At 37.3% G+C, this 67,211-nt stretch overlaps 1 protein-coding gene across 1 annotated transcript; it reads left to right on the top strand.

Annotated features, from left to right (window-relative positions):
- The first annotated feature begins 6,575 nt into the window (after positions 1 to 6,575).
- Positions 6,576 to 23,793, top strand: LOC135201091 (uncharacterized). The gene is made up of 5 exons (XM_064229980.1): positions 6,576 to 6,646; positions 15,092 to 15,176; positions 19,556 to 19,673; positions 20,218 to 20,244; positions 22,482 to 23,793. Exons 2-5 carry the CDS (start codon positions 15,126 to 15,128, stop codon positions 22,592 to 22,594), a joined length of 309 nt encoding a protein of 102 aa, XP_064086050.1. The 5' UTR covers positions 6,576 to 6,646; positions 15,092 to 15,125; the 3' UTR covers positions 22,595 to 23,793.
- Positions 23,794 to 67,211: the final 43,418 nt, after the last annotated feature.

The raw sequence follows: 67,211 nt of genomic DNA, 5'->3' as shown, positions 1-67,211 counted from the left end.
TATTTATTTATTGTAATGGTACTGGGACTTTATGGACATCCAGTATTTACACGAGTTTAAGCCACAGGCCAAGCACTGGGACCTATGAGGTCATTGAGATTAGATAGGTTTGAAAGGCGTAACAGGAGGAAAACCTCAAAGTAGCTTCACTAATAAATCAACTGATTGGAGATGGTGGATATCAACATGGAAGAAAGATAATATGAATGGAGGTACAGTAAAATGATTTAAAAGTGTTGCAGCTACAAATTTCACGTTTGAGGGACAAGTTTACAAACAGAAATATGGAGTAAATATTGGGTCCTCATTATCACTTATACTCGCTAACATCTATATGGAATATTTCGAAGCCAATCTATACTCTGTTCATTCTGTCCCCACCCGCCTGTGGTGTTTTTTTTGGGTATGGCAACAATGCGTCCCGGGCTTTAGAAATAGTCACATTTCAGCTTTCATTCAACGAATTATAATAATTCCTATTTCAATATTAACAGGTGTAATTTTCGCCATACAGTAAATTTATTAAAACACTTTTTAAGTGCAATTACACCCCAGATCCTTTTTTATTTTAACCTAAAACTTAACACAATAGCGTAACTATTCTAAAAGCCGGGAACGCCAAGTGTTGCCCATACAAATAAACACCACAGGAGATGGCAGTGAAAAAAACAGAGTATAGTTCCATTAATATTAATGTCCCTAACTTAAAACTGCAAGGATGGTGGAGATATGTGGATGATATTTTTGCTATTTTGCTGGGTAACGAAAATGAAATAGAAACTTTTCTAGACGAACTAAGTAAGTTTGATAACAACATCCAATTCACTTTAGAGAAAAGTAACAATAATAAATTGCCCTTTTTAGACATACTCATAGAAAGAAAAGAAACAGGATATGAATTCAGCACATATAGAAATCCCACACACACAAACTCGTAGATTCATTTCTTCTCCTTTTACAGTCACTTCAAAAATAAAAGAAAGTTAATATAAATTTGTGTATACCTTTGATAATACCATAAAATACAAAGTAAGTAGAACTAAATTGGAAGGAGGAGGCTGTAATACAGATGATGTAGGGGGGTGGGGTATACTTAATTAATTGCAGCAACTGTGGAGACAAATATGTGGGGGAATCAGGTAGGGGAATAAGGACTAGAATCCAAGAACACAGAAGGGCAGTACAGCTTAACTTTCAGGGGAGTGCTATAGCTAGGCATTGTTGGGAAAATGACCACAGGATGGATTTTAAAAACAGTAGGCTTATATACAAAAGCAATAAAATCAGTCATAGGAGGGTAGTAGAAGGAAACAAAGGTTTTACCTCAGAGGATCCCATAAGCCGAGCTGTGATATTAAAAGAAGCTAAGATTGACCCTTCTGACCTGGAAATTAGGTTTTCTGCCCAACAGACTTTTGGTGACCACTCACTTACCACAAGAGTTAATCCAATTGACCATCAGCTCAGGATATCAGAGCGACAAGAGGGGATTAGCAACTCTCAAGGAAACCAGAACAGCCATCACATAAATGACAGCTCAACGAGAAGTTCTAGAAGCCTGCTGGGCCTTGACCCAGGCTGACATCCCAAACATCTCTTGATAATGGGCCACAGATAGGGCCTGAAAGTACTCGAGTTTGAACTAAACTTAAATGTACATACTTAGAAGTAAACACGTTATACACAGTGATTTTATGGGTTTCTTTTTCAATGACAGTTAATCTAAAGCAAAATTCGTCCAATTTTCAATTGACGAATTGATAGATAAAAATAATCATTTTATTCATCCACCTGAATAACTGGTCCAGACGTAAGCAAAATATTCGCAAAAAAGTTGAATGAAAATAACGAATGGAAAAAAATTATTCATAATTAAAGACAAACCTGTTTAAAATTAGCATTTACTATTCAAGATTATCTATACGCCAGAATTATTTTATATTCAATTTACCGGCAGTTTCATAAACCTCCATTACGAGAGAGAGAGAGAGAGAGAGAGAGAGGAGAGAGAGAGAGAGAGAGAGAGAGAGAGAGAGAAATTATTTTAGTTTGTGCTTGAACCTGCAAATTTACATTTTCTTTGTCTCAATACTGAAACGTAAAGAAAATAGTTTTATGGGTAACTATACCATTTTGACCATTTGCTCTAGCTTGTCAACAGTAAATAATAATAATAATAATAATAATAATAATAATAATAATAATAATAATAATAATAATAATAACAATAATAATAATAATAATCGAAATGTAAACCCACAATAATATGTATGTTTGATCTTGTTATTTGAAATAACAAGATCAAACAGATATATTATTGTGGGTTTACTTTTCCATTTTATTGACTCATGTGATTATGAGTTTCCTTTGAATAATAATAATAATAATAATAATAATAATAATAATAATAATAATAATAATAATAATAATAATAATAATAATAATAATAATACGGTCGTCTAAACGTAAGAGGCTTAAACAACGAAACAAGTATAAAGGCCTAGGCTAGACCTATCTCTCCGCGTCGTTTTGGAATCGGTAAATACTGTAATATAATCTATGTACGGATAAGAGTAAGATAAGAGGAACTCCTTCCAAATTAGTGAACTCTCGAGAGAGACTGAGAGTTTCCAGCCCTGTGATTGGCTTATCAACAGCCAATCAGGAGCGTATTAAGTGACTGGCTTAGACATCAGATGCACCTAGTAGCTGACGTGTAGATAACAAGCCAAGTAGCACCTTAAAAAAGGGGGCATTAGATGCCAAGTATACTCAAAAAGCCTATACGAGCCTCCAAAGGACTATGGTAATCCTTGTCTGAAGGCAGAGGCCCTCCAGCCCCTACAGAAGAAAAGGGGTTACTCGACTATGGGTACTACCCTAAGACCACCTAGCCGGAGAACATAGTATGCACAAGGTCACCCTAGGGCACGTCAGACTAAAATGCCAGAGGAAGGATAGCCATTGTACCTTGACCTCGACCTCAGTGCCCTAGTTTGAAGGAACCGAGTCCTTTATCAATAATAATAATAATAATTATTATATTATTTTTTTTTTTTTTTTTTTTTTTTATTTTTTGTTTTTTTTTCTTTTTTTTTTTTTTTGCTCTATCACAGTCCTCCAATTCGACTGGGTGGTATTTATAGTGTGGGGTTCCGGGTTGCATCCTGCCTCCTTAGGAGTCCATCACTCTTCTTACTATGTGTGCCGTTTCTAGGATCACACTCTTCTGCATGAGTCCTGGAGCTACTTCAGCCTCTAGTTTTTCTAGATTCCTTTTCAGGGATCTTGGGATCGTGCCTAGTGCTCCTATGATTATGGGTACGATTTCCACTGGCATATACCCATCCTTCTTATTTCTATTTTCAGATCTTGATACTTATCCAATTTTTCCCTCTCTTTCTCTTCAACTCTGGTGTCCCATGGTATTGCGACATCAATGAGTGATACTTTCTTCTTGACCTTGTCAATCAACGTCACGTCTGGTCTGTTTGCAACGTATCACCCTATCCGTTCTGATACCATAGTCCCAGAGGATCTTTGCCTGATCGTTTTCTATCACTCCTTCAGGTTGGTGCTCGTACCACTTATTACTGCAAGGGTAGCTGATGTTTCTTGCACAGGCTCCAGTGGAGGGCTTTTGCTACTGAATCATACCTCTTTTTTGTACTAGTTTCTGCAAGTGCCGGGCATTCACTTGCTATGTGGTTTATGGTTTCACTTTTCGTATTGCACTTCCTACATATGGGAGAGATGTTATTTCCGTCTATCGTACTTTGAACATATCTGGTTCTTAGGGCCTGATCTTGTGCCGCTGTTATCATTCCTTCAGTTTCCTTCTTTAGCTCTCCCCTCTGTAGCCATTGCCATGTGTCATCCGCTGGCTAGTTCTTTAGTCTGTCTTCATGTATTGTCCGTGCATTGGTTTGTTGTGCCAGTCCTCTGTTCTTTCTGTCTTTCTCCTGTCTCTGTATATTTCTGGTCTTCGTCTGCTTTTATTAGTCCTTCTTTCCCATGCACTCTTTAGCCACTCGTCTTCACTGGTTTTCAGATATTGCCCCAGTGCTCTGTTTTCGAGTGTTGACGCAGTCCTCTATACTTAGTAGTCCTCTCCCTCCTTCCTTTCGTGTTATGTATAGTCTGTCCGTATTTGCTCTTGGGTGTAGTGCTTTGTGTATGTCATATGTTTCCTGGTTTCTGATCTATGCTGCGGAGTTCTGCCTTCGTCCATTCCACTATTCCTGCGCTGTATCTGATTACTGGCACTGCCCATGTGTTTATGGCTTTTATCATATCTCCGGCGTTGAGTTTTGACTTGAGTATCGCCTTGAGTCTCGCATATATTCTTTCCTGATCGTGTCCTTCATCTCTTGGTGTTTTATATCTCCTCCTTCCATTATTCCCAGGTATTTGTATCCTGTCTCATCTATGTGTTTGATGTTGCTCCCATCTGGTAGCTTTATCCCTTCAGTTCTCGTTACTTTGCCTTTTTGTATGTTGACTAAGGCGCATTTTTTCTATTCCAAACTCCATCCTGATGTCCCCAGATACAATCCTTACAGTCTGGATTAGGGTATCTATTTCCTTGATGCTCTTACCATACAGCTTGATGTCGTCCATGAACATCAGATGGTTGATTCTGTTGCCTCTTTTCTTGAGTTGGTACCCGGCATCCATCTTCTGTAGTACTTTTGTCATGGGAATCATGGCTACTACGAAGAGTAGTGGGGACAGTGAGTCGCCCTGGAAGATCCCTCTCCTGATATTAACCTCTGCTAGTCTTATTCCAGGGCTTGTAAGTATTGTATTCCAGTTGCGCATTGTGATTTTGAGGAAGCTGATGGTATTTTCCTCTGCCCCATATATTTTCAGGCATTCTATTAGCCATGTGTGTGGTATCATGTCGAAGGCTTTCTTATAGTCTATCCATGCCATGCTTAGGTTGGTTTTCCTTCTCCTACTGTTCTTCATTACCATTTTGTCTATCAGGAGCTGGTCTTTTGTGCCCCTACACTTCCTTCTGCAGCCTTTCTGTTGGTGGGGGATGGTGTTTGTCTCCTCTAGGTAGTTGTATAGCCTTTCACTGATGATACCTGTTAGTAACTTCCACATTATTGGTAGGCAGGTGATAGGCCTGTAGTTACTGGGCTATATTTTGCCTTACTCTTGTCTTTTTGTACTAAGGATGTTCTTCCTGTGGTCATCCATTTGGGTGCTTGGTGATTTGAGATACAATGCTGGAGTTGTTCTGCTATTCGTGGGTGTAGGGCCTTGAAGTTTTTGAGCCAGTATCCATGGACTTCATCGGGACCTGGGGCTTTCCAGTTTGGTGGATTTTCTTAGTTTGGGTGTCTGACTGTGTCTGTCGTGATGTCTGTGAATCTTTGTTTTATTCTCTCTGTTTCTTCTTCCTTGACTTCCTGGAGCCATGTTGCATGTTTGTTGTGTGATACCGGATTGCTCCATATGTTTTCCCAGAGTCTCTTACTTGGTTCGGCTTCGGGAATTTCTGGGTGGTTGTCTTCCCCTCTTAGTTGGCTGTATAGTCTTTTCTGGTTGGTTCCGAATAGTTTGTTCTGTTGGTATCCCTTATTCCTGTTCATGTACCGTTGGATCTTATGTGCTTTGGCCTTCTAAGCCTCTGTTTTACATCTTCTATTGTGTTGTTTTTAATTCCCCATTTCTTGTACTTTGTATTTCTCGTTGAGTTCCTCCCTTGTTTTCTTGCTTCTTAGCCTTTTTTCTTTTTTTTCTGCCATCTCTTTCAGTTTACTATTATTATTATTATTATTATTATTATTATTATTATTATTATTATTATTATTATTATTATATTCACTGTACAAGGTCATAAAGATTAATTCTTACTGAATGAATGCCAATATAGAAACGAAGAGAATATGACTCAATATAAAACAAGTGAAGAATAAGCCGAAGTTTCTTCGGCGCAATCGAGTTTTCGGTACAGCATATAATGCTATATGAAACTCCCAGCCACGGTCCCTGAAACTTACAGCCACAGTCCGGTGGTGGCCTGTATAACTTGCACTTTTGTGTTGGCCTGTGTTTTTGGCACCTTTGTGGTGGCCTGAGTTCAGACTCACGATCTTGGGTAACGTTAGCCTTAAATGAAATACAAACTACTGAGGCTAGAGGGCTGCAATTTGGTATGCATGATAACTCGAGGGTGGATGATCAACATACCAATTTTCAGCCCTCTAGCCTCAGCTGTTTTTAAGATCTGAGGGCGGACAGAAAAATTTTTAAAAATACGGACAGACAGACAAAGCCAGATTTTCTGACAACTACATTTCCAGGATCCATAAAACTCCCTGGAAGGTTTCTTCCAGATTCAAACAGGAAGCGAAAGTTCCCTTGTTCCTCTCATGCTACCGAAGAGGAAATGTCATCTACGTCACTTCCATCATCATTGCATACTTAAATAACAACAGATAAAGTTCCTTCTGATCAAAAAGCCCTTCAGTGACATACTTAATCAATTGTGGCATATCTTATCACTCTGTCAAATGACATAGAGGTCGTCTGATGATAGAGTAATCTCTGATGATAACAAGAGACTGAGTATTTAGTTCAGCCTCCTCTTCAGTAACTCAAGAGCTCAGGACAGCATTCAATTGTTTCGAAGGTCTGTTTATTATATTTTCTATGCCAGTTTCGTTTTCAGAAGTAAATGGATAACGAAAGAATATTAGAGCTTTCTAGCTTCATGTTTTTATGTCCAAGTTTGGCCATGTGCACATATGCACCCTTTTAAGTGAATGATATTGACAGGAGATAGTTTTGGGCAAAAAAGTTAGATTTTATCTAGTTCCATGATTTGCGTTCAAGTTTGGCCACAGGTAGCTTTTCTGGAACGAAGTCAAGCATTACTTGAACTTACGACAGACTAGATTCTAGACCAAAATATACATTTCAAGAAACCAAATCAAGCATTACTATAACTTCTATAACGTACAACAAGAGTAGACTTTCTTTAGAAGCAGTGGTAAGGTCAGAAAGTGAAAAATCAGACCTCAAACCATTTTGAGAGAATGGGGATGTTCAAATACTTCGTCAAGTTGTATTGAGTGCAAATGATTTGTGAATAAGTTTTAATGAGTGTAAATGATTTTTGATTAATTATAGTGAAAGGTTCATAAAGCCAAAAATTTTCTCTTGATTTCTGAAAGATGTGGATTATTATCAGAAGAATGCTGGTATGTAGATACCGTACAGTAGAAATGTAAGTTAAATACGCTTTATAAAAGGGAGAGTACTTATATTTGAAGGGCAAATCCTAATATCTCAGAAATTAATAGAAAACCCTAAATAATAAAGTTGTAAAAACAAACCCAATTTTAATATTTTACACAAATGGCAGAATTCCTCGGATTAACCACTGAATTATTGTAATCTTTAAATAAATTATATTCTTGAGATCAATACTGTTAGATAAGACCTATTATCTTTCATATTACCACAAAAATAGCATACACGACTGACAGAAGTAATAGCCATCTAAATAAACAGAGAGAGAGAGAGAGAGAGAGAGAGAGAGAGAGAGAGAGAGAGAGAGAGAGAGAGAGAGATCTTTCGATTATATCTTCAAAGCCAAAATCAGGAAATTCATCTTGAAATCATCAGTTAATACGTACATCAATATTTTCCTAAATAGTAACTCGTAAAACGACCAAAAGAGTTCAGCTAATTTTGATCGTTATAGAAATCCAACTGAAGATCATCTCATGATCTAATCTAACATGACGAGCTACGTAATTTGTTTTCACAGAAGTTATGTAACTGATATTCTATTTCATTTTCATTGTGTCCACTACTAAAGCAATTTCTGTTTGTCTTGATCATTTTTTTCGAGACGAGAGATCTCACCGCAGTGTACTATTGATGATTTTAAATAATTCTCTCAGTGCAGAGAGAGAATGACTTTAGTCCAATGCCGATAAGGCGTCATGTGATTTGAGATTACGTGGATCCCGTGACTTAAGTTCGGGGGAGGGCAGGTTTTGGACTTAATTACATTTTAAAACTCAATTATTATTATTCTTATTATTATTATTATTTGGAAAGAAGTCCACATTAGGGTAAGTGTGTGCGTAAAATATATATATATATATATATATATATATATATATATATATATATATATATATATATATATAATGTGTGGTTGCGTGTGTGTGTATGTGCGTGCGTGTGTGTGTGTGTATGAGAATAGGTTCTCGAGAGCTCTCGCTTTTTATAGGTTTTCAAATATGTATACATATACATGTACATACATACATACATAAACCAGATATTTATGTAATATATATATATATATATATATATATATATATATATATACATATACACATACACAATACATATATTATATATACACACATATATTACATGACACAAAATCTTTTTTTTGTTTCACCTAAACAAAGTTTCACGTACACTAGATATAAATCAAACACCGGAACTAGATATACATCATAAATCAAAATTGCCAAACGTTTAAATTTCCGTGTCGTTAGACCAGCAAGACCTTTGAAATTTTCGATTGAAAAATAATTTCCTCATAAAATGAAAGAGGGGAAATATTGACATCTTAGAAAGAAAGTGAGAGATCCCAAACATGAATTCAATTCATTTACGAACTAAGCTTTTTTTGTACATATTCCAAGATTGTTTTTGAGATTCCCACCTTGGAATGTGGACATTCCAAACTCAACAAAGTAAGAAACTAAAGGAATATACAGACTTTAGTTAAGTCAAAGGCCAAGCGCTGGGACCTATTTACATATGATGAAGTCATTCAGCGCTGAAACGGAAATTGAGAGTAGAGAGGTTTGAAAAGGTGTAGCATATACAGACATAGACATACATACGTATACATATATTATTTATGTATACAGGCAGTCCCCGGGTTACGACGGGTTCGGGTTACGACGTTCTGAGGTTAAGGCGCTTCTCAATTATATTCATCAGACATTATTTCCAGGGTTACGACGCCTACAACACTCATCTGGCAGATGAAATATGACACCAAAAATGCAATATAATCAATATTTGAAGTTTTTTTTGATGAAAAATGCAATAAGAATGCACCAAAAGCATTAACAGTAAGGTTTTCTTAGGATTTTTTATGATGTTCCGGCTTACGACGATTTTCGGCTTACGACGCGTCTCAAGAACGGAACCCCCGTTGTAACCCGGGGACTGCCTTGTATATATATATAAATAATAATATATATATATATATAGATATATATATATATATATATATATATATGTATATATATATATAATAATTAAGTATATATATTATATATATATATATATAAATATGTATATGTATATATGCTATATATATATATACAATATATGTCTGTATATATATAGATATATCTATATATATATATATATATATATGTATATATACTATTATTAGTATATATAGTAATATATATACTAATAATCTCTTATAATATATTCTATATATCATATCTGTATCTATACTAATATCTTATATTTAGTCTACTATTCTACTCTATATATCTATCTCTATCTATATATGTAATATCTCTATATATATACCTATAATATACACATATATATAATATATATATATGTACGTATGTATACATATATATATACATATATACATATATATATATATATATATATAATATGATTGTAGATACGTTATGTGATACATGTATATATATATATATATATATATATATATATATATATATACATATCTATATATATATATATATATATATATATATATATATATATACTATATATATATTATATATATATATATACTATATATATATATATATATAGTATGATATATATACATAATATATATATATTATATATATATATAGTATATATATACTATATATATACTATATATATAGATATATATATGATATCTATATATACTATATATATATATATATATAGCATATATATACTATATATAGTATATATATACTATATATATATATATATATATATATATATATATATATATATATATATATATATATATAGTATATATACTATATATATATATATATATATAGTTACTATATATATATATATATAGATATATATATATATATATATATATATGTATATGTATATATACTATATATATACTATATATACACATATATAAATATATGATATATGTACGTATGTATAGTATATATATACATATATATCAAATAGTATGATATATATATATATATATATATCATATGATGATATGTATGTATATATATATATATATATATATATATATATGATGATATATGTATGTATGTATACATATATATATATATATATATATATATATATATATATATATATATATACACACACATATTATATATATATGATATATGTATGTATATATTATATATATATATATATATATATATATATATATTATATATATATATATAATATATATATATATACACAAAATATTCCCTTTCCTCCCAAGTCTCTGGAAATAAAAAAAATTTTAATAAATTAAAATAATATCGTTAATATTAAAACATTGGGGGTAACTGGCATCTCTTAACGCTTTAGTTGCCAGTTACCACTTGTCTGACCAACTGCAGCACGTAGATAAAACCGAACATAAATTACTTTAAATGGTTTACCTAAACTAGGATAGTTGTATGACTAAAAGATAATTCAACTTATATTTAAAAATCCTTTTCAAGTCGTTTAATTACCGATAGAATTATACGGCGTAAGAAATCAATAATATCTCATTATTGAATTTTTAGTGTTCTGTCCGTCCGCACTTTTTGTCTGGCCGCCCTCAGATCTTAAAAACTACTGAGGCCAAAGGGCTGCAAGTTGTTATTTTGATAATCCAACCTCCAATCATCAAACGTACTAAATTGCAGCCCTCTAGCCTCAGTAGTTTTTATTTTATTTAAGGGTAAAGTTAGCCATAATTGTGCGTTTGGCAAAGATATAGGCCAAGAAACTACTGGAAAGTAAGTACATCAAACTGTGTGAATTGTTTACAAAGATCAGATCAGGTTCTATCTGATAAGTTATCTTCGTAATGCATAGGAGATAATCAATGGAATAGATAATTATTATTATCGTTATTATTAGTATAATAATCTAATCGAACGGGGCAAAAATCCATGAACATTTACTGAACAAAATATCGCTATATGAAAAAAACGAAAAGTTAAGTGAGGCGTCAATATTCTAAACACACACACATATATAAATAAAGTTTTTTTGCAACGAAGGAAAAAATGAAAAAGCGAGTTAGCCGATTACTTTCGGTCCTATTCGGACTCTTTACTGAGGCATACTGATTTTACAAAGAACACCATAGTCAAAAGAAGGCTTAATATACAAACTGACACTACCAGATTAGCCATAAGGGCGATTTTCACTCTACAGAGAGGAGGAGGAGTCATAGGCTAGCCACACCTTGAAGGATACCCGCAGTAAACAAGTGATTCTTCCAGAAAAACAGTACATTTTGAAAACAACACGGGAGCATATACAATTTAATATCATGAATTTTTACACAAATTTTCCCAACAAAAATTATTATTATTGAAAAGACGAAAGAAAATATAAATATATACATATCGAGCAAGAGAAAGAGGGAGAGAGAATATCGAACCAGAGAGAGAGAGAGAGTGAGAGAGAGAAAGAGAGAGAACGAGAGAGAGAGAGAGAGAGAGAGAGAGAGAGAGAGAGAGAGAGAATTAATAACTATATACATGTGGGACTAATTTATTAGTTGTTCATTTATTTTGAGGTCCTTCATAAACATCTTACAAATATATGGGTCCAAATGGTACATTCCCAGACTAAGATTTAGGTTGTTTTTATTAGTGATTTGTATAATTGCCGATTCCAGTAAATTTCTTGAAACATAATCATTAGATCTAGTAATTACCGAGGTATCACCCCAATTAATACAATGAGATTTTTCACTCAGATGGATAAACAGTGCATTTGAAGTCTTGGCTGTTCTAACTGAATACATATGCTGCTTAATCCGAACACATAAATTTTTACTAGACTGACCAACGTAAAACGATGGGCAATCCTTACAAGGAATTTTGTAAATGATGTTATTTGTTACGGGACTATTCTTAATTAGCATATCTTTAATGGTATTGTTATAAGAGAACACTACATTAACATTAAACGATTTAAATATTGATTTTATGGTTTCAAATCCACGAAAATAAGGTAAGCTAAGTACATTTTTAGGCATTTCTTTTTCATTAATAGCAACATTATAAAACTTTTTATGAGCTTTTTCATGAACATAAATCAATTAAATGAGGTGGGTAGCAGAGATCGTTTCCTATCTTTTTTATGTATTCTATTTCTTGGTCCAGGTATTGTGGACTCGTGATACGCAAAGCGCATAGGAACATAGAAGAAAAAATTGAAATTTTAATATGAAGATGGTGGCCAGAATAAAAATGTACATATTTTAAATTATTTGTGGGTTTTCTATAAATACTGAATTTGCATTGGAAAGATTCTCTATATATTAATACATCTAGGAAAGGGATGACATTGTCATTTTCAATTTCAACAGTGAATTTTATGGATGGCATTAAATTATTCAATTTAGACAGTAAATCATTTACATCGATACCACCAGGTAAGACTACTAAGATATCATCGACATATCGGTACCATTTTAAGGGGATAAGTGTGATATTCGGGAGGTGTTGTCTCTCAAAAAATTCCATATATAAGTTTGAAAGGAGGGGTGATAAAGGGTTACCCATGGCCAGACTTCAAATACACTGTTTATCCATCTGAGTGAAAAATCTCATTGTATTAATTGGGGTGATACCTCGGTAATTGCCAGATCTAATGATTATGTTTCAAGAAATTTACTGGAATCGGCAATTATACAAATCACTAATAAAAACAACCTAAATCTTAGTCTGGGAATGTACCATTTGGACCCATATATTTGTAAGATGTTTATGAAGGACCTCAAAATAAATGAACAACTAATAAATTAGTCCCACATGTATATAGTTATTAATCTCTCTCTCTCTCTCTCTCTCTCTCTCTCTCTGGTTCGATATTCTCTCTCCCTCTTTCTCTTGCTCGATATATATATATTTATATTTTCTTTCGTCTTTTCAATAATAATAATTTTTGTTGGGAAAATTTGTGTAAAAATTCATGATATTAAATTGTATATGCTCCCATGTTGTTTTCAAAATATACTGTTTTTCTGGAAGAATCACTTGTTTACTGCGGGTATCCTTCAAGGTGTGGCTAGCCTATGACTCCTCCTCCTCTCTGTAGTTGGAGTTGGAAAATCGCCCTTATGGCTAATCTGGTAGTGTCAGTTTGTATATTAAGCCTTCTTTTGACTATGGTGTTCTTTGTAAAATCAGTATGCCTCAGTAAAGGGTCCGAATAGGACCGAAAGTACTCGGCTAACTCGCTTTTTCATTTTTTCCTTCGTGGCAAAAAAAACCTTTATCTATACATAGCATCACGTTTTATATACTTCGTGATCAAGTTATTCACACACACACACACACACATATATATATATATATATATATATATATATATATATATATATATATATATATAATATATACATAGCGAATACAACAGGAAAATGATAGTCAGAAATCCAAGCGCTTTCGTCTTTACTAAGACATTGTCAAGGAACGAATGAAATACAATTGGAGAGAAAGGTCTCAGGTACACAACAAGATCAAGAATACCAGATGGTCAATTGTCAAAAGGGTAAAAATTAAAGAGATAATCCAAGGATTATCGGATATCACACGGTCACAAACCTAAACATAGATTTAACCCTAACCGTAGCTACAAAGTATCCGTACAGTCCAAAACATGAAAAACTGAATATATTAATTTTGTTGCTTACATTGACCGTGTAATATCTGATAATCCTGGATTATCTCTTTAATTTTTACCCTTTTGACAATTGACCATCTGGTATTCTTGATCTTGTTGTGTACCTGAGACCTTTCTCTCCAATTGTATTTTATTCGTTCCTTGACAATGTCTTAGTAAAGACGAAAGCGCTTTGATTTCTGACTATCATTTTCCTGTGGTATTTGCTTATTTAATGAAGTCACATGCATCTACTGTGAGTTTTTAAGCATATATATATATATATATATATATATATATATATATATATATATATATATATATATATATATATATATATATATCAGCTTGTATTCCACATAGGAAAAATGAAAATAGTTTATCTCAGAAGATGCCCAACAGTTTCGTCCTCCAATGGACCTCTTCTTGGATCGTTTATTAAGGAAAGAGATAAAGACTGCCTTTCTTGGCTACATACATTGTAAAAATTTATCTCTTTCCTTATAAACGCTCCAAGAAAAGGTCCATCGGAGGACGAAACTGTTGGGCATTTTCTGAGATAAACTATTTTCATTTTCCAATATGGAATACAACTCAATTACCATATCTTCGTGCCTAAGAAAATTACCAGTACTACACACACACACACACACACACACACACACACACACACACACACACACACACACAACACACACATATATATATATATATATATATATATATATATATATATATATATATATATATATATATATATATATATATATATATAGATATATATATATATATATATATATTTATGTAATATATAGTATATATATATATATATATATATATATATATATATATATATATATATATATATATATAATATATATATATATATATACATATATAAAAATATATGTAATATATATATATATATATATATATATATATATATATATATATATATATATGCTACATAAATATATATATATATACATAACGTACATGAATGCAAGTACCTTATCTTGCATTTCTAGAAAAATAACGTTGCATATATGTAGTATGTATATGTATCTCACACTATCCCTGCCATTCTATCAACGGTTTTACTTAGGCGTTGATTAAACTAAAAAAGAAAAAAAAATCTTTGCCTAATTCCCTTCCCCCCTTTTCACAGGTGTCAGAAACACCTGTCAACTCCTTCGGCCAAAATGAAGCTGTTTGTCTTCGCTCTGCTAATTCTGGCAAGTGCTGCCTCTATGGTGAGTGTGTGAACTGTTGTTTTTCCTGTTGCTAAATCTTTATAATCAATGTTTGCATTGGAGGAAAATATCTGCAATCATGCATGTGTACAAATATATCTATCCCAAAAGACACAAGAGTATACAAAATCCTTCGCCTCGATTGTGACCGATCGTACATAGGTTTTACAGGTAAATCACTCTCCCCAGAGATTACTAAAGCATAAAAATTCAGCTAAGTACGGCGAACAGACCTCAGCATGATTTTTATCCACGTAAATAACCATAATCATGGAATGAACTGGAATTTGTCACTCATAGTTTATAGCAGCAATTGTCCGTTCATAAGCCAGATGGTAGAATCAGCTTTGATTAAACAAAGAAACAAGACGAACCTCTCAAAAGGAGCTTGGGACTCAGATGTAATAGATAAAATCTTCCTCTAACCAGTGATAAGGCGAAATTGTCAACTGGAGTGACGTAACGTCTGACCTCTGTATCGCTTGGTATAAATACTGCTTTTCCGTAACTCTTATCTCATTCCTTCTCTGCCTGACAAGGGAGACAGTTGTTCTCCGTAATACAGCATTAACCTTCTCCAATTTGGTGTTTTTATGGGATCCTTTTGATTAGATCTAGATATAAATATATTGAGCTTTATTTCTAAATATATTTGTAGTGACATAACTGCGGATTGGTTTCTCCACTTTAAAGACTCGTGGTGCTATGATAATTTTTCTTATTTTCTTTGCTGTTTTTATTATCAAAGTAACAAAAAAGATGAATGCTACTGTTATGACTGTTGTTTATGTTTCTGGTTTTCTGGCTGCCAAACTAATATTAACTAGCTGACCTACCCAGCACTGCTCGGGAAAACTGTGAATGAGAGGCTATGGGTAGGGGGCAGGAAGAGGGAAGGGGAAGTGGATGGAAGAGGGTGGGGAAGGGGAGGGAGAAAGGAGAAAGGAAGGTTAAGAGGGAAAGGGGTAGGGGGTGGAAAAAGAAGGGCAGAGGGATGGTTAGGTGGAACTGAGAGCAGGAGAGGGATAGGAGGGTGATGGGAAGATGGAGGGGGAGGGAAGGGGAAGGGGCAATTACATTTCTGTATTAGAAGAGAAAAATCATCTCTGCTGAACATAAGCCTGTCCCCCTTTCAACAACAGTCAGACCTTTTATGGATCGTGTGAAATAAACTGCACAGTGAAGCAGAGGAGAATCGTGCAAGGATCTGTCTTCATCAAACTGCACAAATTCGCAATGGATTCAGTATACATGAATGTACTGCTAACTCACTGCTGTAGTATACTTCAGAAACTCCCCCTAGCCCGTCATTCACAATTTTCCTGGGTAGTGCCGGGTAGGTCAGCTAGTATATATAAGGCTATAAACCACCCTTGATCAAAGCCCTATTCAATAGTTTTTTTTTTCAGTTTAAATCCATCAAGCCGTTTAGCCATGATTGAATGACAGACATACAGACGGACATAACGCCTATTATAGTATTATTATTATAGCTGACCTACCCAGCGCTGCCTGGGGTGACTCTGAATGGCAACCGATAAATTCTCTCTCTCTCTCCAACCTTCTCTCTTTCTTCTCCCTAACACCCCCTCTACTCTCCCTCTCTCACTTCCTCTCCCTCTCAGTCTCTCTCTGTCACACCCTGCCCAACCCTGACCCCCTTTGATGCCACTGATATCTTACTCCAACAGTATTCAATAGTAAGTCATATTTAGTACGTATACTGATAATCAAATGTCTTATTATTTGCTATGTATACCGGAAAGTAGGTATGATAAATTCGTAATGTCATTAAGTTTACGGGCTGAACCAGCCCTGTTTCGGGGAGGACACCCGGCCCCCTCTGGCGCCTTTGGTGCCTTTAGTTGCTTGAAACCCCAATATAAACCAAGTTTTATGCCCAGCAGACCAGCTGTTTGGCCATGATTGAATGACAGACAGATGGACAGACATAACGCCCATTATAGTAAGATAATATTATCATTATTATTGTGTAATAAAAAATCCAGTTATATAATGAATTGCATTACTACATAACGGATGTATTTATATTTTACTTGGGAATAAAATTATATAATTGTGGGTTTTTATTACACAACTTTCTCACAAAATTATCAATATTTTAGCATTATTATTATTATTATTATTATCATAAACAAATTAACGAACCAGTATGAATATGCATGAATATGGAAAAATTAAGAATTGGATAGAAAATTCCAGGCAGCATTAGATAAGCGAGACAACCTCCATTAACTATCCAAAATTCCTTACCTACCTTGGCTGAAGGAACATCAAAATAACCTATTTGTTTGAGAATTTCATCATTATCGACTCCGGCGCTATGTGTAATCCCAACATACATAAATATATACATAGTGTATATACACACACACACACACATATATAAATATATATATATATATATATATATATATATATATATATATACAAACACACAAAAGGCTCATCATTAGCTTGTTTAACACGCCACAAATTAATCACTATTCTGGGTATCAATTCTGAACAATGCCCTCTTTCCACCAACCTATTTTAATCTACTCAACAAACCATTTTAAGACACCCTGACCCTTCCTTTCACCTATGCTAACCTTTTCTGTGTATCCCACAATTCCCGTTTTGCCAGTTCTTCTTACAACTACCATTCTCATTCAGGTTCCACACTTCACTTCCATAAAGGCGAGTTAGCCCAACAATCTCTCTATGTTTTCCCAACTTCAAGTCTCTTCACCATCTGTTAACCATATCTTACTTCCTTTCTTGTTTCAACTTTCCTGTGACATTACTCTCCTGTCATTATAAAATCATCTGTTACAGCTGTACCAAAGAAACTGAACTAATTCAACCACTTACATTCCTTCAAAATCAATACATACTATGTCACCATCAATCCAGCTCTTCTAGTTCTTAGTTTAACCAGACCACTGAGCTGATTAACAGCTTTCCATGGGATGGCCCGAAGGAGTCGATTTTTATTTACCTGGCCAGGAACCAGTTGGTTACTTAGCAACGGGACCTACAGCTCATTGTAGGATCCGAACCACATTATATCGAGAAGTGAATTTCTAATCACCAGAAATACATTCCTCTGATTCTGCGCTGGCTGCAGCTGGGAGCAAACTCTGGCTATGAGATCGGTTGGCAAGAACGTAACCAACTTGTCTAGCAAGGAACTCTTTTTAAGTGTTTCTGTAGTGTCTCTTCAATATCCCAAGTCTATAAACATAAAAAATCCCCTTTCCATTCCTCTCTCATTTTGCACATACAGCTAGCACTTTTTTTTTTTTACTTCTCACTGCATTATATCCACTAGCAAATATATGTATACAGAAATTATGTATGAAAATTCGTAAAGTAACTAAGTCTACTGGCATAACCAGCCTCGTTTCACGGCGGAACCAGCTCCGTTTCAGGGAATCCCTTCTCACCCCCACCCCTTTCGAAGGCGGGAGGGTAAGCTAGGATGAAACCCCATTGTAAACCATCATAGGGGTCCCCACTATAACCCTGTCAAGTTTCATTCCCACCAGACCAACCGTTTGGCCGTGATTGAATGACAGACGGACGGACAGACATTACGCTCACTAAAGCAAGAAAAGGATTTTGAACAGCCTTAGAAACAACATACCACAGTCTCAGAATATTTTTACAACAAACCAGTCACTCTCTTACCGATATACACTACACGCACCTCCCATAAAAGCTTTTTAATTGTCCTGTACAATATATCTTCTGTTATCATTACTATTATTATTATCATTATTCGGAAGATGAAAACCTCTATTCATATGGAACAAGCCCACCAAAGGGGCCACTGGCTTGAAATTCAAGCTCCCAAAGAATATTAAGGTGTTCCTTCGCAGTAAGTAACAGAAGTTATAAATGGGAAATACAGAGATATGAGATCGGTTATTAGAAAAAAAATCTAATTAACAAATTAATAATACACAAATGTAAGTAGAATATCAGAATAAAAGTTGAACAGTATTAGGGTATACTGCTGCATCGCACCTTCCCTTGAACTTCTGAAGAAGTTCCAATTACATGACATCCTCAGTAGGGAGACTGGAACTCCAGAGAGTCCTCCAACGGTGTGAGGAATAAAGGACCTCTGGAAGTTCGACAGCGAGGCAGAATTTTTATTCCATATTGGTGCTTCTGCTAATCAGGGAATCTGGTCACTAGGAAAATGGGATCGGGGATGAAGATCTCTGTTAAAATACAACTTATGAAAAAGTGACAAACAAAAGACCTTCCATATTTCCTCACGATCAAGTTGATAAATTTCTTCGTGGCGTTTTGTAGGTCATTACGCAGCGAAAGCGGCTTTTTAAATTTTTCTTTCAATTTGTTCCCAGGTTCCTCCGCTGCGAGGAGCAGTTGAGAGTGTGAAGAGAGCTCACAATGACTACGAAGTGGACGTTAGTACACAGAGTACCTTCACGACTACAGATTCTAGTAACAGCACGGATGATGGTAAGTTCAAAAAAAGTTGACCTAGTGGTTTTCAACCATATGTCAGAATGGCATTACCCCCACTCAAACCCAACGCCCCCTTTCAAAAATTGTCTGCCTCAAAAGGTGCATTTCAAATATGCTGCAAAAAATACTAACACAGACACACCAGCTAGCGGGAGAGAAAGCCCAGGATGGCCTCTCAGTTTGAGCGGACCGATGCACACTGAGGTTTGTGTGGTTCCAGAACCGGTTTGGGCCTGCCAATCTGTGGTTACTGTACCGCCACCCCACCCCCAAACACTGAAATCCTCCATTGTTGAGAATCACTGGGCTAGAAGTTTCTTTCGATTCAGAATGATAAATCATTGATATGGTTTCAAAAATATAAACAGTAATTTTTCCTGAATACTTTCGACTTTCTCCTCCAGAGATTTTTTGAAACAAGTGTTTTATTTCGTTTATAAAGTTCATACATAGTCTATTCCTTGCCCTGTGAAGAGTGCGAGATTTCTTTTATAACAATATATGTTCTTTATTGCAATTCCTTTTTTATATATTTCAGGAATCACCACTCCCGAACCACCAGCAGGTATGACTTAATCTTTCTATCATATACAAGCAAAAGTACTTCTGAAAAACATTATCAGGAGCTGTACATTAATTATTTGTTTATTTATACTGATTTATTATTTATCTTTATACTTATCATAACTGATTTTCTTATCAATTATAATTATTCAGCCTTATGAACTTTTCATTTTTTATGATAATATGATATGATCTCCCTCTTCATATAATTATGATCATATCCTTATCGATTTTCCTTCTTCATATTCTGAAATATTTTTTTTTATAATATAAATTTTTTCATTTCCTAAATTCTTCCGTTCTTGTGATATTTGTTTTCCTAATTTAGAAAAATGAATGCAATAATTCTCACACATTCATATCATTCTGTCCGCACTTTATTCTGTCCACAATTTTTGACTGCATTTTTCTGTTCACACTTTTTTGTGTCCGCACTTTTACTGTACGCCCCTTTTTCTGTCCGCACTTTATACTGCCCTCACTTTTTCCGTCCGCACTTTTCTGTCCGCACTTTTTCCTTCTGCACTTTTTTCGGTCCGCACTTTATTCTGCCCTCACTTTTTCCTTCCGCAGTTTTTCTTTCCGCACTTTTTTCTGTCTACACTTTTTCCTTCTGCAGTTTTTTCGTCCGCACTTTATATTGTCCGCACTTTTTTCTGTCCACACTTTATTCTGTCTACACTTTTTCTGTCCGCACTTTTTTTGTCTGCACTTTTTCTGTCCGCGCTGTATTCTGTCCACACTTTTACCGTCAGCACTTTTTTCTGTCCACACTTTTTTTTGTCAGTACATTTCTCTGTACACAATTTTTCTGTACATAATTTTTCTGTACATAATTTTTCTGTCCGCACTTTTTTCTGTCAACACATTTTTCTGTCCACTGAGGCTAGAGGGCTACAAATTGGTATGTTGATCATCCACCCTCCAATCAACAAACGTACCAAATTGCAGCCCTCTAGCCTCAGTAGTTTTCATTTTATTTAAGGTTAAAGTCAGCCATAATCGCGTGTCTGGCAAAGATACATGCCAGGCAACCACCGGGCCGTGGTTCAAAGTTTCATGGGCCGCGGCTCATACAGCATTATACCGAGACCACCGAAAGATAGAGATCTATTTTCGGAGGCCTCGATTATATGCTATACAGAAAAGTTGATTTGTTTACTTGTTTATATTACTGTGGTAATATCTTATTTACGTCTTTATTTTATCAGGATTCCCAATTTCAAACTTAAATGTCTTCTAATATTTCTTGTCCATTTAAGGATATTATGAACATTATTTTCCTTTATCGTGGTAATATTCTTCCCGTTCTCTTATTCTCACAATATTTTCTTCATTTTTTCTTCATTTTTCGTACTGTTTAGAAATTATTTGAAATGTCCAGTTTTTCAAGTATTATTCCCCTCGAGTCAATGAGACGATACCTAATTATGGTAATGTTTCCCCTTTACTTATGTTATTAATCTAATTTTTTTCCTTATCTGTACCAGTAAGTTAATGTATTCTAGTTTCACATCGTTGTAATAATATCTATTTTAATGTCAATAACCAATTTCGCGTCATTCATCTTCATAGTTTCGTTAAAATACTTTTCCTTGTTTGTATAATTTATACATAAAAATGTTCCATCCAGCGCTGCCATAACCATATGTTCCCTAATTTGTTTTATTTCCACAATATTCTCTTAATTATAACAAAATTACACTTTCCATCTATAGATCTATACATAAGCACTAAAAGTAGTAATATTCTTACTCAAATTTGTCACTGGAATATTGTTTTTCCCTTATATATATAAAACAGGAAATTCTCATTTCCCATTTTAATGTCTATATATAAAGACACGAAAGTCTCTCTACCCATTTCAATGTCTTCTGCTGCAAAAGTCAATGGTGGTCACTGGAATATCATTTTTCCCTTATAAATATAAAGACACGAAAATCTCATTTCCCATTTTAATGTCTTCAGAAGTCAATGGTGATCTCTGGGAATATCATTTTCCCTTTTATATATATAAAGGCACGAAATTCTCATTTCTCATTTCAATGTCTTCTGTTGCAGAAGTCAATGGTGGTCACTGGGAATATCATTTTCCCTTTTATATATAAAGACACGAAATTCTCATTTCCCATTTTAATGTCTTCAGAAATCAATGGTGGTCACTGGAATATAATTTTTTCCCTTTTAAATATAAAGACACGAAATTCTCATTTCCCATTTCAATGTCTTCTGTTGCAGAAATCAATGGTGGCATCATTGCTTCCATCGTCATCCTGATCATGGTGATCGCTCTCTTCGCCGGGGCTGGAACATACTTCATGAAGGAAGAATCCTTCGGCTGTTTCAGATAATCGACTTTTATTTCTCCTGTAACCCGTCCTGCAACATCTGCATTCTGACAACTATACTCTATATACTCCTGTGCCAGCTGTTCTTTTGCTGGTTTGTCTATATTTTCTGTAGTTTGATGCTGAAGGCTTCAGTGACAATTGCTTTCTATCTGCTCTGCTTCAGATATATTTCAGTCCAGGCTTCAGTGACCATTGTTTTGTACCTATTCTGAATCAGATATTACATATATTTCAGTCAAGGCTTCGGGTTTTGTATCTGTTCTCTTCAGACATATTTCAGTCAAGGGTTCAGTAACAAGTTTCTATATTTATTCAGCGTCAGATGTTATATTTCATTCGAGGTTTCAAGTATCATTTTTTTATGTATTCAGCATCAGTTATATTCCAGTCGGGGCTTCAGTAACAATTATTTTGTAACTGCTTTCAATCACATATATTTCAGTCGAGGCTTCAGTTTTGCATCTATTCCGCATCACATATATTACAGTCAAGGCTTCAGTGAAAATCATTTTGTAACTGGTTTCAATCACATATATTTCAGTCAAGGCTTCAGTAGCAATTATTTTTGTACCTATTCAGAATCAGACGTTATATTTCAGTCAAGGCTTCAGTAACAATTATTTTGTGTCTGCTCTGAATCATATATCATCTTCAGTCAAGGCTTCAGTAACAATTATTTTGTATCAGTTTACATCAGATATCATACTTCAGTCAAGGCTTCATTAACAATTATTTTGCATCCATCCTCTTCAGAAATATTCAAGTCAAGGCTTCAATAGCAGTTTTTGTGTATCTTCTCTCTTCGGATATATTTCAGTCAAGGCTTCAAGCAACAATTCTCTATATTTATTCAAACATCAGGTATTATATTTCAGTCGAAGCTTCAAGTAGCAAAGGTTTCGTAGCGATTCAGCATCAGATATAATATTCCTGTCGAGGCTACAGTTGCAAATATCCTGTGATCACGTCAGAGTATTATCTCGTAGCTCATTTGGAATAACTGGTTCAAAACTATTTTCAGTTAACTAAATCAATGTTTAATTTTTCTCTTCACAAGGAATAACTATCTTGGAGCCATCTTTAATCCCTGTATGAAGACGCCATTGTTATTATATTTATTCTGTAAATATTCTGTAACATTCCCTATCCACTGTTCTGTAAAGGGAATCCCATAAAGGAAATACAAAATTAAAAGCCTGCATGACAATTGAATCTACCTTTTGCAATCCCTGAGGATGTCGTGCAATTGGAACTTTTTGGGAAGATCAAGCGAAGACGAAATGCAAAACTACCATAAACCAGTCCTCTTTGTATCTTAATAATAATTTATTTGATTTTTTCTATTTATCTCTCCATTTATTTTTTTTACTTTTTGATAAGTGATTTTCTCTTCTTCATTCTGTGTTTCCCATTACCTCTGTTAATTCCTTCTAATGGACGCCTACATCCTTTGGAAACTTGAATTTCACGACAGTGGCCACTGTTGTGGGATTGTTCATAATAATAATAATAATAATAATACATAACACGAAAGGAAGGAGGGAGAGGACTACTAAGTATAGAGGACTGCGTCAACATCGAGAACAGAGCACTGGGGCAATATCTGAAAACCAGTGAAGACGAGTGGCTAAAGAGTGCATGGGAAGAAGGACTAATAAAAGTAGACGAAGACCCACAAATATACAGAGGACTGGCACAACAAACCAATGCACGAACAATACATGAGACAGACTAAAGAACTAGCCAGCGATGACACATGGCATTGGCTACAGAGGGGAGAGTTAAAGAAGGAAACTGAAGGAATGATAACAGCGGCACAAGATCAGGCCCTAAGAACCAGATATGTTCAAAGAACGATAGACGGAAATAACATCTCTCCCATATGTAGGAAGTGCAATACGAAAAATGAAACCAAAGACCACATAGCAAGCGAATGTCCGGCACTTGCACAGAACCAGTACAAAAAGAGGCATGATTCAGTGGCAAAAGCCCTCCACTGGAGCCTGTGCAAGAAACATCAGCTACCTTGCAGTAATAAGTGGTACGAGCACCAACCTGAGGGAGTGATAGAAAACGATCAGGCAAAGATCCTCTGGGACTATGGTATCAGAACGGATAGGGTGATACGTGCAAATGTAAGTGTTTACATAATAAAAATATGGAATGTTAGTCCATATATATAAAAGATTGCTTGCAGGAATGTGATCAGACTAGAGACGCTAAAGATGACGTATACAATAAAAGTAGGCTAAGATAACATGCCGTCACCTGTAGTCATTCAATTGTTTATAAAACATTAGTCCAGCTCCCTGCTTGAGACAACTACCCCGACCTATAATTCAAACGGCCTACGTGATCTGTAGCGTGTCTCATTTTGATTGTGTGTTCGTATGAAACTATGTCATTTGTATGTATGTTCATATGTTCGAACTACTGTCTGCTCCTTCATAACTTGTAACAGAGATGGTAGACAGAGAACAGAGTTAGCTATCGTCATTAGAAGACCTGTACCTCTTTACCTAAGCTTTTATCATGTAGAGGAATAGGATTAGCCATCATCATTGGCAGAAGCGATCAAGCTATCGTTATTAGAAGACTAATTACAATCATATCTGATCTTCAGCATGTAAAACTTCAGAAGAATACATATAGTTTTATATTTCGTCGTTTTCTACAAGAACCTCCTCACCATGAGTTTTTAACACATCGTCGTAATAACCAACAAGATAATACCGACTTCGTAAATGATCTACAAACCCCCAGACACTCCATTGAAGATGGAAGTGCAATACCAACCGACTTAGCGTAAGATTATCGCTAGTCTAACATTACCTCATAGGGCGCCTTATCATACAAGGCACAAGCCCTAATACAAATAGACCAGACGTGACGTTGATTGACAAAATCAAGAAGAAAGTATCACTCATTGATGTCGCAATACCATGAGACACCAGAGTTGAAGAGAAAGAAAGGGAAAAAATGGATAAGTATCAAGATCTGAAAACAGAAATAAGAAGGATATGGGATATGCCAGTGGAAATTGTACCCATAATCATAGGAACACTAGGCACGATCCCAAGATCACTGAAAAGTAATCTAGAAAAACTAGAGACTGAAGTAGCTCCAGGACTTATGCAGAAGAGTGTGATCCTAGAAACGGCGCACATAATAAGAAAAGTGATGGACTCCTAAGGAGGCAGGATGCAACCCGGAACCCCACATTATAAATACCACCCAGTCGATTGGAGGACTGTGATAGAGCAAAAAAATAAAATAAAATAAAAATAATAATAATAATAATATTTTGTTAAAGATGATGGCAGCATCAGTGGAATTGATTTTATATATGGTCTTTTCAATTCTTCTTATTATTCTCTTCTCATCAGGGCTGATATTTGCTAATAGCTGGCCGATGTTCATATCTTGGTTAAAGAAATGTTTTCTAAAAATACTAATTTATTGTTATGATAACAAAAGTGGTTAACAAATCTTAGTAATGGAATTCCAACGTTTCCAACCGTATCATCGGTTCATCTTCAAGGAAAGGTGAGCGTGAACTGATTGGAAAGGGTTGTTGTTGTTGTTGTTGTATTAAGCCAACACTTCTTGTTGGCACGGGCCTTTCCCTTGTTCGGCCCGTAGGTGATCTGAAAAGATTCTTTAGGTACATGGTTAGTTTTTTGAAATTGGAAATATCTTTAGTTGTAGAGATAGGAGTGGACAGGGGAAGGATGATGGTGTCAGTAAGAGAGGGCCATCATGTCATATTATAGAAGAAGTTTGAATGAGTGTAAGGCTTTCGAAAATCGGAGAAGCGGGTGCAGGTGGGGTTGTCCAACCCTTTACTCCCTTGGGTCCTGCGGGAGGATTTTAGTTGTAGGTAAATTTTTTAAAAGAATGATAGTGGATGATGTGGATAGAGCCTTACAATGAGGGGATGTGATGAGGGTGATTGATTTTATTAGTTTGATTACCTTGGTGGAGGTAGGTTGTAGAGCACCTGGGCATGCTCTTCTAAGTTTTCAATGATTGTCTTTTGTGACTGTGGCAGCTGCATGCTCAGCATCTTGTGCAGGTATTGCATTTTGTGCTGCACCTCTTAGCTGTGCTGTTTCTCTGCATTCCAGCAGGTAGTGAAGGAGTGGTTGCTGTGTTTCTTCTTGACAGTGTTCACATGGTCTGACACTGTTTTCCACAATTTCCCAGCAGGCTTTATATCCTAGCCTGAGTCTGTGGATGATCACAGCAAGTTTTCTTGGTGTGTGCCTGTCTATGGGAGGAGGCACTAGACCAGTCGATTTCTTATACCATCTGGCAGACGGTGAGTTCTTTTCTACTCACTCACGATGGTCATTTATCAATTTTTCTTTGCAGAGTGGTTCATTGCATTTTTGACTTGTTGCAGTGCAGGTTGTATATGTATTTGCACTCTGTCAATGTGTTTTGTACTTTTGGCTAGCTCATCAGCCCTCTCACTGCCTGGAATTCCTATGTGACTGGGTATCCTCTTTCGCTGTGCTGGTGTTGCAGTGTTTTAATTCCAGCCAGCAGTGCCTTATTTTCTTCAATTTTCTGTTGTTGCAGGGCTTGCATTGAGGACTTTGAGCCTGTGTGGATGATTACAGGCCCTTCTTCATTCTCCAGTGAGTACAGCAGTGCCTGTCTTATTGCTGTTAACTCTGTCTGCATAGTGGAGGCGTGGTTGGAGGTCCTCCAGCAGGCTGTGAAGTTTCTTGAATATACTGCAGCTCCCGTAGTTTGATTCTCAGGATCTACAGTGCCATCAGTGTAGTATGTTTGTGCCCCTATGGTCTCAGTGTTTCTGATTGCTTCATAGGCTGCCGCTCTTAGCTCTTCTCCTGTGCAGTCCTCTTTTGCTCTTGGCAGGCTTGTGTATTTGTATATTGTAGTGTCTTCTTCCAGGGTGGTAGTTGTTGTGTGCCCTGTGTTGTGTCTGGACTAGTTGCAGCAGTGTTTCTGCCATGCCTAGACTTTTGATGTGTCACTTCGGTCCTTACCATAGGAACTCGAAGTTTGATTGTGGGTGTTTGGCAAGTTCCTCTCTTGCTCTTTTCTTAGAGATGGAGTCTCTTTCTGAGAGGAACATCTTGGCCATTGTGCTTACATTTCGCTGTGCAATCCTATCCTCTAATTCCTCTAGCTTTGGCAGGTTAGTTTCAAGCCTGAGGTTGCACAGTCTTGTCCATGTAGGTGCTCCTAGCATGAGTCTCATTGCATTGTTTTGAGTGACCTCCAGTGATTCTTTCTGAGCCTCTGTCAGCCTCATCAGAGTGGGGGCAGCATAGTCCACCAATGTTCTGGTGCAGGCTAGGTAGTACTTCCTTTGTATGTGTTCATTTGTTCCTTCCTTCAGGGATGACATGTATCTCATGGCAGCAAGTCTTGCATTTGCTCTTTCTCTCAAGTACTTGTTGATTTCTTCCTTGAAAGTTAGCTGCTGATCTTAGACAACTCCTAGGTACATGTAGCTGTCTACCCATTTCATGGCTCAGCTCCTATTGTTAGTGGTTGCAGCGGTCTGTGGGCTTTTATTGTCATGGCCTTTGTTTTATTTATGTTTATTTTTAGGCCTAGCTCATTTGATTTATTGTTGATGTCATTGAGTGCCCCTTGCATTCTGGGTACTCTAACAGCTCCTCTTGCTACTACACACACATCATCGGCATAGATGAAGATTTCTACGCCTTCTGGAAGCTGCAGGGAGGCTATATTCTCCATTAGTATATTGAATAAAAATGGACTCAGAATTCCTCCTTGAGGGGTGCCATTTTCCAAGTCGTGGAATGTAGACATCACTCCTTGGAATTTTACTCTGGCCTGCCTTCTCAGCACATAGTTTTTTGTCCAGGCTAGTAAGTGTCCTTGGACTCCCTTCCTTACTACTGATTGTAGTATGCTGCTGGACTGGCTAGTTCAAAAGCCTTTTTCAAAATCTATGAAGACTACTGTGGCCTTCTTCTGATTTATATAGCTGAGAACATCTGTTATGCACTCTGTAGTTCCGACTCCTTCCTGATATGCATATAGCTGCTTGTGCAGTGGACCAATCTTGTACTTCATTTTATTTAGTACCATTTTTTCTCCAGTTTTCTCAATGCATGACACCAATGCGATTGGTCTTGGGTTCTCTGGATCTTTAGGTTTGGGGATTGGCTGCGTGTCCTGCTGCCGCCAGGTTTGTGGTCTTGTGTGTTCGATGTGTGTTTTGTTCAGGATTCTCAGAAAGGCTGTTTCTCCTGCAGGACCCATTTTGCTGATCATGGTGTATGTTATCCTGTCTGCTCCTGGTGCTGTGTCTCTGCCAACTTTAAAAACTGCTTTCAGTTCCTCTACTGTTTGTAAGGGATGTCAGTATCGTCTGGTCTGTGGCAGGCCGCATCGATGTCCTCCCATCGAATCGGTGCTAGTTGATCCTGAATTCTTCTTGTTTCAGGGGAGAGGTTACCTGAGCTAGTCCTATTGGCGAAGGATGTTGCCAGTCTTTCCGCTTCTTCTAGTGGGTGAGGGTGAGTTGCTACGGGTGTTCTCTTCTTTCCGGCTACTCTGTTCAGCCACTTCCAATAGCTCCGAGAGAGATGTACTGTGATAGTTTTGTACACCATTCCATCCACTTTTCAATTCTTATCTCTTGCAGCTGCTGTTGAACATCATTTTTGACTGCTTGTAGTAGTTCCCTGTTTTCTGTTGTCCTTCTTTTCCTATAAATTTTTGTTACCCTGTTCAGTAGGGTTTTCAGTCTTCTTACTTCTGGGCAGTAGTACCACCAGGAGTCTTTGTAGGTGTGGTCTCTTCTTCCTTACTCTCATGGGCATTGCCCTGTTTGCAGCATTGTGTATAGCCTCAACTAGATCTTTTTCTAGCTGATTGTGCTGCCCACTCTTCGAGGGCTAGACGAAACACAACCCAATCTGCTAGGTCTTGGTTCCATGTCGGAGGGGGTAGGCAGGTATTGCGGTAGTTGCTGCATCTCCAGCTCTGTTACTGTGGCAAAGTGGTCGCTCACTAATGTCGTGTGTACTTGCCACCTTGTTAGGTGTCTGATTGTTGTTGTGGCAAATGTCAAATCTAATCTGCCTCCTCTTATGTGTGTAGGTTGCCCTGAGTTGAGTAGTGAGACTCCTTCAAACTCATCTAGAGAGAAGGCTATGTGCTCTCCAGGTTGGTTTGTGGCCGATGGGGATGATAGCAGAGGGTGATGCGCGTTGAAGTCCCCACATATAATTGTTGGTGATTCTGCTGCATATGCGAAGAGCTGTGTGAGCTGCAGTTCTCCTGGTTCTTCTCTATGTATTTTTCTATATATGTTGTATATATCTATCCTCTGGTTTAGCAGTGTGATTCTCACGCTAGGTTTCCACATTGTTGGCCACAGGGGATTGGGTTGTGTTGTTCTTGCTGTTGGGATTGTATTCTTGACGAGAATTGCCAATCCTCTGTCTGTGCCTACGCATGGGGTTGTGTAGACATTATATCCAGTTATTCTGAATTTTGTCCCAGTTGTTAGCATGGTTTCTTGCAGTAGAATGATGTCCACATTTTCTGTTTTGCAGACTGCAATTAGTGTAGCTGCCTTTGTCCTTATTCCAGCCCCCGTGATGCAAGACCCTCTCAAGAAAACTAACGTTGTCTACCAATACAAATGCCCTGTCCGGGAATGCCCCGGCGCCTACATCGGTATGACAACGATGCAATTTTCCAAGAGGATATCCTGCCACGCTCAGGAAGGTGCCATCATAATCATGCAAAAAAACATTCCACAATACAAGGATAACTCGGAAGGACATTATTCCTAATATTGGTATTATCGATAAGGCGGCAGACCACCGTCGCCTCCGCCTCTTAGAGGCCCTACACATCGGGAAGGAGAGACCCAGCCTCAACACCACTCAAGAGACGGCACTCCTTCCGACAGTGGCACGTAGGGCGCCGCCCGCCGGCACCATAGAGCCGATCGAACGGACCAATCAGGTGCCCCTGCCAAATACTACGCTCCAGTTCCTCCAGCCGTCCGCACGCGAAGAGCAGCGCGAGCTTCCACCTCTGCAAGACGGCTTGACTCAGGGACTTAATCCTCTGTTCAGCCAATGAAAACACAGCGCCCATCAGACAGAGCACCTGGGACACAATAAATCCCGCCGAACGACCCCTTTCCAATCAGTTCACGCTCACCTTTCCTTGAAGATGAACCGATGATACGGTTGGAAACGTTGGAATTCCATTACTAAGATTTGTTAACCACTTTTGTTATCATAACAATAAATTAGTATTTTTAGAAAACATTTCTTTAACCAAGATATGAACATCGGCCAGCTATTAGCAAATATCAGCCCTGATGAGAAGAGAATAATAAGAAGAATTGAGAAGACCATATATAAAATCAATTCCACTGATGCTGCCATCATCTTTAACAAAACATGTTTGAGAGAGGGTCTCCTACCTTCAAATAATAATAATAAAATAATAATACTCAATAGGGGGGAGGTGTTAATTTGATGAGCAATAAAAATCCCTATAATATTGATAATAGTATTGTTATTAATAATAATGATAATAATACTCAATAGGGGGAGGTGTTAATTTGTTGAACAATAAAAATCCCTATAATAATAATAATAATATGTTTTGTTAAAAATGACTGCTGCTTCAGCACTATTAATCTTGTAAAGAGTCTTCTCTATCTTTCTGATGACGGCTTTCTCGTTGTTGCTTAGACTGGCGAGCAATGCACCAAAGGGCATGGTAAAATTCGGTTGAGTCATTTGATTTATTATTGCTTATACAATTCTCTCTCTCTCTCTCTCTCTCTCTCTCTCTCTCTCTCTCTCTCTCTCTCTAACGCGACGTTTCCTCCTGATCGACAGGACATTATCAAGCGATAACTGCTGAGGGACTTAATTCCAGTGTTGTTGTTGTTGTTTAAGATTAAGCTGGCCTTGTGCCAGCACGGGCTCTTGCTCACAGAGCAGCCCGTAATTCATATTAGTTTGAGATGTGAGATGCTTAGGATATGCAATCTTTATTGGTGATAAATGAATGATGTGGTGAAGGTGATTTGATATTGAATGAAGGATTTGATGGGCAAGGTTGAAACCCTTTAAACCCTAAGGTACCCTTCAGTCGTAGGGAAAGCTGGATAGTAGTAAGTGTTGGCTAGTAGGAGATACCAACAGACTGGAAGAATGAAGGTTTGAGTTGTAGGCACAGTTAGCTAGTAAGGTAGCTCGTGAATTTCTGAGACATGTTCCTTTTCCGGTCCGCTTTCTTTGGGTGTGTGTTGTCTGGTGAGTGTGGTGGATGGATAGTGATGAGTGTGAGGGGAGGGTGATGAAGGAGGCAAGAGGTGAATGGGGATGTCTGTTAAAGAGGTTTGTCTTTTTTTGTCTTGCATGTTATGTGGGTTAGGGTGGAATGGGGTAGTGGTCATGATTGTTGGCACCATGTGCTGTTCCAGTGGCGAGTCCATCTCCTTTTATCGTGGTGTTGCGAACCCTAGAGTACGGTCAGAGCACCTCTCCGGCAAGTTGGGTTTTCAATGAAAATCCGACTTGCCGGAGAGGTGCTCTGACCGTACTCAAGAGCTCGCAACACCACGATAAAAGGAGATGGACTCGCCACTGGAATTCAGTCCCTCAGCAGTTATCGCTTGATAATGTCCTGTCGATCAGGAGGAAACGTCGCGTTAGAGAGAGAGAGAGAGAGAGAGAGAGAGAGAGATAATTGTATAAGCAATAATAAATCAAATGACTCACCGAATTTTACCATGCCCTTTGGTGCGTTGCTCGCCAGTCTAAGCAACAACGAGAAAGCCGTCATCAGAAAGATAGAGAAGACTCTTTACAAGATTAATAGTGCTGAAGCAGCAGTCATTTTTAACAAAACATGTCTACGAGAGGGTCTCCTTCCGAAATAATAATAATAATAAGTTAAAGAGAAAGAGAGGGAAAAAATGGGTAAGCATCAAGACATGAAAATAGAAATAAGAAAGATATGGGATATGCCAGTGGAAATTGTATCCATAAGCATAAGAACACTAGGCACGATCCCAAGATCCCTGAAAAGGAATCTAGAAAACCTAGAGGCTGAAGTAGCTCCAGGACTCATGCAGAAGAGTGTGATCCTAGAAACGGCGCACATAGTAAGAAGTCATGGACCCCCACTATAAATACCACCCAGTCGAATTGGAGGAACGTGAGAGACCAAAAAAAAAAATAAATAAATAAATAAGTAAAAAAAAATTAATAATACTAATAATAATATACTTAGGAAGCAGACCCTCTCTCAAGCATACTTTATTAAAAGTAATGGCTACTTCAGCAGCATTACACTTGTAGAGATTCTTCTCTTTTTTACGAATAGCTGCTTTTTCCTTGCTACTTAAACAGGCTAGTAGAGCGCCTATAGAGGTCATGATCAAGTACAGTGTCAAAATAGGTGTATATATTTGAATTTTACAGATAAACTATGATACCATAGTCATCAAAGTCATTAACGATTCTCTCTCTCTCTCTCTCTCTCTCTCTCTCTCTCTCTCTCTCTCTCTCTCTCTCTTAAAGCGAGCTTTCGTCTGGGGCTGCCTGACATCCTCGGGGTGGGAAGCTGAGGGTGGACTGATCTTGGTGTGTTGCTGTTGTTGTTGTTGTATTAAGCCAACACTTCTTGTTGGCATGGGCCTTTCCCTTGTTCGGCCCGTAGGTGATCTGAAAAGATTCATTAGGTACATGGTTAGTTTTTTGAAATTGAAATACCTTTTAGTGTAGAGATAGGAGTGGACAGAAGGAGGGGAAGGATGATGTCAGTAAGAGAGGGCCATCATGTCATATTATAGTAGAAGAAGTTGAAAGAATGTAAGGCTTTCGAATATCGGAGAAGCAGTGCAGGTGGGGTTGTCCAACCCTTTACTCCCTTGGGTCCCTGCAGGAGGATTTCAGTTGTAAGTAAAGTTTAAAAGAATGATAGTGGATGATGTGGACAGAGCCTTACAGTGAGGGGATGTGATGAGGGTGGTTGATGTCACTTATTGGTTTCTTTACCTTGGTGGAGGTAGGTTGTAGAGCACCTGGGCATGCTCTTCTAAGTTTTCAATGATTGTCTTTGTGACTGTGGCAGCTGTATGCTCAGCATCTTGTGCAAGTAATTCATTTTGTGCTGCACCTCTTAGCTGTGCTGTTTCTCTGCATTCCAGCAGGTAGTGAAGGAGTGGTTGCTGTGTTTCTTCTTGACAGTGTTCACATGGTCTGACACTGTTTTCCACAATTTCCCAGCAGGCTTTATATCCTAGCCTGAGTCTGGGATGATCACAGCAAGTTTTCTTGGTGTTGTGTTGCCTGTCTATGGGAGGAGGCACTAGATCAGTCGATGTCTTATACCATCTGGCAGACGGTGAGTTCTTTTCTACCCACTCACGATGGTCTTTCAGCAAGTTTTCTTTGCAGAGTGGTTTCATTGCATTCTTGATTTGTTGCAGTGCAGGTTGTATATGTATTTGCACTCTGTCAATGTGTTTTGTACTTTTGGCTAGCTCATCAGCCCTCTCGTTGCCAGGAATTCCTATGTGACTGGGTATCCAGTTTAAGGTGACAGGTCTTCCTCTTTCGCTGTGCTGGTGCAGCAGTGTTTTAATTCCAGCCAGCAATGCCTTGTTTTCTTTATTTTTCTGTTGTTGCCCCCCCCCCCAGGGCATGCATTGAGGACTTTGAGTCGGTGTGGATGATTACAGGCCCTTCTTCATTCTCCAGTGAGTACAGCAGTGCCTGTCTTATTGCTGTTAACTCTGTCTGCATAGTGGAGGCATGGTTGGAGGTCCTCCAGCAGGCTGTGAAGTTTCTTGAATACACTGCAGCTCCCGTAGTTTGATTCTCAGGATCTACAGTGCCATCGGTGTAGTATGTTTGTGCCCCTATGGTCTCAGTGTTTCTGATTGCTTCTTAGGGCCGCCGCTCTTAGTCTTCTTCTTGTTGTGGCAGTCCTCTTTTGCTCTTGGCAGGCTTGTGTATTTTGATATATTGCAGTGTCCTTCTTCCAGGGTGGTAGTGTTTGTGTGCCCTTGTTGTGTCTGGACTAGCTGCAGCAGTGTCTCTGCCATGCCTAGACTCTTGATGTTGTCACTTTGGTCCTTACCATAGGAACTCGAAGTTTGAATCTCTGGGTGTTTAGCAAGGTCCTCTCTGGCTCTTTTCCTAGAGATGGAGTCTCTTTCTGAGAGGAACATCTTGGCCATTGTGCTTGCATTTCGCTGTGCAATCCTATCCTCTAGTTTTGGCAAGTTAGTTTCAAGCCTGAGGTTGCACAGCCTTGTCCATGTGGGTGCTCCTAGCATGAGCCTCATTGCATTGCTTTGAATGACCTCCAGTGATTCTTTTTGAGCCTCTGTCAGCCTCATCAGAGTGGGGACAGCATAGTCCACCAATGTTCTGGTGCAGGCTAGGTAGTACTTCCTTTGTATGTGTTCATTTGCTCCCTCCTTCAGGGATGACATGTATCTCATGGCAGCCAGTCTTGCATTTGCTCTTTCTCTCAAGTATTTGATTTCTTCCTTGAAAGTTAGCTGCCGGTCTATGACAACTCCCAGGTACATGTAGCTGTCTACCCATTCTATGGGCTCAGCTCCTATTGCTAGTGGTTGCAGCGGTCTGTGGGCTTTTATTGTCATGGCCTTTGTTTTATCTATGTTTATTTTTAGGCCTAGCTCATTTGATTTATTGTTGATGTTATTGAGTGCCCTTTGCATTCTGGGTACTCTAACAGCTCCTCTTGCTACTACACACACATCATCGGCATAGATGAAGATTTCTACGCCTTCTGGAAGCTGCAGGGAGGCTATATTCTCCATTAGTATATTGAATAGAAATGGACTCAGAATTCCTCCCTGAGGGGTGCCATTTTCCAAGTCGTGGAATGTAGACATCACTCCTTGGCATTTTACTCTGGCCTGCCTTCCCAGTACGTAGTTTTTTGTCCAGGCTAGTAAGTGTCCTTGGACTCCCTTCCTTACTACTGATTGAAGTATTGCTGCTGGACTGGCTAGTTCAAAAGCCTTTTCAAAATCTATGAAGACTACTGTGGCCTTCTGATTTATGTAGCTGAGAACATCTGTTATGCACTCTGTAGTTCCGACTCCTTCCTGATATGCATATAGCTGCTTGTGTAGTGGACCAATCTTGTACTTCATTCTATTTAGTACCATTTTTTCTCCAGTTTTCTCAATGCATGACACCAACGCGATTGGTCTTGGGTTCTCTGGATCTTTAGGTTTGGGGATTGGCTGCGTGTCCTGCTGCCGCCAGGTTTGTGGTCTTGTGTGTTCGATGTGTGTTTTGTTTAGGATTCTCAGAAAGGCTGTTTCTCCTGCAGGACCTATTTTGCTGATCATGGTGTATGTTATCCTGTCTGCTCCTGGTGCTGTGTATCTGCCAACTTTAAAAACTGCTTTCAGTCCCTCTACTGTGTAAGGGGTGTCAGTATCATCTGGTCTCTGGCAGGCCGCAACGATCTCCTCCCATCTAATCGGTGCTAGTTGATCCTGAATTCTTCTTGTTTCAGGGGAGAGGTTACCTGAGCTAGTCCTATTGGCGAAGGATGTTGCCAGTCTTTCCGCTTCTTCTAGTGAGTGAGGGTGAGTTGCTGCGGGTGTTCTCTTCTTTCTGGCTATTCTGTTCAGTCACTTCCATAGCTCCGAGAGAGATGTGTACTGTGATAGTTTTGTACACCATTCCATCCACTTTTCAATTCTTATCTCTTGCAGCTGCTGTTGAACATCATTTTTGACTGCTTGTAGCAGTTCCCTGTTTTCTGTTGTCCTTCTTTTCCTGTAGTTTTTCGTTACCCTGTTCAGTAGGGTTTTCAGTCTTCTTACTTCTGGGCAGTAGTACCAGGAGTCTTTGTAGGTGTGGTCTCTTCTTCCTACTCTCATGGGCATTGCCCTGTTTGCAGCATTGTGTATAGCCTCAACTAGATCTTTTTCTAGCTGATCTATGTCTTCTGGAGGTTTGTATTGTGCTGCCCACTCTTCGAGGGCTAGACGAAATACAACCCAGTCTGCTAGGTCTTGGTTCCATGTCGAAGGAGGTGGCGGTATTGGCGGTAGTTGCTGCATCTCCAACTCTGTTACTGTGGCAAAGTGATCGCTTACTAGTGTCGTGTGTACTTGCCACCTTGTTAGGTGTCTGATTGTTGTTGTGGCAAATGTCAAATCTAATCTGCCTCCTCTTATGTGTGTAGGTTGCCCTGAGTTGAGTAGTGAGACTCCTTCAAACTCATCTAGAGAGAGAGCTATGTGCTCTCCAGGTTGGTTTGTGGTCGATAATTGTTGGTGAATCTGCTGCATGTGCGAAGAGCTGTGTGAGCTGTAGTTCTCCTGGTTCTTCTCTATGTATTTTTCTATATATGCTGTATATATCTATCCTCTTGGTGTGGTGTCCGTCCTCCTTATATTTGGGGTTGACAGCAGGGGGTCTGCCCCATGCTTATCTCCTATTGGCTGGTGGCGGTGAGTCTTCGTTTTCATTGGTGGCTTGAGCCAGGTCTCAAGCCACTTTCTCAGAGTCGATGGTTGCGATGCTGCAAGTCCTGCAGCCGTCTAGACCTCCTGAGCGGCGAGGTGACGTCGATGGGCGTTGCGCTACGGAGCGGGACGTCACGGTTAATTGATTTCCATCGGCTGCAGGAGTACCTCGTCCGGGGGCATTGTCTTCCGTGGAGTTGTCGTGATCGGTGGTATCATTGTTGGTGGCAGGTCTTCTCATACTCGTAGCCGCTATTCGTAAAATAGAGAATAATCTCTACTAGTGTAACGCTGCTAAAGTAGCCATTACTTTTAATAATAATAATAATAATAATAATAATAATAATTATAATAATAATAATAATAATAATAATAATAATAATAATAATAATAATAATAGAATCCAAAGAAACCTCATAATCACAATGAGTTAATAAAATAAAATGGAAAATTAAATCCACAGTAATATGTCTGATCTGTTATTTAAAATACAAAGCAGAGAGCTTTCGAAGACCTGCACGGTCCTCCTTGTCAATCTGAATACAATTACTAACAGTGACCATACAAGAACTCTTGTTTTTTGACTAGTTTTACAAATAGCCTGTTTGATGATGTAGCTGGCTCTTCACGTTATCCCCTCGTTCTCCAACGGCAAACCAGCTAATCGCCTAGATCTTCGAAGTGGCGGTTCGTCTCTTGAATCGTTTGATGTGTTGTCCATAGCAGCTTGGGCGCCTGCAACTAGGGACACGGGATGGGTCTCTGTTACCTGAACGAAAGAAGATGAGGCAGCGGCAGTATCAGAGGTGGCTAGATTATTGGTGTTACCTTACCAATGCAACCTATATCTGTTATAAATCTCTGATAAACTGACAACAAATTATTTCATTTAAAATAAAATCTTCTTGCGTAAAGGCTTTATTGCCTTCCATAGAGAGACCCCTGTTAATAATTGCTCCTTCAACTAACCTTCTAATACCTGTATCCTTACTATTGAAAATTACTTTTGACTCGTTCCAATTAATGCGGTGATCGTCATTTAAACTATGAGAGACTAGTGCATTATTCTCAGCATGCAAATTATAAGCTCTTTTGTGTTCATTGATTCTGATTGGTAGTCCCTCCCACTTTCTCCGTAATATTTCTTATCGCAATCTAGACAGGTATTTCATAAACACCAATTTCTTTGTTAAAGCTTTGGTTGGAGTTATTATTTTGCATGAGACAGCCTTTGAGTGTATTCTTATAGTTGAATACCAAGTTGACCTTTTCTTCACCTTTTTCATTTACTGTTTTTCTAATATTATGTAAGTTGGGATTAAATGGTAAGGTTAGATACTTTTTTGATTCTTTTTTGTATTCATATTGACTTTTTTATATAGAAAATCCTTTTGGCTTTAGTGAAGGCATTATTTATGAAATTTTCTGGATAGCATAATTTCCAAAACTTCTTTTATATGATTAAACATTCGCTGTCAATATATTCAGGATCACATATTTTCAAGGCTCTTAGGATGAAATTATCATTATATTTTGCTTTACTTCATTATTATGAAAACAAAAGAATAGAAGTGGACATAAGCTTCAGCATTAGTCACTTTTCTGTAAACACTAAATTTAAAACAACTAATGTAATAGGGTCATGGTATACCAAAACATCCAGAAAGGGCAGCTTATTTTCTACTTCATATTCTACTGTGAATTGAATGGAAGGTAGTATGCTATTGGCAAATCTCAAAAAACTGTTCGAAGTCTATTGATTACCTTGGAAGAAAATTACGAAGACATCGTCGACATATCTGACCCAAATGAGTGGTTTTAGAGTTTGGATCACATTTGGAGAGGATTTCAGTTTCTACAAATTCCATGCATAAATTTGCAAGTATGGGGGATAAGGGTGAACCCATGGCTACGCCAAATTTTTGTTTATAGCCTTCATTGTTGAATGAAAATATTGTGGATGAGACACATAGACGAATCAAGTCTAAAAACTGTTCTGTAGGAATAGGGAAGTTAACATTTCCAATTTCTACTGTTCTTTTAATTTTGTAAGGCACTCAAGAGGCACATTAGTGAAAAGTGCCGTAACATCTAGACTAATCATTTTTCCTCTTACATTACCCAGTGTCCTAAGCCTGTCTATAAAGTTACTTGAATGAAGTAAGTGAGCATTCATTCAAGTAACTTTATAGACAGGCTTAGGACACTGGGTAATGTAAGAGGAAAAATGATTAGTCTAGATGTTACGGCACTTTTCACTAATGTGCCTCTTGATTTTGTTTGTCCTTACAAAATTAAAAGAACAGTCAGAAATTGGAAATGTTAACTTCCCTATTCCTACAGACAGTTTTTAGACTTGATTCGTCTATGTGTCTCATCCACGATATTTTCATTCAACAATGAAGGCTATAAACAAAAATTTGGCGTAGCCATGGGTTCACCCTTATCCCCCATACTTGCAAATTTATGCATGGAATTTGTAGAAACTGAAATCCTCTCCAAATGTGATCCAAATCTAAAACCACTCATTTGGGTCAGATAGTCGACGATGTCTTCGTAATTTTCCAAGGTAATCAAATAGACTTCGAACAGTTTTTGAGATTTGCCAATAGCATACTACCTTCCATTCAATTCACAGTAGAATATGAAGTAGAAAATAAGCTGCCCTTTCTGGATGTTTTGGTATACCATGACCCTATTACATTTAGTTTTAAATTTAGTGTTTACAGAAAAGTGACTAATGCTGAAGCTTATGTCCACTTCTATTCTTTTCATAATAATGAAGTAAAGCAAAATATAATGATAAATTTTCATCCTAAGAGCCTTGAAAATATGTGATCCTGAATATATTGACAGCGAATTTAATCATATAAAAGAAGTTTTTGAAAAAATTATGCTATCCAGAAAATTTCATAAATAATGCCTTCACTAAAGCCAAAAGGATTTTCTATATAAAAAGTCAATATGAATACAAAAAAAGAATCAAAAAAGTATCTAACCTTACCATTTAATCCCAACTTACATAATATTAGAAAAAAACAGTAAATGAAAAAGGTGAAGAAAAGGTCAACTTGGTATTCAACTATAAGAATTACACTCAAAGGCTGTCTCATGCAAAATAATAACTCCAACCAAAGCTTTAACAAAGAAATTGGTGTTTATGAAATACCTTGTCTAGATTGCGATAAGAAATATTACGGAGAAAAGTGGAGGGGATACCAATCAGAATCAATGAACACAAAAGAGCTTATAATTTTGCATGCTGAGAATAATGCACTAGTCTCTCATAGTTTAAATGACGATCCCGCATTAATTGGAACGAGTCAAAAGTAATTTTCAATAGTAAGGATACAGGTATTAGAAGGTTAGTTGAAGGAGCAATTATTAACAGGGGGTGCTCTCTATGGAAGGCAATAAAGCCTTTACGCAAGAAGATTTTATTTTAAATGAAATAATTTGTTGTCAGTTTATCAGAGATTATAACAGATATAGGTTGCATGGTAATAACACCAATAATCTAGCCACCTCTGATACTGCCGCTGCCTCATCTTCTTTCGTTCAGGTAAAGAGACCCATCCCGTGTCCCTAGTTGCAGGCGCCCAAGCTGCTATGGACAACACATCAAACGATTCAAGAGACGAACCGCCACTTCGAAGATCTAGGCGATTAGCTGGTTTGCCGTTGGAGAACGAGGGGATAACGTGAAAGAGCCAGCTACATCATCAAAACAGGGCTATTTGTAAACTAGTCAAAAAAAACAGAGTCTTGTATGGTCACTGTTAGTAATTGTATTCAGATTGACAAGGAGGACCGTGCAGGTCTTCGAAAGCTCTCTGCTTTGTATTTTAAATAACAGATCAGACATATTACTGTGGATTTAATTTTCCATTTTAATAATAATAATGATAATAATACTCAATAGGGTAGGTGTTGATTTGCTGAACAATATAATAATAATAATAATAATAATAATAATAATAATAATAATCAATAATAATAATAATAATAATAATAATAAAATAATAATAATAATAATAATAATAATAATAATACTCATTTGGCGGACAAATATTCCCAGAAATAAAATCCCAAAATGAAAAAAACAGACAAAGAAAATAAACAAAATAAATAGAAGGCCAACAATAACTAGAACCAGCAATATTCCATAAATTGAAAATGTGAAAAAAACAGAACGAAAAGTTACGAAAGACAAAATTGGAAAATAAAACGTATCAACTGAATTCAACAAATATGGCGCAAAACCTCAGCACAATGAAACCGTTTTTAGTATGAATTTTTTGTTGAAATTTCTGGTAGGTTGCGACCGTGAGCGACAAAATTAAAAGTTATTGGCATTGTTAGTTCTGAGTTCGATTTGGGTTTATTGTCCTTAAATCCTCTTAGTTACTGTAAAAGACATCTAACTGCCCTGATCAACTTTATATTTGGTAATCATCGGTTATTTGTATCTTCACTTTCTTTAGTCTTGTTTTCGTCGTGTCTGGCTAAACTAGGGTCTTTCCATTTAAACAAACAGGGGCAGATGGCTTTTCCATTTATTAAGTGTCAAAGAGCCCTTCCGTTAAAAAAAAAAAAAAAAAAAAAAAAAAAACAGCTGTTAGTGGGTCTTACCATTTAGAAAAATATGTCAAAGGGCCTTTTAATTTAAAAACAAAATAAAGTGGTCCAGGAAGGGTCCGTTTATGTTTCCAAATAACAGTGGTTTCAGGGAGGGAGCCTTACCATTAAAATCAACAGTGTCAAAAGGGGTTCTCAATTTGATAAATAAAGTGTCATAGGGGGGTGCTTTTTACTATTCAAAAAACAAGCGTCTAAAGGACTTTCAATTTTAAAAAATAAAGTGCCAGCGGGTCTTTACATTTATTTAACTATCAAAGTGTCAAAGGGCTTTTCCCTTAAAAAAGTGTCAAAGGGACTTTCCAGTTAATAAACAGTGTCAGAGGTCCTTTCTATTTCAAAAAATGAAATACCAGCTGGCCTTTCCATTTAATCAACAGTGTCAAAGGAACTTTTTATTTAAGAACGAAGAGTCAGAGGGACTTTCCATTTCAAAAAAGGGTCAGAGGGCCATTACATTTACAAAATAGTGTCAGAAGTACTGTCCATTTAAAATACAGTGCCAGAAGGACTTTCCATTTACAAAACAATGTCAGAGGGCCTCTTCATTTAAAAAAGCAATGTCAAAAGGACTTGGGACTTTCCATTTAAAAAAAACTGGCAGAGGGCCTTTCCATTTAAATAGAATCGTCAAACGGACTTTTAATCTTGAACAACAGTGCCAGAGGGCCTTTCCATTTAAAAAGTAGTGTCAAAGGGACTTTCCATCTAAAAAGCAAAGTGTCAGAGGGCATTTCCATTTAAAAACAATAGTGTCAAAGGGATTTTCCACTTAAAAACAGAGTGAAATAGATTTTCCCTTATAAAATATGTCAGAGGGCCTCTACATTTAAAAAAATAGTGTCAGAGGGCTTCCAATTTAAAAAACAGCCAGAGAGACTTTTAATGTTAAAAAGCAGTGTCAGAGAGCCTCTCCATTTAAATGGACTTGCCCTTTAAAAAACAGTGTCAGAGGGCGTTTACATCTACAAACCAAAAAGTCTCAAAGGAACTTTCCATTTAATATAACAGTGTCAGAGGACCCTTTCATTCAAAATTCAGAGTCAAAGGGTCTTTCCGTTTTTTTAAAATGTGTTAGTGCCTTCCCATTTAAAAAACAAAGTGTCGAAGAACTTTCCAAAAAAGTGTCAAATAGCCTTTCCATTAAAAAAAAAAGAAGTGTCAGAACGAATTTGCCTTTTAAAAACAGTGTCAGAGGGAATTTTCATTTAAAGCACAAAGTGTCAGATGGCCTTTCCATTGAAAAAAGTGTCAGGGGGCTTTATCATTCAAAAGTGTCAGAAAGAATTTCCATTGAAATAAAAAGTGTAAGAGGGATTTTCTGTTTAAAAAATCAATGTCAGAGTGCCTTTTTATTTAAAAGAAGTGTCAGAGGTTCGTTCTGTTAAAAAAAAGGTGTCAGAGGACTACCCCATTTAAAAAACAAAGTGTCATAGGGACTTTCCCAATTAAAAAACAATTTGTCAGAGGGACTTTCCCAATTAAAAAACAAATTGTCAGAGGGACTTTCCCAATTAAAAAACAAATTGTCAGAGGGACTTTCCCAATTAAAAAACAAATTTGCAGAGTCATAGTGACTTTCCCAATTGAAAAAACAATTGTCAGAGGGACTTTCCCAATTAAAAAACAAATTGTCAGAGGGACTTTCCCAATTAAAAAACAAATTGTCAGAGGGACTTTCCCAATTAAAAAAACAATTTGTCAGAGGGACTTTCCCAATTAAAAAACAAATTGTCAGAGGGACTTTCCCTATTAAAAAAACAATTTGTCAGAGGGACTTTCCAATTAAAAAACAATTTGTCAGAGGGACTTTCCCAATTAAAAAACAAATTGTCAGAGGGACTTTCCCAATTAAAAAACAATTTGTCAGAGGGACTTTCCCTATTAAAAAACAATTTGTCAGAGAGACTTTTCTTTTAAAAACAGTGTCAGAGGAAATTTCAATTAACCAAGTAAAAAATGCAGTGAAGTTTCTTCGGCACAATCGAGTTTTCTGTACGTATTATAATCAAGGCCACCGAAAATACATCTATCTTTTGGCGGTTTCGGTATAATGCTGCATCAGCCATGGCCCATGGAACTTTAACCCCGGCCCGGTTGCCAGATATACGATTATGGCTAACTTTAACCATAAAGAAAATAGAAACTACTGAGGATAGAGAGCTGCAATTTGGTATGTTTGATGTATGGATGGTGGATGATCAATATACCAATTTGCAGCCCTCTAGCCTCAGTAGATTTTTAGATCTGAGGGCGGACAGACAAAAAGTGCGGCAGGAACAAACAATGACGGCACAATACTTTCCTTTTCAGAAAACTAAACTGGCACAGTGCCAGAGGTGCTTTCCATTTATAAAAAAAAGTGTCAGAGGGGATTTCCATGAAAAAAATAGTGTCAAAGGAACTTTCTATTTAAAGAACAAAGTGTCAGAGGGGATTTCCATTTAAAAATCAAAGGTGTCAGAGGGCCTTTTGCTGTCAAACACAAAGTGTCAGAGGACCTTTCCATTTAAAAAATAAAGTATAAGAGGGCCTTTCCATTTAAAAATCAATGTCAAAGGGACTCACTTCCCATTTAAAAACAGAGTCATAGGGCATTTCCATTAAAAGAAAATTGCTGTGGAGAATTTTCATTTAATAAACAAAGTGTCAGCGGGACCTTTCCATTTAAAAAGCAACAGTGTCAAAGGGTCTTTCCATTTAAAAAGAGGTGTCAAAAGGGACTTTCCACTTAAAAAAAATAGTGCCAAGGGTACTTTCCATTAAAAAAAAAAAGTCAGAGAGCCTTTCCATTCAAAAAGCAGTGTCAAACGGTATTTCCATTTAACAAAAAGTGTCATATGGCATTTCTATTAAATAAAATTGTCATAGGGCATTTCCATTTAAAAAGAAAGTGTCATATGACAATTCCATTAAATAAATTGTCATAGGGCATTTCCATTTCAAAAACAGTGTCATATGACATTTCCATTGTATAAAAGTGTCAGGTTCAAAAAGGGGCAGGGTTCCAATTCGCATTTAAAAAATAAGTGTCATTAGGGCATTTCCATTTAAAAAATAAAAAAAAAACAGTGTCAAAGGCCGTTTCCATTAAAAAAAAAAAGTGTGATGGCGTAATTCCATTTTATAAATAAGTGTCGGAGTACTTCAAGTTTGCACCAATACAGGGTGTCCATAAAGTCCCAGTACCATTACAAGTATTTATTGCCCAGAATGGTACTGGGACTTTGTGGACAGCCTGTAAAAGGGTAATTCGGAGGATCTGATATTAAAAAATAAATAAACAATAAATAAATAAAAAAGAAACCTAGTACATACTAAGGAAACTTCTCATCTCCGTTGGTAATAGTCGAAATACACACACACACACACACACACACACACACACACACACACACATATATATATATATATATATATATATATTATATATTTTTTTCTTTCGTTATTTTTTGGGGCAATAAATTAATATTGAAGTATTTTACTCTGGTTCTTGCAGTACTGCACTTAAGTCACTTGATCCTCGTGACGGTATAGCGTACGTACGTACGTATGTATGTATATGTCTTTGTGCATTCATACGTCTGCTCGAAAGCGCCTTTGTACCAAGAAACTGCAGCAGCAAATGAGTTCCGTCCATGCGTCTATCGTTGCCGGCACTAACAGCACATAAAGAAATATCCCCATTATTCCTTTTATTATAGCAACCTCAGTATTTACAGTGGGGGAGCTTTATCAGCAACATTAATTTATGGCTTTTTGTATGCAGGCAACTTTTCCTGAAAGCAGTAGACGCGTTAAATGTCCAGTCATTAACCCCGGAGCGTTTGTTATTCTGAGAATCTCGAGATTTGTATATCATTTCTGGCGTCTCTCGCTGCTTTTCTTTCCGAGGGAATTTCTAAGTTTTCGTCTCTTTCCTTCGCCGCCGCGTTCCGACGTTCGCGCCGTCCTCGTCTTTGGATTGGTCTGCGAGTCGGCCATCGATTAACCTACCTGGATCTGTTTGTTTATTCAATCTACTTTAACGGATTAACAGTCGAAATTCATCCCGGAGTAAATGTGATTTGACGTTGCGAAGAAATTATATAACTTTCTTTTCGTTTACTCGTTCGATTCGGCGCCATCCGAACGCTGTCAACTTGAATATTGCAGCAACGTTGCCTCCGAGGGAGCAGGTTCGTAGCGAGCGACCGACTAGCGACGACTTAGTGGCTTTTCAGCAGTTGGCGAGTATGGTCGTTGCTCGCGCCGTCCCTGGTGGTCGTCACAGCAACCACAACACCAACAAGAGTAGTAACTCCCCTCCTCGCCTCCTCTTTCTTCTTCCTCCCTCTACCTGTAACTCGTCTCTCCTCGCGCCTATTCCCTGCGTTCGTAGATAGCGAAAAGGAAAATAAAAAAAAAATAAAAGAGAGAAAAGGGGAAACGAATATTCCGTGGATGTAAACGGTTTCTGTCGCTTTGAATCGTGGCAGTTCGCAAGTCTTGAAGAAAAACAAAGGGCGTACCAGTTGATCGTGCACATACACGCGAGGCAGTGCGAATGTGTCGTTAGTTAAGGGGGTGAGAGAGAGAGAGAGAGAGAGAGACAGACAGACAGACAGAGCCAGAGAGAGAGAGAGAGACAGAGACACAGCTCTGATCAATGAAGATAAGGCCTCTGCTTCTACCACTATAAACCTTCTTTAGGACCTGAGAACTGCGTGTGCCGACGACCACAAGGAATGGAAAGACAAAGAAGAAGAAGAAGAAGAGCAGCAGGAAAATACGGACGTAAACAAACATAGCGACGGCTTATAAACGCCAAGTCACATGTGACCTTTTACCCCCCCAAAAAGTGTTCTCATTTCCCACTTTTATTCCTTTTCTGGTGTAGCTCTCCTCTTTATTTATCAACTTTTCCTTACGTCTATCCTTTGTGAATTAATGGGGTGGCAAAGTAGTCGAAATAGGAGAAATTTAAAAGCCGAAATTTAGGAAAAATAATAGTTGGAATATACAAAGCTTTAACATGCGTGGCAGTGATCTAATATACGTGACCTTGTAATGCGCAAGTGAAAGAGTTAATGAAAATATATCTTAAATAATCGTTGAAAATGTTATTAGTGAATCATGTAAAATACTAATCTTCAAATATTTTGGATAAAATATTGGATCAACATAAAGAGTCAAGTGACGATAGGTGATTAGATATCGTTGTTAAATATTTACTCTGCATCGGTGGCTCTCAGGCTTCGTTGTGACCCCGTACCACTTGCCCCAGACCACTAAAAGGCCTGTTGCAAGTTCAAAGAGATGTTCAGTACTACGTTTGTATTTCCTAGTTTATAGAAAACGAACGACCATTAAGCCAGGAGCTAATGGTGCCCAGAACACTGACAGATGTATAGTTCTTACAAGAGAGATTCCATAAGAAAGGAAATGATGGCCTCTTCGTCAAAGCCGCCATCACCTACGCAGAGCGCGAAGAATGTGGAAAACGCACCTGCTTCTTCAGATACCCCTCCCCCTCCTGCTCCCTCAGGAGGGGAAGCGGAGGGAGAAGAAAGGGGGAAGAGTGGTGTCCCCAGCATCACCATTTCGAAAGACCCGCCAAAACAGATCACTCCTCCGCCGTTAGTGTCGAGTCCTCTGCCTTACATCGCGCAAGACCCTGTGGATACGTCCAACGTCCTCTCGAATTCCTTCAGGTTGCCGAGACCCGAGACCAGCAAAGTGCACGTCAGAAGCCCCGTTGGGGAGGACGCTAGGCCATCCACGGCCTCCGTCGGAGATGCTAGGCCTATGTCCTCCGGCGGGGACACCCACCTCGGCCTGAGGAACCCACTGACGTCACACGTTCTGCACCAATCGTCTAAGGGGCCTTGCATCTTGCCGCCCGTGGCTTCGGCGTCCCACATCCAGACCATGTTCGGGAAAAACGGCGTTTTCACCATCACCAACAACAACCTCACAAAGACGCAGCCGATTATCAGCCAGCAGCCCATGGCCAGCTTCATTATGGAGGCAGACGAGGCCCTGATGAAAAGCAGCCTGGGCAGCTCGCAGAAGGGAAGCGCTGAGAGCAACCGCACTCTGCCCAGGCTCAGTTCGATAACCTCCTCGTCTGCAGGCAGACGAAGAGACGAAGGAGACGTGGATTCCCTGAATAAATTCAGGAGAAAGAATAGGGTGAGTGTCTTGTCCAGAGGGTCAAGTTGTCTACGTTTTTGGTTACTTTGTTTGTCTCTTGTCTGTTAACAGCGTCTGTTAACAGTATGACATGGCAGTTACTGATTTGATTCATTCGCTTGCCTCTTGTCTGTTAACAGTATCTGTTATCAGTGTCTGTTAACAGTATGACATGGCAGTTACTGACTTGATACATTCGCTTGCCTCTTGTCTGTTAACAGTATCTGTCACCAGTGTCTGTTAACAGTGACATGGCAGTTACTGATTTGATTCATTCGCTTGCCCCTTTGTCTGTTAGCAGCGTCTGTTAATAGTATGACATGACAGGTACTGATTTGATTCATTCTCTTGCCTCTTGTCTGTTAACAGTATCTGTTAACAGTGTCTGTTAACAGTATGACATGGCAGTTACTGATTTGATTCATTTGCTTGCCTCTTGTCTGTTAACAGTGTCTGTTAACAGTATGACATGGCAGTTACAGATTTGATTCATTTGCTTGCCTCATTGTCTGTTAACAGTGTCTGTTAACAGTATGACATGACAGTTATTGATTTCATTTGCTTGCCTTCATTGAATTGTTAAACAAGTATCTGTTAACAGTGTCTGTTAACAGTATGACATGACAGTTGCTGATTTGATTCATTTTTTATTTATTCGCTTGTCTCTTGTCTGTTAACAGTGTTGGTTAACAGAATGACATGGCAGTTACTGATTTGATTAAATTTACAGGGGATGTATTTACACTCCTAGTTAATCTGCTAATTCAAGGCGCCAGTAAGGACGCTTATGACCCTCCAGGGCCGATCTAGTACTCGAAACAGTTGCTCGGAGCGGTGGAACACGTGTTCGGGGACATGTGAGGAGATTTCAGCACTTTATCAGCCAGAGCTGATATACATGTCTGTTAACAGTATGACATGACAGTTATTGATTTCATTCATAATTATTTTTTATAACATTAGCTCTTCTTTTATGCAGACCTGCACCTAGAACCAGGAATTTTGGATTTTGTCTCTTTTTCTTCTAATTATTATTTTCATTAATGCTCAGTCAGTATATCTTAGTTTAACCGGACCGCTTAGCTGATTAACAGCTCTCCTAGGGCTGACCCGAAGGATTAGATATTTTTACGTGGCTAGGAACAGGACCTACAGCTTATTGTGGGACCCAAACCACGTTATATAGAGAAATGAGTTTCTAATCACCATAAATAAATTCCCCTGATTCCACGTTGGCAGAGTGGGGAATCGAACTCGCGACTACCGAATCGGTCATCAATGCTACTTGAAGGAAATAGTATATTCTTGGTGGTTAATGATAGAAACAATTAATTATGATTTTTAATTCAATGAATAAAAAGATAAATATTGCAGAGTATTTAGGTGAGCAATGATTCATTGATTTATATAGATTTTGTGGCGTAATGCCAAGCACTGGGGCAACTAAGGCCATTCAGCAATGAAACGGAAATAAACAGTAATAAGGATTGAAAGGTGTTACAGGAGGAAAACCTCAAAGCAGTTGCACTAGGAGTTAGGTGAGGGTGGACAATAAGATGGAAGAAAGAGAATTGGAACGGAGGTACAGTAAAATATTTAGTTCCTCATTGAACGAGTGGTTTACGTGCTCAGTAGTCCCGAGTTCGATTCCCGCTCTGCCAACGTGGAATCAGAGGAATTTGTTTCTGGCGATTAGAAATTCATTTCTCGATATAATGTTCTTCGGATCCCACAATAAGCTGTAGGTCCCGTTGCTAAGTAAACAATTGGTTCCTAGTCACGTAAAAATATCTAATCCTTCGGGCCAGCCCTAAGAGAGCTGTTTATCAGCTCAGTGGTCTGGTTAAACTAAGATATAGTACTTAACTTTTATCTTCCTGCCTTCTTTATTGTTCATGACAATTATTGCTAACTGGAAGATATCCTATGTCCAAAAAGGATAAACATGTAATACCCAGGTTCAAATTAAATGAGACACATTACAAAAAGGGAAGCCCAAAGTTCACACTACACGAGAAATATGACTAAAACATAACCATGATGTCGTGCAAATGGAACTTTAGAAGTTCAAGCAAAAATGCAATGTTTGGTTTTGTTTGTATGGAGTTTTAACGTTGCATGGAACCAGCGGTTATTCAGCAACGGGACCAACGGCTTTACGTGACTTCCGAACCACGTCGAGAGTGAACTTCCATCACCAGAAATACACATCTCTCACACCTCAATGGAATGCCCGAGAATCGAACTCGCGGCTACCGAGGTGGCAGGCCAAAACCATACCGAATACGTAACTGAGGCGCTGGAAAACGCAATGCATTCCTATCATAATACTATTCTTCTTCCATTTTAATACTTTTGATCTATTTATTAACTTGTTTTCATAATTTGGATCTCTCCTTTTTGTATTTCACGTTACTTTCACTTAAGGGTTCATCTTCTGATTTATAATAATAAAAATAAAAATAATAATAATAATAATCAAATGAGAAATGTGATAAAATAGCAAAACTGACGTATACATGAAAAGAGATACCTTGATTCAAGGGAACTTTGCCCTTCAAGTTTTTTCTTAAATGAATTTATTCATGATAGAGAGGAACACATATTATAATACTATTTCCTAATTCTTTCTCATAGCAACTTTTTCCTTTTGAAATTCCGGCTCATTTTTCTTCCAATTCCTCCCATCTTTACCCCTCACATCTTAATTTTTTTTTATTCCTTTCCTTCCATGTCTTCAATTAGTATTCTTGTAGAATATAATAAAGAAAATCTAATCAGTTTGGATTTTTTCCACCTTCAGCATATGAATTTTGTTTAATGGTTTGTGTTCTTGTATGGTGAGCAGTCTGAGAAAGAAAAGACCTTCCCAATGAACCTGGAGAAAGGAAGAGAGAAGCAGATCCTTGGAATACCTGTCCCTATGCTGGGTAGTTTGAGAAAGAAAAGACCTTCCCAATGAACCTGGAGAAAGGAAGAGAGAAGCAGATCCTTGGAATACCTGTCCCTATGCTGGGTAGTTTGAGAGAGATGCACCTCACCAATGACCCTGGAGAAAGGAAGAGAAAAGCAGGTCCTTTGAATACCTGTCCCTATGCTGGGTAATTTGAGAGAGATGCACCTCACCAATGACTGGAGAAACAGAGAGAGCAGTCCTTTGGATACCTGTCCCATGCTGAAGTTTGAGAGAGCACCTCACCAATGACTCTGGAGAAAGGAAGAGAGAGACAGGTCCTTGGAATACCTGTCCCAATGCTGAGCAGTTTGAGAGAGACACCTCACCAATGACCTAGGAGAAAGGAAGAGAGAGGCAGGTCCTTTGAATACTTGTCCCTATGCTGAGCAGTTTGAGAGAGACACCTCACCAATGACCTAGGAGAAAGGAAGAGAGAGGCAGGTCCTTTGAATACTTGTCCCTATGCTGAGCAGTTTGAGAGAGATGCACCTCACCAATGACTCTGGAGAGAGGAAGATCCCTTGAATACCTGTTCTTAAGGCTTCCGAGACTATAATAATTCTTGAAAGAGCAAATGGCACTAAAGTTGAAATATTTTTATTTTATGTTACGATACAAAGAATTTCGAATTGAAAGATTTGCCCATGGAAGTGTATGAATTACAAGCACGCGAAAAATTTAAATAAATATGAGATAACTGAAGTTAATTAGATAAGGCCTCGCGCTTGTAATTTACTGCATTGTTAGCAAGCTTGGTCGACAACAGCATGCAGGGTTATCTAATCCTGCACTGCATGGCACGAAATAATGCACACTGCCTTCCTGTTAGTTTTCATGTTTTATTGGTGTTGTGGATGTATTGTCAGTTATTATCAGTTGTCAGATATGACTTTTTCATGTACATAGAAAACGAGGAAAACATAGGAACAACGATACTAATATTAATAATTATATTAGATTTTGCAAACGGATGAAACGATGACAGACATTATGTACTACAATGAATAAAATGCTGGTCGTTCATCGTGAAAATGAACAAGTAACAAGGAGGGGTTTCAATAGAGTATAATTTGCTGAGGAACAAGTACATACACATTATAATATATATATATATATTATATATATATATATATATATATATATATATATATATATATATGAACTCAGTATACAGTGCATTGGAATATCACTTTCAGAATTCTCTCTCTCTCTCTCTCTCTCTCTCTCTCTCTCTCTCTCTCTCTCTTCTCTCTCTCCTCTCAATCTCTCTCTCTCTCTCTCTCATCACATCATCATCATCTGCTTTGAAATATTATTACTCTCACCGGCTGCATTGTCCTGCGATTCCCCAGGGCATTACAGGGTACAAAGTTGAGTGGAGCTTGGCAGAGATACAGAATGAAATACAAGGGTACAAAATGAAATACAGGGTAGGGCTACAGAATGACATACAGGAAGCGAAACGAAATACAGGGCGCGATGCGTAATGACTCATTACTGTTCGCAAAATAATCTGTATTTCGAAGAAGAAACCAAATGATTTCGAATGAATTCGTGGAGCTTGGCAGAGTTACAGAAGGAAATACAGGGACCAAAATAAAATGCCAGATACAAAATGAAATACAGAGGACGATGCGTAATTAAGTATTACTATTTGAAAAATGAAATATTTTAAATAAACGAAAACAAATTCGTGAAGCTTGGTAGAGATTCATGAAATATAGGTTACAAAATGAAATACACGATACAGTGCATAACTAAGAACCGTTTACGAAATAATGTGTATTTTATAGAAGGTACTAGTGAATAATAAATAATTTGACACTAGACACAGGGAAAAATACATTAAATGTAAAAAAAAAAAATTACATGAAACCGGTTTCAAAATGAAAAACTGGGTACTTTGCGTAATTCACTACTGTTTGCAAAGCGTATTTTAAAGAAACCGAATTAAATAATGACATGGCATAAGGAAAAAAATAAAATAAAAAAGTAAAAAAAAATAGCAATATATATATATATATATACTGGTAAAAATGTTCTGTAACAACAGAGTTCCATCTAATAAAAGGAGAGGCAGGTAATGAACATCTCAAAAGGAGGATGGATTTCGGACATGATCGACAACGTCTTCATTCAACCAACCCTTAAGAAGATTAGAGGAAGATTATCAGCGGGGGTGACTTAAAATGGCTTGTTTGTGGATGGACCTCTTGGTATAAATACCACCTTTTTCTGTGAACTTTTTCTCATTCATCTACCTGAAGAGGGAGACATCAGTCTCTGAAATATAGTACTTTTTCTCTATTTTTGGTGTTTTTATGGGCTCCTTTTATTAGATATATATATATATATATTATATATATATCTATATATATATTATATATATATGTTTAAAAAAAAATAACAGTAGATGCACGTGACTTCGGTATATAAGCGAATACCGCAAGAAAGTGACAGGCAGAATGTTCAGTACAGAGCGCTCTCTCTCTGTTTATTCCCCCCAAGCCTACCCCCCCCCCCCGCCCCCCCCCCCCCCCCAAAAAAAAAAAAAAAAACAACAACACTATGCGTGAATAAACACGAGAAAGCGCTCCGGTACTGACCGTCTGCCTGTCATTTTCCTGTGGTATTCGCTTATATATATATATATATAATATATATATATATATATATATATATATATATATATATATATATATCTGCGCGTGTGTGCATGTTTTATTCCGATATGTGAAAACTTTCGTAAAAATCACTTTTCATGTCGTATTGGGGGATCACATCAATTCATCTTGTAAAACAGAATACAAGCCTCCTCCTCCTCCCCCTGACATTGCGTCATTTCATTCTCGTCGTCTTAGTAGCGTATTCCCGACAAGCACGGAATTGACGGTAAGATTAGCATCGACAGTAATGGAGCCTTTACAGGGAAGTCAGTTATATATAGTTGTTTGGGTATGTGGTTTCGCCAGTGACTGTCATTGAGGTGGGGGCGGAGGGTTGGTGGGGTGGCCGAACTCTAACAAAGAAATGGATGCTTCGCCAACAGAACTGGACGTTGTCACGGCTTTGATATAGCTCGTTTTCTTAAGTTTATATATATATAGACGAAGAAACATAGCACAACAATGTATGATAACAAGACAGAAGAAGCCTAAATAAAACATAAAATACGCACACATACGAAAAACCAAAGAGACGGCCATAATGGCGTAACCCTCCCTAGAAATGCCGGTGGAAATATGACATGGGTGTTCGATGCCATCCCCTTTACCCGAGTGTATTACAGGTGGGTATACTGTCCGTGTGTGTGTGCATGTGTCTGTGTTCCACCTGGCACCACTTACTTCCGCGTGTGGCATAACCTATTTGATGCACTTCGTGACTGAGCCAAATATATCGTAAATATATATATATATATATATATATATATATATATATATACCTAATTTCAATATACACATGTATACACGCATAATTATATACATATCTGTATATATTTATTACATGTGTCTTATGTATATACTACATATATATAATATACTGTATATATTATATATATATATATATATATATATATATATATATATATGTATATATAATGTCATTGTAAATATATATATTAGAAATCCATATTTCTACTACATTTACACCGTTTTTGTGACTCATGCTATTTTGAGATTTTTATGAATAATAATAATAATAATAATGTTCAAAACATTTAGGAAAAATTACTTGAAATATTTTCTAAAAATTGCATTAATGATACACATCATTGTCTCCTTCTAAGTAAGGAGTTTCTTGATGCGCCTTTGCCTTGCTAAGTAAAGAAAGAGAGAGAGAGAGAAACTGCATATGTGTGCTCCTTTAAGAGATACTTGACTATTCTTATTTTTGCTTACTCAGGGAGTAAGCCTACAAACTACTTTGTTTTTCTTGTTGTTGTGGTGGGGGTAGGAAAGGTCTATGAAAACGCCTAAAAAAGTCAGAAAAAAGGCGTTTTGCGTTGATTTAAAGATACAGGAATTTCAGGATAGGATGTTTATGATTCATTTATTAGAATGAAAATGTAAAAAGATAAATAATGCGCATTTTAAATAGCTCAGAACAATTATTTCTAATAAAATACAGCGCATTTGCTTTGATTTTCGTTGGTGAATGAACGCGCTATTTGACTGTAGATTTTAGCTGGAGGTCGGATCACGCCTTGTTATCTTTATGGTTATTATCTCGAGTATATTTAGTGGTAATAATAATAATGATAATTCTGATGACAATATTTTCCTTTCATCATAATCTTACTATAATGGGCGTAATGCCTGTCCGCCCGTCTGTCATTCAATCACGGCCAAACGACTGGTCCGATGGGCATGAAACTTGGCAGGGTTATAGTGGGGACCCCTAAGATGGCTTATAATGGGGTTTCATCCTACCTTCCCCCACCCCCCTCCGAAGGGGGTGGGGGTGAGAAGGGATTCCCTGAAACGGAGTTGGTTCTGCCCGTGAAACGAGGCAGGTTATGTCCGTAGACTTAGTTACTTTACGAATTTTCATACATAATTTCTGTATGCATATGTCTGCTAGTTTAAATAAAATCGGAAACTGGGCCTAAGGGAAAAGCTATACTGCTTCATGGAGCTTTTGAAGAAAAGCAATCCCTCTCCGGAATACGTGTTATCCTGCACCTTGTCTTATTCTAGGGATGTCAAAACTAGAAAAAAAAAAAAGAGCGCCTCAGTGGCGTGGTTGGTATGGTGTTGGCGTCCCACCTCGGTGGTATCGAGTTCGATTCTTGGCCATTCCATTGAGGAGCGAGAGATGTGTATTTCTGGTGACAGAAGTTCACTCTCGACGTGGTTCGGAAGTCACGTAAAGCCGTTGGTCCCGTTGCTGAATAACCACTGGTTCTAAAAGCACCATACAAACAAACAAACAAAACGAGAAAATCCTTGACAATCCTGACAGCTGGTGCTGAGATCCTGATGAGTTCTTCCCTATGTTTCTTAAAATAAGTTTCTAGTGTTTTGTCTCCTAAGTTGAGTAGATTCTATAGATTTTTATGTCGACGTAGTATTGCGGATGAGCGCAAGCTTAGTAATGCAGGGCCTATTCCAAAGAGTGTCATGTCTGCATACAGCAATAACTACAGGTCAGTCTCTGTTCTCCCTCTCCAGAGTTCAGTGTTGGTGATTTTTATTTAAATAAAAAAATTTAAAAAATGTGATTTATTTTTTTTTTTTTTTATTTATTTGTTTATTTTATTTGTTAGATGTTTTTCCAGTCCTTTTTTCCTCAAAATGTATTTCATGACAGAATTAATAATGATTTATCTTTTAGGTTTCCAGTTCTGGCCTAAAGTATGTACTTGCCATTTTTTTATATCAAAATAAATAGATGCAGCACAGTTATGCTTCAGTTTTTATTAACCTCCAAACCATATTTTTCAATTTGTTTGCTTTCAAATAAAAAAAATTAAAAATCATAATTTTTTTAGTGAAAAAATGAATGATTTAATCACTTGATTAAATTAAGTTTGATTTAATCATTGCCAACCCTGCCAGAGCAGAAGAACTAAATTTTAAACCACTGTACAAGTATGAGGGACACAAAAGGATTGATAGCCGATAGTCAATATGCATACAGGAGGCAGTTACGTTAGCTGCGATGCTCTTTTACTTTTGACTTGCAATTTGCAAAAGAACCTTGACAAGGGCTGTGAGTGCAAAGTAATTCAAATAGATTTTTGTGCTGTTTTCGATTTGCTAAATCACAAGGCACTTGAATGATAAACTTCAGAGTCGTGAAGTGGGTGGATATGTTTTAGGATTACTTCCGGATTTCCTTTGCAGATAGGCAGCTACTGTAGACGGCATCTTTAGCCAACCAAGACCTATTGTATCTAGAAGAGTTCCACAGGGTAGTGTATTTGGTCCACTGTTATTTTTGTAGCGTGTACAAATGATACGGTTGTTGGCTAGGAAAACAAGATTGTTTAGCATGTCGATGATGCAACACTTGTGGGTGTATTATGGTTAGTATGCCGATGATGCAACACTTGCGGGTGTATTAGGTTTAGTCTGCCGAAGATGCAACACGTGGGTGTATTATGTTTAGTTTGCCGATGATGCAACACTTGTGGGTGTAGTATGGTTAGTATGCCGATGTTGCAACACTTGTGGGTGTAGCGTGTTAGTATGCCGATGATGTAACACTTGTGGGTGTATTATGTTTAGTATGCCGATGATGCAACACTTGTTGGTGTATTCTGTTTAGTTTGCCGATGATGCAACACCTGTGGGTGTAGCATGCAATTGGAATCTCTAAGTTCGCTTACTACCCTTAAGTAATTCTCTTCAATTTTTTATAATTTACATACATTTATCTGGTAATTTGTTAATCTATTTTCCCTTCACTAATACCTGAATTTTCTTTCTGTATTTTCCTGTTACCTTCTGGTACTTTTTTCAAAAGAACACCGCATTTTTTGGAAGTTTGGATTTCAAGTCAGTGGCCCCTTTGGTGGGCTTGTTCCATATGGATAGGGTTCATCTTCTGAATAATAATAATAATAATAATAAAACTATTTCTATTACTCAGAATTTTACTTCAGCAGTTTCTTCACCAAAATGTGATGATGAATATAATAATAATACTGTTGAATAAAATAGCAGAATTCAGCGAATTAATCTCAGATATTATCTTTTCTATTTTTCTTATTACTCGCTTTTCTGGCTCAGCGAGTAATAAGAAAAATAGAAAAAGATAATATATAAAATTAATTCGCTGATTCTGCCATTTTATTCAACAGAATTTGTTTAAAAGAGGGTCTTCTTCCAAATAATAATGATAATAATATTAATAATAATCAGACATTTCACTTCTCATCATTTCCTGCACGATGGGTCAATGACCTCATAAATCTGCAACACAGAAAATCAAGGTAACACATATTCCGTTCTCGGTTGCATTTCTTATCTTTATTGCACCCTCATAAAAAGTCATCGTGATTCACGGTGGCAAAGCCTTTTCCCGGTAGAAGTACACTCAATCGATTGTCTACGGAGGTCAAACCTCTCTCTCTCTCTTCCTTATGAATTGATAAAGTGTGATAAGTTCGGACGTGTTTGGCGTATTCGTGTAGCTAGCTTTTATGACGAATTAACGTGACAGGGGGCGTTGCCTTAATTGTTTAGCGTAACAATGAGCTGGTGACGAGCTCTCTCTCTCTCTCTCTCTCTCTCTCTCTCTCTCTCTGTCTCTGATTCGAACCGCCGCCTGGTTTAGACACAACGGCGTAGTACAAACGACTTATTACAAATCTTCTCGTTCAGGGCAATTTAATTTAAAGTGCGCCTCAAGAATTATTATTATTTCTTCTTCTTCTTCTTCTTTAGCAATATCTACCATGAAATTTTACAGACTCTTGCGATTAAGTGGTGTACCAATTATTATTATTATTATTATTATTATTATTATTATTATTATTATTATTATTATTATCATATTCAGAAGATGAAAAACCCTAATCATATGGAACATGGCCGCCAAAGGAGCCACTGACATGAAAATCAATCTTCCAAAGTCATAATAAGTTGTTCATTAGGAAGAAGTAAGAGGAGGTAAAGGGAATACAGAAAGAAGATATCTCACTTATGGAAAGAGATAAAAAAAATATTAACTAATAAACCAATAAATAGATCAAAATCTATTAAAATCCAAGGAGAGTAGTAATATGGTAGCCATGCGTTGCAATTTCATTGAGGTGTGAGAGAAGTGTATTTCTGGTGACAGAAGTTCACTCTCGACGTGGTTCGGAAGTCACGTCAAGCCGTTGGTCCCGTTGCTGAATAACCACTGGGTTCAATGCAACGTAAAAACACCATAATACCAAACAAACAAACAATTGGACGACATCCTCCATCGGTGTGAGGAATGAAGGTCCTCTGGGACTGTGTGGACAAGCTCTATAGCAAGGCACTTTTATCCCATATTGGTGCCTCTGCTGATCAGCGAATGTAGTCTCTCTCTCTCTCTCGGCAGGAGAAGTTGACCGTGGGATCAAGCGTGAACAGCGAGTGTCAGTCACTTCAGGAACGCTCTAATATCCAGTGATAAGCTTTGGAGCCACGATAAAGCACACTCGGACCTTTCCAAATGTTTGCTCAAGGAGAGGATATTATCAGTTTTAGCTCGAGTGCTGCCATCACCAGCGAACTACTACTAACTATATTAACATGATATGAACCCACCCACCCACTTACTAACTAACTTACCCACTTACTCACTCTCTTATTCTAATCGCTGTCAGAAGTATAATCTTTGACGCAATGAAAAGCAATGTGGGTCGCGCTGGTGTAGTGGTTAGCGTCGTGGATGGCCACTCAAGATCTCGCGGTAGGTGGGGAGGGTATTTCGCGTATATCCCAGGGCGATGAAAACTAAAGTACATATTCATCTTTGAATATATATACATAACTGGATTTGTTTCTATATTATTATTATTATTATTATTATTATTATTATTAGAAAAACAAATCCACGGTCATGTAAATGTTCATATATTTAAATTTGGAACTCCCGAAAGCTATCCTTGGAGTTTTAAATTTACATATATGTACATTTACATAACTGTGGATTTGTTTCTCCATTTGAAGACTCGTGCTACTATGAGGAATTTATTATTATTATTATTATTATTATTATTATTATTATTATTATTATTATTATTATTATCATGATGACGAAATTTCTTATCTGTTTAGGCGCTGGGAGGTTTGATAGACACCACAACCTAAACATGGGCATTGAAATAAACAAGAATTGTTTATTTCAATTAAAAGACAATGGGGAACCTTCGTTTTAATACAGTGCAACAACCAGATATCAACAGAGCACTTTATTTTTGCAAATTAATTCTAATAATTTGTTAATCCAACCGTTCCGCTCTTGAAGTAAGTATGTGTGTATGAGTGAATGTTATGTATGGGTATATTTCCACACGTAAAAAATGAATTGGGTACTACTTGGCAATACCTATATATATATATATATATATATATATATATATATATATATATATATATATATATATAAGTCATATCACTTTTCCGTGATTCATATACATATATCGAGCTGCAATGTCCTTTAATATCTAATTCGCTCTACCTCGGAATTAATATATTTTCATATATGCTTAAGGTAAAAGCTTCACTGACGTTTTCTGGATTTGAAAGGATCCTGGGTTCGCGCCCCGATCCAGGCAAGTCTAATACCGAGAAAAAATTCCCCTTCGGTTAAGCATATCTGAAAATATATTAATTCCGAGGTAGAGCGAATTAGATATATATATATATATATATATATATATATATATATATATATATATATATATATATATATATATATATATATATAATGATATAGATATGTATGTATATAAATATATATATATATATATATATATATATATATATATATATATATATATATATATATATAATGATATAGATATATATGTATATAATATATATATATATATATATATATATATATATATATATATATATATCTATATATATATATATATATCTATCATATATATATATATAATATATATATATATATATATATAGATATATATATATATATATATATATATATATATATATATAATATATATATATATATATATAATTTGTGTGCCTGCTCGCATGCTTATGAAAACATAGGGAGAGGGAGAGAGAGAGAAGAAAATGCACGCCAAACGCCCATAATTTTAATAATCACCCAGACATGCAAGGTAAACACCGTGAAAATAATTCCCCCCCGATTGGCATTAGCGCCGAGTAGAGGGGGCGGGTGTGGTGGTGGGGGGGGGGGGGGGTGGGAGAATAGCCCAAGGCGGAGAGAGAGAGAGAGGAGTTAGGGGTTCCAGTGTACTCAATCGATGAAGGGTCTCGTGTCGAGCGTTTGAACTTGGAAAATTCCGCCGCCCCCTCCCCCCCCCCACCCACCCAAATTCTTAACAAATTTTGAGTTGGATATTTCTCAATTAATTCCCCCGAGTTTGTTACAATTCCCCCAAAGTTTTCCTAAGTCTCTCTCTCTCTCTTCTAAACTTTCTGATAACTAGAATATGGAAGATTTTCCTAAATCTCTCTCTCTCTCTTTCAAAAACGTTGTAGGGATAAAGACTCACTCACTCTCTCTATATATCTCTCTCTAAAAAAAAGTCGTAAGGATAATAACTCTCTCTCTCTCTCTCATTCTTAATGAACTCATATATATATATATATATATATATATATATTATATATATATATGTATATATATATATATATATATATATATATATATATATATATACACATACATACAATTTATTACAATCCTCTCTAGTAAAGTCGCACGGATGAAAACTCTCTCTCTCTCTCTCTAAAAGCTTGGAGAGTGTGTGTTCCCCCTTTCTGGGACGTTTTTAAAAATATCCTACTCATCCACTGTCACGGTCCCTTTGATTTTAAGGCTGGGAAGAGTTGGGGGGGGAGTTTGTGGGCGGGGGGAGGGTGTCCTTACTATCTTCCCCAAAGGCGTTATCACAGCAGAGTCAGGTCTTTGTCTCTCTCAACTACTGGGAAGTTCAACAAGAATATTATCAGCTCGTAAAGGTAAAGAAATAAATGGATATACTCGTAATTCTGATTTTTCTCGCTTGGCAATATCTATTCGTTATTATTACAATATCAGGGATATTTAAACAATTTCGATAAGGAAAACAAAATAAATCTATTTATTGACTCGAAAATATCAATATACTACTGTTTCTTTCCCTTTTCAGTATCATACTCACCATTTTTATGAAATATCCGTGATTTTCAAATAATTTCACAAGTAAACATAAAACTCGATAAATAAACACAACAATAAGAATAATCTATTTCATGCGTAACTGTTTAATGAATTCCCTCTACTACCGTAATTGTCTATGTTCGCTCACTCGGGGAGTAAGCCTACAAACTATTTTTCTTTGTTGTTGGTCTTGTTAGGGGGTTAGGATAGGTCTATGGAAGAGCCTTTTTAAGACTGGATATTTATTACTTATTCATTAGAATGAAAATGTAAAAAAACAAAATAATGTGCATGTTAAACAGTACAGAAAAAAATATTTCAAATAAGATATAGTGTATTTATTCTCATTTTCGTTGGTGAAACAAGGCTCTATTTGACCCGTAGATTTTAGCACGTTGTGATTTACGTTAAAAGTTAGGAATATAATGCTTACAGCCTATGCGTCAGCGGACAATCTTGCACACGTCCCGGGTAAGCTGGGGGTTGGATCACGCCTTTTTCCTCTACGCATTACCTCAAAAAATAAAAAAAATCTATTAGCACCCTCTGCTCCTTGCTTGTCTAGGGATAGGTGGAAGGGCTTCGTAGTACATTGCTAGACCTCTATAATTGGCTGCCAGACCTATATATAATTGGCTGCCAGACCTATATAATTGGCTGCCAGATCTAATAATTTTAATTTTCTGCCAGAACCTCTAAATTTGGCTTGCCAGACCTCATTATATAATTGGCTGCCAGACCTATATATAATTGGCTGCCAGACCTCTAAATTTGGCTCCAGACCTATATATAATTGGCTGCCAGACCTCAAATTGGAAATTTGGCGGCCAGACCTATATATAATTGGCTGCCCAGGACCTATATGTAATTGGATGCCAGGACCTAATTAGTGGCCTGCCCGACCTTTAAAATTTGGCTGCCAAGACTATATTTATAATTGGCTGCCCAGAATTATATATAATTGGCCTGCCAGACCTAAATTTAATGGTAATTGGCTGCCTAAGGAACCATATTTGTAATTAGGCTGCCAAAGTATATCTTTGGCTGCCAAGACCTCTAAATTGGCTGCCAGGGACCTATATATAATTGGCTGCCGACCTATATGTAATGGAGCAGCTTCAGGAACCTATATATTCGCCTCCAGACCTCTAAATTTTGGACTGCACGACCTATATATAATTGGCTGCCAGACTTATATATTAATTGGCTGCCAGACCTATATGTAACTTGGCTGCCAAACCAGGACCTTTATATGTAATTGGCTGCCAGACCCTATATAGTTGGCTGCCAGACCTCAAAATTAAAATTTGGCTGCCAGACCTATATATAATTGGCTGCCAGGACTTATATATTAACTTGGCTGCCAGGGAACCTATTATATAATTGGGCTGCCAGGACCTATATGTAATTGGATGAGCCAGGAACCTATATCAGTTGGCTGCCAGACCTTCTAAATTTGGACTTGCCCAGACCTATATATAATTGGGCTGACCAGACGTTTACTATATAATTGGCTGCCAGACCTCTAAATTGGCTGCCAGGACCACTCAAATGTTAATTGGCTGCCAGACCCTATATGTAATTGGGCTGCCAGACCTTTCAGACCTATATAGTTGGCTGCCAGACCTATATATAACGTGGCTGCCAGACCTGTATGATTGGCTGCCAGACCGTATATATAAATTGGCTGCCAGACCTATATATTTGGCTGCCAACCTATATATAATTGGCTGACAAAGACCTCTATAATTAGCCGTCAGATATAACTGGCTGCCAGACTTATATCTAGTTGGCTGCCAGACCTCTATAATTAGCTGTCAGATATAATTGGCTGCCAGACCTATATATAACTGGCTGCAGACCTATATGTAATTGGCTTCGAGCTCTAAATTTGGCTGCCAGACCTATATATAATTGGCTGCCAGACCCCTTTAATTGACTGCCAGACCTATCTATAATTGGCTGCCAGACCTATATATAATTGGCTGCCAGACCTCTAAATTTGGCTCCAGACCTATATATAATTGGCTGCCAGACCTATATATAACTGGCTGCCAGACCTATATATAATTGGCTGCCAGACCCATATAATTGGCTGCCTGACCTCTAAATTTGGCTGCCAGACCTATATATAATTGGCTGTCAGACCTATATATAAATTGGTTGCCAGACCTATAAAGTTGGCTGCCAGACCTCATAATTAGCTGTCAGATATAATTGGCTGCCAGACCATATATATAATTGGCTTCCGAACCCATATAATTGGCTGCCAGACCTATATATAATTGGCTGTCACAACCTATATAATTGGCTGCCAGACCCTCTAAATTTGGCTGCCAGACCTATATATAATTGGCTGCCAGACCTATCTATAATTGGTTGCCAGACCTATATAGTTGGCTGCCAGACCTCTATAATTAGCTGCCAGACCTATATAATTGGCTGCCAGACCTATATAATTGGCTGCCAGACCTCTATAATTGGTTGCCAGACCTATATAATTGGCTGCCAGACCTATCTAGAATTGGCTGCCAGACTTCTATAATTAGCTGTCAGATATAATTGGCTGCCAGACCTATATAATTGGCTGCCAGACCTATATATAATTGGCTTCCAGACCTATATAATTGGCTGCCAGACCTAAATAACTGGCTGCCAGACCTATATAACTGGCTGCCAGACCTAAATAACTGGCTGCCAGACCTAAATAATTGGCTGCCAGACCTATATATAATTGGCCTCTTCATCTAGTCCAGAATAATTGTCAATCTTGGTTACAAAATTCTCCCTGTGACAAAGTCACAGGCTAAACGACTCCAGCTCTAAACTTTAAGACGAGCGAGTTCTGTAGGGACACAGACTTTCGACCTTCTCTGAAAGGGAAAGTACAGACAAAAGGACCCGGGGTGATGGAGAGCGAGAGAGAGAGAGAGAGAGAAAATTCATCCTTACGACTCTACGAATTTGTCAGAATGGATTTGAAACAAACTGTACATATATGTATGTTCTGTGTGCGTGTGTGTGTGTGTGTGTGTGTGAGAGAGAGAGAGAGAGAGAGAGAGAGAGGCGATAATAACTAGAGAAAAAAAAGAGGGAATGATTTAAGATTTCGTGTACAAAGGAAAGCTGGAGACAGTACATAGTTGCTGCTCAATATCTTTCAGGAGAGCTAAATTCTCTGCCAATGTATTATATACTATATGGCTATATATATATATATATATATATATCATAGATATATATATATATATATATATATCTATATATATATAATATATATTATTAATATATATATATACATACATATATATATACATACATAATATCATTATATAATATATATATAGAATATATATATATATATATTATATATATAGAGAGAGATGAGAGACGGAGGGAGAGATGAGAGAGGACGACTGACGAGAGAGAGAGAGAGAGAGGAGAGAGGAAATATAATATGCAACACGGTCACTGTTATAATTTTCTCATTCCTCTGTATAACATTTATCTAAATAAATTCGATTATGTTGATGAACAACTTCCTTACCACCTCCGGCATTTCAAACAATAAAAATAAATAATTAAATAATAATAATAATAACCCTGAAACTTAATGTACTGGCGATGGACATCTCTTATTTCAGAGAGCATTCGTGTATAAAAACGGACTATTGTCACAAAGCCTTAGAACACACCAAAAATGTCTGCTCTATCAGGCTTAAAATCAAAAGGGAAAAATCTGACAACGGATGAGGAGGCTACCTGGGGACAAGAAGGGAGACCCTTTGCAAGAGAGAGAGAGAGAGTGTGTGTGTTTTCGTCTCTATGGCTCTGTTAGAAAAGATTGTAAATATAAACTGCAAGCATATTTATATGTAATGTTCAAAATAAACTGTATGTATATGTAAGTAGTTCTGAGAGAGAGAGTTTTCATCTCAATGGCTCTGTTGGAAAAGATTGTAAATAAACTGGAAGCATATTTATGTTCTGTTCAAAATAAACTGTATGTCAATGAAAGTAGTTCTGAGAGAGAGAGAGAGAGCAAAGTTTCATACTCTAGTTTTTAAACTTTCTTGTAAAGTAACTTACTATCTGTTAACTTCCAGGTACACATTGTTATCTCTTGGTTTCCACGTTCATCTTTACAATCATTTTAGTTTTCTGAAAAAAGAAGACTTGAGATGGCTATTTGTCTGTCCGTCCGAACCACTTTTTCTGTCCGCCCTCAGATCTTCAAAACTACTGAGGCTAAAGGGCTGCAAATTGGTGTGTTGACCATCCACCCTCCAATCATCAAACGTACCAAATTGCAGCCCTCTAGCCTCATTTGTTTTTATTGTATTTAAGGTTAAAGTTAGCCATGATCGTGCGTCTGGCACCATCTCAAAAACTGCCGAGGCTAGAGGGCTTCAAATTGGAATGGTGATCATCCACCGCCTAATCATCAAACGTACCAAATAACAGCCCTCTAGCCTCAGTAGTTAGCCATGATCTTGTGTTTGGCAACGCCATTCAGGTTCCAACACAGGCCACCACCGAGATGTGGCTTGGAATTTTCATGGGCCACGGCTGCACAGAAAACTCGATTGCGCTGATGACGGGTGTTTTTTACTAATTTAATCTAGAATTCTCTTCGTTTTATTTAAAGTACTGCTATTGGGTGGAAATTTGTATAAAGAGTTTGTGATGTTTGTGGTTTGTTTTATACACACACACACACACACATATATATATATATATATATATATATATATATATATATATATATATATATATATATATATATATATACACATTTCAGAAGGAGACATCAGAAGAAAATCCCACAGTCTCTCTCTCTCTCTCTCTCTGTACAAATGAACAGGTGTCTCATATAAGGGTATAGCATTATTCTTCCATGTACCCTGTATACGTGTCTGCCTTTAAGAAGAAGAAGAAGAAGAAGAAAAAAAAAGAAAGAAGGAGAAGAAAGCGACCGACTTGACTAAAGCTGAATGGTCCAGGTTGGCTTTCCACTCACCCCTTTCCATTTCTTTCCCACTTCTCTCATTTTTACACTTCAACTTTCAACTTCATCGTTCGTTTCCCCTTCCTCCATTCTCTTTCCCCTTCCCCTTCACCCTCATTATTTATCAGACGTTTTTAGTCCGTCCTTCTGTTAATCTGACACTAAATACTGAAAATGAAAGACTGGCATCCGTTGCCTATAATCGTATCACTCGTGTACTATTCCTGTTTCTGTCTAACTTTCTTTTAAGAGCAGAATACTTCTTCGGTTTCTTCAGTCATTCAGAGAACTTCCTCCTCGCCTCTCTCTTCATCCAAAAGAAGCGCTGGGTCGGTTTTTCCATCGTTTTTTTTTTTTTTTTTTTTTTTTGTGTGTTGTTGCAATTCATTTAATGAATTCGGATAGATTTGCACAAAATAATTTGTAACTGAGAGGATGTCACCTATTGAATGCTTCAGCAAAATTTCATTTA

The sequence above is a fragment of the Macrobrachium nipponense genome, chromosome 27, assembly GCF_015104395.2.
Source record: "Macrobrachium nipponense isolate FS-2020 chromosome 27, ASM1510439v2, whole genome shotgun sequence".
NCBI lineage: Eukaryota > Metazoa > Arthropoda > Malacostraca > Decapoda > Palaemonidae > Macrobrachium > Macrobrachium nipponense.
The sequence above is the reverse complement of the archived record's forward strand: the minus strand, read 5'-3'. Positions and strand labels throughout refer to the sequence as shown.

Bases quoted from the DNA above. Each gene is read 5' to 3' on its own strand.
- LOC135201091 (XM_064229980.1), top strand. From the start codon at position 15,126: ATGAAGCTGTTTGTCTTCGCTCTGCTAATTCTGGCAAGTGCTGCCTCT. The intron at 19,674-20,217 runs GTAAGTTCAAAA...TATATATTTCAG, and splicing joins TAGTAACAGCACGGATGATG to GAATCACCACTCCCGAACCA. The intron at 20,245-22,481 runs GTATGACTTAAT...CTTCTGTTGCAG, and splicing joins CACTCCCGAACCACCAGCAG to AAATCAATGGTGGCATCATT.